The following is a 60,948-nucleotide window of genomic DNA, read 5'->3' as shown; positions in this document are numbered from 1 at the left end:
TTTAAGGCTAGATTTTTCCTGAATTGCTCTATCTTAGAGGCTAAAGACTCAAGCGTTGGGTCTTATGTGTGGAAAAGCATTCTTAGTGCGAGAGATGTGATCCGGAAAGGGATGGTGTGGCGTATTGGAAATGGGGAATCAGTGCGTATAAAAATGGATAAATGGTTGCCTGCACAGTCAAGCAGGTCCGTTGTATCTCTGATCCTTCAGCTGGCACCTGACGCTAAGGTTAGCGAACTCATTGATCATGATAGTGCAGTGTGGAAAGCTAGCTTGGTGCAATAGCTGTTTCTGCCTCATGAAGTCTCTGTTATCATGGGCATTCCACTAAGTGAAAGGCTTCCCCCTGACAAAATCACTTGGGCGCTTACCCCATCTGGTATGTTCACTACCGGTAGCGCATATAAGTTGCTTATTGCTTGTGATTCAGCTTCTAATGCTAGTACCTCAAATCTGGAGTCTCAGAGGAGTTTTTGGAAAAGCATTTGGCAGCTTCGCACTCTAAATAAAATGAAGCATTTCGTTTGGAAAGCTTGTCAAAATGCCTTACCAACTAAGGCGAATCTTCAGCGTCACCGCATTGCCACAACAGCAACCTGTGAAGGCTGCAAAGAACAACCTGAGGACCCTCTTCATGCCCTCTGGCTCTACAAAGAAATTTCATGTGTTTGGAGATCAATGGGTTGGTTTTACCATGATGTTTCACCTCAACCAGAGTCTTTTAGCGACCTTTTCTCCAGATTTTTGGGTTTTCGGGATGACTTTAGAATGGAGATTGTCTCAATCATCGCCTAGCTTCTATGGAATAGATGAAATGCTAGCCATTTTGGGAAGCCTGTTCATCCACTCCACAAGTTATGCAATATAGCAGTCAATACTCTTCAGGAATACCGTACAGCTCAGATGGAGGATAAGGATTCAGCGCCCACAGGTCCAAGTGTTTTACAGCATTGGCGTCCCCCTGATCTTAACAGCTATAAGGTTAATTTTGATGCGGAAATATTCAGGTCATCCAATACAGCTGGCATAGGAGTGATGGCTTGTGACTGTGCTGGGGAAGCAATAGGAGCACTGTCAATGTCCATTCCCCTACCTCAATCTGTAGCAGATGTGGAGGCCCTAACCTGTCACAGAGCTATACGATTCGCAAGTGAAATTGGCTTGACTCGGGTTGTATTTGAATGTGATTCATTGGTGATCATCAATGCACTTACCACTGAATCTGGGGAATTGGCCACCTATGGTGTTGTTCTAGATGACATTCGTGTATTGGTTTTGGGCTTCCAGATGCTAGATTTTCAGCATGTGCCACGCACTTGCAATTCAGTAGCTGATGCGCTAGCTAAGAAAGCGAGCTCAGCTTTAGGTATGCAGGTTTGGTTAGAGGATATTCCCATAGACATTGTCCCACTTGTGTTAAGGGATGTCCATTAATCTGTACTGGGCCTACTGGCTGTTTCTTGAATAAAATTCCTAGGCCTCTAGTCTGGTTTCTCAAAAAGAAGAAAACTTTTTTGGGCAAACTATTTATGGTTAATACAAATTGTCTTACTGTGTGGGTTGAAGTATTGTGGCCTCCAATGAAAAGCCAAGCACTGGAGAATTTTTCAGCAGCCATCAGGATTCATGTTTCACCAAGCAAGCTTTATGTACCAAATGTTGCTCATTTGTTATCAAAAAAAGGCTTTGAAGTATTCAATGATCGATTGAAGTCGGGGTATTTTGAAGTTGGCAAGGCTAATTTTTAGTTTTAGGCTTTTAGCAACAAATCAAATTTGATATATTCTAGTTTGTAGAACAACTTGGATAATTTTTTTGCACTATAAACACTAAAAGTCAAAGCCCTTAAATCATCATATCAAAAAAAAAAAAAAAAAAAAACTTAAATCATTGCAATCAATATGTACTCATGTATGATAGATTTTCCTATTTATGCTTTGTCTTAAAGAAACTAGAAACCAAAGGAATATGCATTCTTTACCTGACTATTAGTTCATAAAGTATTATAAAGAATTGAGTAATTACTTCAAGTTGAACAATTTTGATGTCTTGCATTATATCAAAATTTGATCCAAGAGAAAAGTAGACAAAAGATGAACAGAACTTTATTAAAATATACACTTTGATCACAAGGCCATACCGCCATAATAACAAGATTCTTACTAAAATATAAAGTTTGATTACAAGGCCATAATAACATTATAGTTCCACATTTGATGTATCTCTTGCTTCTTGACTGTGAACTCCAATGGCTCTTAGCTAGATTACTTTGACTTGCCTCACTCTTTGTTATGCAAGTTTTTTTGGTATCAAAGCTCACTCTACAATCCATTGAAGCTTCCAGCTGCCACAAAATCAAATGCCAAGCAACATGAGAGAGATTAGTAGTCTCACATCAGATACAATAATAACAAAACACAAGACTAGACAAGTGCCTTAACCCCAAAACAAAAAGAAACAGGGCACTCTCCTAAGTAGCTACAATAGAAACAAAGCAACGTGGGAAAAATTTGCAGAAAAGCATCTTTTTGGAAAATTAGCAAAAAAGCATGTGAAGGAAACATTTTAGTTAGTTAGACTGTTTAAAAAAAAAAAAAAAAAAGGATCTCAAGTCTCTGAAACTCGAGTTCCAAGATTTTTCACATGGAACTCGAGTTTAAGAAACTCGAGTTCTGTACAAATGGAACTCGAGTTCCACCTTTTTTTCTTTTTGGGTCCATGTTAGACTTCATCTAAAGAGGGAATGGGTTGGAAATCGAGTTTGTTAAACTCGAGTTCCAAAAACAGTCCAACTTACTAAAATGTTTCATCCGCATGCTATGTAGCAAAAATTTTTCTAAAAGACTACTATTTGGCAAATTTTACCCGACAACATGCCCTCCAAGTTATTTATGCAATCTGTATATGATGGAATGCTACAAAGAGAGAAGAATTAAGACAAGTAAATAAAGATAAAGGACAACAACAGTTTTAGAAACCAGGACTATTTTAAAAAATAAAATAAAATTGACAAACAATAAACTTAGAAGTTAGAACACAAGCACAAAATGCATCTCAAGAAATCAATATATAACACACAAAATCAAAATTCAATAATTACCCTACTAAAAAACAACAAAAGAAAAAAAAAAGGGGGGGGGGAGGGTGGGGAATTCCCTCACCTCCCAAAATGTAGTATTGAAACAATACTCCTTTTTTTTTTTTTTTTTTTTTTTTTTGGAAACAAGCTAGATAACCAACAACAAAACAAGAATAGAATAAAGCCAACAACAACCCAAAATTTAGGTCCAACCACTTGATGCGAGACCACCAACAAAGCTGAAGAACTAAAACAAAACTACAACATTAAAAGGAGAACCAAACTAACAAAGCACATGTCAATAACAAATACAAACAACATTCTACGAGAGAGAGCCAGCAAACCAAACATTAAACAACTTCAAAAATGTACTATTTCGTAAATACAAGATGCTTGGACTCATGATTCGGTAAAAGAACTAAAATATTCAAATATATTTGCAGTTCATCAAGCCCAAAAAAAAAAAAAAAGAAGAAATTTTTAGAACAGAAACGAGAAACCAAAGGAAAATAACTAGGCCAAAGAATTAGACTTAGCCATCAAAGTGTCAATACTTAGAAACAAGGTGAAAGATTGGAAATAAATAAATAAATAAACACACAAACTAAATCCCTTAAATTCTTGGGAATGGCGGCTGAGATGAGAAGGAGTGGGTTTATGGCGATTTGCGGCTGAAACTTCAGGCAAGGAGGAGAAGACACCATCTCCACTGAGTATTAAAACAGGTCCCCATGGACAATCCAATAATTTCCCCCATTTTGCTGAACAAAGGTACAATTAATGAATTACTTTCTCTTGCTAATTATCAATATTTATTGGCAATAAGATTTAACTCCCCAGTCCCCATGGACAAATCAAGAGCTCATCATCATCATCAAAAGGAATTTGAACCAAATTTAGACAAATGTTTACCATATATGTGTAGAATCCTCGCCACTTAATTAGCTTGATGGCAACCCCAATAATCAACATACCATTGGCCATTGCCATCCTCTATCAAAAGACTTAGAAAACCATTTGAGTTTCGTAGTCTGATGCTGGGGCGGCCCTAGGCCATGGCCTAAGACCCCCTAACATGGAAAGGCCCCCAAACATGGGGGCAATAATTTTTTTTTTTTTTTCTTCTTAAAGTCTAAAATATTAGAGTTGTACTATAATATTACAAATTTTATTACACAAATCCTATAAATTGACATGTTACCAATCACATGAAATAATTCAATACTCATTTATTCTTTTGTTAAAGTGTCACTTCATTGTTACATCAATTTGTAAACTTTTTGTAATGAAATTTATAGTAAATTTAGCATTTTCTTATATAAAAAAAAAAACAATATGAATTAATAGAAATGCAACCTAATCTCCATTAAATGAATGAAAAATGCTAAAGCTAATACAAATTTTATGACAAAAAACTTACAAACTGATATAACGATAATATGATCAGTATTACTTAAAGAATATTGATAATATTTAGGAAATCAGTAGGCTGAATAGTACAGATTGTAATGATGTTGAGGGCCTGAAAATGAAGAAACGAAAGATCAGAGGAGACCGAGGTTGATAGGTCACAAATCCTCCGATGATAAAGTTAGTCTTTTCTTCCGAAATAGAGAATTCCAAACTTATGGGGATTGTGTTTGGAAAACACTTACCTTTGATTGTCAGAGATTCATGCTTTTATTGGTTCAGGAAACGATTATCCGTTAAATAACTCCCCTACCTTTACGGAGTTTGGAAAGTTTAGAGTACACCTTCATAACTGCCATGGCGGTTATCTTTTATGTTCCTTTGTTCTACAACCGTTGTTGAGCTCGTCCTAAGCAATGATGGACAGAAGGTCATCCCAAAGCGGTAGAATGGACGTGACGAACTCATCCAAAAACCTCTATGGACAAAGGAAGAGTTGCTCGTTTCTTGTCATTCCTTCTTTGGACGACCACTATGGACGAATATGGAGTTGGTTTATTTTTAGACACCATTAGTTGCCCCCTTGTCCATGGGTTGTCTCTAGGATAAGTTTAATGCTGTTCTCATAATATATATTTAATGCCAGCACTAGGCGTGCCATGTGTCACAATCTCATTGGTAAACAGTCGCGTCTAGTTATTTTTTCGAGGAGTATGCCACGTGTCACCTTTTGGTTGGTTGCGTCGTTTCAGATACCTAAGCTTATGGCCTATAAATAGTAGAATTCCTCCAGTACCCTTCACATTTTTGAAATTTCCTTCCTTGAGCTTCCTCTTCTTAGCGCCTTGTATAGAAGTGTCCTCTCATCCTTAGTTTCCTCGTCTAGATTCAGGTACTTTTTAATTCTCGTCCTCAGATTTTAAGTTTTCTTAAAAATGTTTGAGACCGTTCTTTCCTTGTCTAGTAATAGTGTGGAAAAAGCCATAGACGAATATCATGACCTTAGTAGTTTTAGTGGCTCTAGTGATAGTAGTGATAACAATAGTAGTAGTGGAGGAAACACCACGAATGAGTACACGTTCAGTGTTCCTGGGGTTCCTTTAGAGGTTCTCCAGGAAGGACTTAGGATAAGGACTAAGTCCGGATCCTAGGCTAGTATGAGTGCTCCCTCGTCCACAGTTCAAGACGAGGTTGAGGTAGTGTACAGCTGTGCTATAGGAATAGCTTCCAAGACGGATGATAGGAGATTGGATTTACTTAAGAAGTGGTATCAAATCCCAGACGACATTAAACCTAGATTAGCAGTTCGTGGGGAGTGGTGTTGTCAGCCACATTTTGGGATAGGTATTTATGAAGTCTATCTTTTAGGTGGACTTAGGTTACCTTTAAATTTTTTTGCTAGAGAGTTACTTACCAAGTTAGGTTTAGGTGTTTGTCAACTCAATCCCAATGCATGGAGGTTAATCGTCTCTATGCAAGTTTTGTGGAGGGAGGTGTTTGAGGGGAACCGTCCTTTTACCGTGGACAAGTTCCTCTACTGTTATAAGCCTTCTGAAATTAATCAATCCCTTGGCTTCTATTAATTCACAGCTAGAGGGAAGGATTGTAGGTTGATTAAGTCCATAGTTACCTCGCATAGGAACTGGAAGACGGAGTTCTTCTTCGTCTCAGGTTTCTGGGCTGGATGCCCCCTCGAGGTTTTTCAAGACCCATTTCCTCCCTACACAAGAGAGTTAGGGAACCTTTGTCTTGAAGGTATTGTATTTATTCTTGTAGGTAGTTACCTAATAATGTTCATTCTCTTCTCTTTTTTTTATAGTTGCTAGACGACCTCATTTAAGCAGGTTTTACATCGAGCAAATTCAAAAGGCTTGTCTATACACTGACAGGGCTTTTCATTCTTTGATAAGTCTTCAACGTCTTGCCATCTAGGGTTTAGGTCCTAAACCGTCCGCTGAATCCCTTGCACACGAGCTCACTGTCCATAGACGTAAGCTTTCTTGTCGTCCTTCCCTCTCTCTTCTTCCCCTCTCTCTTTTTTTATTTATTTTTATTTTTATTTTAAATCTTTCTTTTCAGGAATAGCTACAATGAAGGAGAACAAAGGCAAAGAAGTTGTGAAAGAGGCAGTTGGGCAGGAGGTACCGTCCTAACCTCATCCAATAGAAGGTGACAAAAGAAAGAGTTTGTCCTTAGGAGTTAATTTGGGGAACCTCCCTAGCAGGCACAGGGAAAAAAAAGCTAAGAATAAGTCGTCTAAGCCTAAGACCGTCCATTCCAGTCCATCTGTCCCAATCCATGAGCCTGAGGACGTTCAGATACTTAATGATCCAGAATTCAAGGATCCTCCTATGCAGGCCCTGTCCACAATCAAGGCGCCTTCCTCGTCTCAGCCTTCCCACCAGGTACCTCAAAATCTTATTGGGAATGAGGATCTAGCTTGGGAAAGGTTTGGGATGGCTGTGACAGATGCGGATGTGACAGCTTGCTACATGTCTTTGAAGGACTTTGAGCATTCTGGCGTTCATGACCTTTTCAAGGTATGCAAGCTTTTTTCTTTTTCCCCTTTTTTTGTCTCGTCTTGTTAGCAAGGTAAACATATTTTTGCTCTAACAAAACTTTGACTCAGTCAATGCCCAAGTTCATCGCCGCGTCCAGGCAAGCAACTGATTTGGACAAGACGAGGGTCTTGCTAGAGAAAAATATCAAGGAGGTGAAAGATGAGAGTAAACGGTGGGCTGAGATAGCTACTAAGGCCAAGGAAGAGGCAAAGGAGCTGCAGAACCAAATTGAAGAGCTGAAGACTGATGTTGTGGAGAAGGACACTCGTCTTGACCACTTGCAGAAGAAGAATGATGAGCTGAGTGCTCTTCTTAAGAAAGCCAAGGAAGACGCAGTTGCGGAGTTGAAGGTATCCAAGCAGTTTACAGACTTACTGGATACCAACTATGTAGCTGGGTTTGAGGACTTCAGGATGGACTCTGTGGAAAACTTCCCTGACATTGACTTTAGTTCTATTAAGCTCAATCTTAGTGGTGCTCCTACAAGCTCCCTTCTCTAGACGAGTTCAGGAGACGTCAATATAGAGGACGACGCTACAACTCAGCCACACCGGAACGACCATAATACTGACGCCCCTCTTACTTGAAGACGAGCTTTTAATATTTTGTTCATCTTTATATTCTTATATGTATTTTTCTTAAGTTTTGTTTGGTCCTTGGTCTTGGGACCTATCACTGTAATTCAAGTACACTAATCTCGTCCATAGTTTTAGGATGAGCCATCAACAATTGTCTTTACTTTTCAAGGGTGTTTGGACGTTGGTTGTCCACCTTTAAACAATTGCTTGACTTTCTTTTCTATTATGGTATGGATGAAAGTTATTTGTGATGTTATCTTGTTTCAAATTTTTACTCGTCCATAGAAGTAATTCCTTCTTAAATAGTATTTGAATTCCACAAGTATAACTCGTCTTGGTGAAATGGTGATTACCAGCATTACTCGTCCTTAAACTTAGCTAGTTTTCACCTTTCATGAAGATAAGACAACTTTGCACTCGTCCATAAATTGGATTGCTTTAGTATGCGTCTTAATCAATAAGTTAAACACTTGCTTATGCATTTTCTCGTCCATGTGTTGGACGTGCATTATACTTTATCCCATTCGTTATATGGACTAACATTCTCTGAACTTGTTGTTTTGCCCAGGGAAGTCAAGGTTTTACTTCGTCCATTACTTGGACGAGCATGCCTTGCTTTGCCCTTAGGAAAGCTTATTGATGTTACATCTCCGCATCCAGAGAATTTTCTCGTCTTGGACTGTTCAGCCATCTTGTGAACTAATTTGTATGAAAATAGCATAGAAACTAAGATTCACACAACATTATGTACATGTCATAAATATTGTTCACAAACGAGGCATATACTTAGAAGCAAATGCCTTCACAGAGAGTTTTATAAGTACAAACATATCCATAACTTTGTTCATAATCACAACACAAATAATAAAGTAGCTGCATTATTAAACATAAGTAGAATATAAGTAGACAAACAAGCTCCAAGCTCGTCCATAGTAACACTCGTCCAGACTAGTGCTTTTATTGATAGTACCTCCTCAGGTGCTTAGCATTCCAAGGATGTTCCAATTTTCTCCCGTCTAAGGCCTCCAAGTAGTAGGATCCTTTCCTTTTATAGTTGATAACTCTGTAAGGTCCTTTCCAATTAGGCCCCAGTTTCCCATGAGTCGGGTTCTTGGTTACCAAAGAAACCTTTTTCAGGACGAAGTCTCCTATGTTGAATCGCCTCGGCTTCACCATCACATCATACCCCTTAGCCATTAGGTTTTTATACCTTGTTGTCCTATGTTCCGCGTCTGCCCTTACCTCTTCTATTAGATCGAGGTTTAAACGGAGTTGCTCATCGTTATCCTTATTCTGATACATCGTCACCCTGTGGTTGGCCATATGCACTTCTGCAGGTATGACCACTTCGCTTCCATATGCCAGCTTGAAAGGAGTTTCCCCCGTAGGGGTTCTCACCGTTGTTCTGTACGCCTATAGAACACCTGGTAATTCATCTAGCCATACTCCCTTTGCCCCCTCAAGCCTAGTCTTGATGATTTTCAACAAGGATCGGTTTGCAACTTCAGCTTGACCGTTTGCTTGGGGATGGGCGGATGACTTTGTGGACAAGTGACCTGGCTCTTGAATGGTTGCCACATGCTCCCTCATGAACCTCCCTCAATACATAGTTGGCCTCTTCCGGAGCTAAACACCTCAGATAAGGTTATGAAAAACCCCTTTTATACAGCGCCTCGTTCATGAGGACGTATTTGGCTAATCTGACTCTAAGCTTCCTGGCCTTGTCTTTTCCTTCTGGAAGCGTTCGGTCTTTCAAGTATGATATTATTGGAGTCATCCAATTTTCCTCTCCCTCTATCTGATGCACCTCTGGAAAGTCTATGCTAGACAGGTATTGAATTTCATCAAACTCGTCCACTACTTCACTTGTTGAGGCTTCTTTTGCTAAAGTATTTGCTTCCATGTTTTCTTCTTTGGGGATCTGAAAGAAATCAACTTCCTTAAACTTCTTTACAAGGCATACCGCCTTATTAAGGTACTTCTTCATTCGTTCTTCTTTGACTTCACATGTCCCATTTACTTGGCCTATGACTAACTGAGAGTCTCCTAAGACGAGTATTGATTTTGCTTCTACAGATCTGGCCAATTCCAACCCTTTAATAAGGGCTTCATACTTAGCTTCATTGTTGGTTGTTTGATACTGCAGACGAACCTTATGCGTCAGTTTATCTCCTTTCGGGGATAATAAAACAACTCCTATTCCTCTTGCATGTTGTGTTGATGATCCATCCACATGGACGATCCATTTCTTTCTATTCTCCACTTCGCTTAAGTCTTCATAACTCGGAGTGAACTCTGCAATGAAATCCGCAAGGGCTTGAACTTTTATTGCATGCCTTGGTTGATATCTGATATCAAATTCACTAAACTCGACAACCCATTGGATCAGTTGTCCTGCAGCTTCTAGCTTGTTCATTGCTTTCTTGAGCGGATGATTGGTCATGACATTGATGAAATGAGCTTGAAAGTAATGCCTTAACTTCCTGGAAGCTATTATCAATGCAAAAGCCAGCTTCTCTATTAGCGGATATCGTCCTTCCGCTCCCCTTAGTGCTCTACTTTTAGTACACAGGCTTTTGCACTCTTCCTTCCTCCCTTATCAATGCTGAACTAACAGCATGCGGAGTAACTGATAAGTACAAATACAACTCCTCTCCCAGCACGGATGGACTTAGTAAAGGAGTCGTAGTGAGGTAGATTTTCAAGTCCTAGAAGGCTTTTTGACACTCTTCTGTCCACTCAAATGCTTTTTTAAGTACCTTAAAAAATGGCAAACATTTATCAGTAGCTTTAGAGACAAACCTGTTGAGGGCAACAACTTGTCCGGTAAGAGACTGGACTTCTTTGACATTCCGTGGAGGTTCCATGTTCAGTATTGCTTGGATCTTGTCTGGATTTGTTTCAATCCCTCTATGTGACACCATGAACCATAGGAATTTCCCAGATGACACTCCGAAAGCACACTAGCTGGGGTTCAACCTCATGTTATACTGCCTGAGTGTGTTAAACGTTTCCTACAAGTCGTCTAGATGCTTTCCCTCGTCCTGACTCTTCACCAGCATGTCATCTACATAGACTTCTACATTTCGCCCAATTTGTGGATGAAACATGTGGTTAACTAACCTCTGATAAGTTGCCCCAACGTTCTTTAAACCGAAGGGCATCACCTTATAATAGAATAAGCCTTGGCTTGTGACAAAGGATGTCTTCTCTTGATCTGCGTCATTCATCCTTATCTGATTGTATCTAGAGAAAGCATCCATAAAGCTAAGCAGCTTGTGTCTCGCAGTGGAATCTACCAACTGGTCAATGCGAGGCAATGGGTATCCTTTGGGCAAGCTTTATTCAAATTGGTAAAGTCTACACACATTCTCCACTTACCATTTGCCTTCTTGACCATTACTACATTGGCCAGCCAGTCTGGATAATAAACTTCTCGAATGAACTTCGTTGCGGTCAACTTTTGCACTTCTTCTTTAATAGCATTGTCTCTCTCAAGAGCAAACACCCCTTTCTTCTGTCGTACTGGCTTAGAGGAAGGATACATATTCAAACGGTGGGTAATGACACCAGGGTCTATACCCGGTATGTCTTTATGACTCAAAGCAAATATATCAATACTTTTCCTCAAGAAACAGATGAGGTCCTTTTTGATCCTCTCTTCTAAATCTGCTCCGACCTTGGTGGAACTTTCATGGTTTTTCTCATCTAAAGAAATATCTTCCAACACTTCAATGGGCTCAGCCATCATTTTCTTTTCTTCAATATTCATCGTTTAAACTTGCTTGTCCATTGCCAATATGGCCAAGTAGCATTCTCTTGCTCCCAGCTGATCTCCCTGAACTTGTCCTACTCCATGCTCCGTTAGAAATTTGACTGACAGATGGTAAGTAGACGTAACTGCTTTCCAACTATTTAAAGTTGGTCTTCCAATTATGGCATTATAGGAGGATGAGCAATCTACCACCAAGAAATTCACGTCCTTGTTTACCTGTTGTGGGTATGCTCCCACCATAACAGGTAGTGTGACAGTGCCAACAGGTAGTGTGACAGTGCCTACAGGTTGCACCTTCATTCCACCGAATCCTACCAAGGGTGAATTTACTGGACGAAGTTGGTCTCGTCCAAGCCTCATCTGCTGAAAGGCAGGGTAATATAAAATATCTACTGAACTTCCGTTGTCCACCAACACCCTTCTAGTTGTATAATCGACAATTAGCAAAGTAATAACAATAGCATCATCATGGGGGTGGTGAACTCTTTCAGCGTCCGTGTCCGTGAATGTGATTGCTTGCTCATTTGTGATCGTCGTCCTTGGAGATCGTCCAGAGAGTTGAACATTCTACACTACTTTCAGATACGTCTTCTTGGACTTGGACGACTAACCGGCTGAGCTTCCTCCTATAATAACTCTAATCTCTCCAAGCGGGGGGCGTGACGTCTCTTCTACCTTCCCTTTCAACTTCTCATCCTTATGCTCTCGTCCAAGGAAATTTCTCAACTTTCCTTATCTTATAAGATTTTCAATCTGCTGTTTTAAATTGTAACATTCGTCCGTGTCGTGCCCATGGTCTCTATGGAAGCGGCAATACTTGTTCCTATTGTACTTATTGGGATCTCTCTTCATTTTCTCTGGCCATTTCAAGGAAGGATCGTCCTTGATTTGCATAAGGACCTGTTCAAGTGGTGTGTTTAGTGGCGTGTATTGTTGACTCCGTGCTGAAGGACCAGCCCTTTTACCATCCCGGTCCTTTTTATCTTTTGTCCATCCCTTTTTTGGTCGAGGGACTTGCTCGGAGTGGTGTGTGGGGTTTGCATCCATTCTTTTAGCTCTCTTCCTCTTCTTGGCTATGATCGCGTCTTTTGCATTCATAAAGTTCTGGGTTGAATGGACGAGTTCAACCATGGATTGGTGCTCCTTTGTATAAAGCTTGTGGATGAATAAATCAAAATTAACCCTATTGTGAAAGGCCGCTAGTAATAACTTATCATCCACCGTCAAGGCTTCCCTGTTGAAACGAGTGATAAAGGACTGCGGGCTTTCATTCTCCCCCTGTTCTATGGTCAATAGGCTGGACGAAGAGCGCTTGTATCTCTGTCCCCCAATGAAGTTATTAACAAACAACTTACTTAACTCTTCGAAAGAACTTACCGAATTTGGGGGTATTTTACTGAACCATACTCGTGCCGGACCTTTGAGGGTGGTAGGGAAGGCTCTACACATAATTTCGTCGGGGACTCCCTGAAGGTGCGTTGTAGTCTTAAAAGTAGCAATGTGATCAAACGGGTCACGCGCTCCATCGTACGAATCCAAAGAAGGCATCTTAAATTTTGGAGGCAAGAGGTGACCATTGATGGAAGCTGTGAAAGGGAAATCTATACGGTGAACTAGATCCTCTACAAGATTCATTCTTCTCATGTTTTCCCTTATCTCGTCCATAACCTTCCTCATCTGGTCAATCTCTCTCTCCAAGTGTGGCATCCTTCTTGATGTGGTGCCCCTTGATTGACTTTCAAGCACATCACTTTTTTCATCTCCCTGGTTTTGGTATTGTTCTTCCCTATATGCTTCATACCGTTGCCTCCTAAGATGAATCTCCCTTGTCAGTTCTTGGTTCTGGCGAGTTAACTCTGCCATAGCAGCTGCCATGGATTGGACATAAACAGAGGATGGTTGCATGGCAGGTGCAGATTGACGATTGCGATGGGGATGGGGATGGCTAGAAGCGTCCCTGCTTTCTTGATGGCCTGGGCTAATAGCCCTCGATCTAGTTCGAACCATTGTAGCCTTCTTGTCTGAGAAAGGAATTGTAAAACTTAATAAAGTCTAACAAATCTCTTTCCCACAGATGACGCCGACTGATAATATTTAAGAAATCCCAGGTTGAATAGCACGGATTGTAATGATGTTAAGGGCCTGAAAAGAAGAAACGAAAGATCAGAGGAGACTGGGGTTGACCGATCACAAATCCTCCGATGATAAAGTTAGTCTTTTCTTCCGAAACAGAGAATTCCAAACTTATGGGGATTGTGTCTAGAAAACACTTACCTTTGATTGTCGGAGATTTGTGCTTTTATAGGTTCAGGAAACTGTTATTCATTGAATAACTTCCCCTACCTTTACGGAGTCCGGAAAGTTTAGAGTACACCTTCATAACTGCTATGGCGGTTATCTTTTATGTTCCTTTGTTCTACAACCGTTGTTGAGCTTGTCCTAAGCAATGATGGACGGAAGGTCGTCCCAAAGCGGTAGAATGGACGTGACTAACTCGTCCAGAGACCTCTATGGACGAAGGACGAGTTGCTTGTTTCCTGTCATTCCTTCTCTGGACGACCACTATGGACGAATATGGAGTTGGTTTATTTTTAGACACCATCAAGTATAATAAATGAATGTTTGAATAACTTTTTTTATTTATTTATTGGTGATATGCTAGTTTGTAAAATCTATATAGTAAATATCATTAGCTCACTTTGGTGTCATATTAATAAGTATGAATTAATAATAGATTTGAAATAAAAAAAAAAACTAAAAATTATTTAAGTGATATTTAGATGTAAAAGATCTCTTTAAAATTTTCGTCTTAGGCCTCAAATTATCTTGGGCCAGCCTTGGGACTCTGATGGCATGCACGATACAAACTCAACTCTCTCCCACAAAACCTACTCAATTGGGGGATTTCTTTTTAAGCATTAATAATGAGAACGGCCTAGCTAGCCCATTAATGGGCTAAATGCTACCATTAAGTTTGAGGGAGTCTGAGGCCGAGCTTCTAATAATCAAACACAAAAATGTCTTTCTTTTCCCTTTGTTCCTCTCTTTTAAATAACTATCGACTATTTTTTTTTAATTATTATTTATCTAAAGGAGGTTTGTATGGGGCTTGCAAGTTTGTGTATAAACTGGTGGTGATGTACCATCCGTGGGGGTAACTTAGTGGTAGGAACACAAAGCTCTTCGTCTTGCTAGTTTGAGGTTGAGAGTTTTGAGTATTCACATGCCCTACTACTGCACGAAGAGTCTCATACCATGTCTAATTCAAGTTTTCAAGTTTAAGTGAGTGAGACAGTGATCGACTATGAGCCAGTGGTGGCTCTAGGAATTTTGTTTAGGAGGGTCATTAAAAAATTTTAATAAAAAAAGAACTTGAATATATCAAGTTATCGACAAAAAAAAAAATTAATACATGAAGTTTTAAGATTTTTTTCTACAAATTTTCAAATTTTGAATTGTTATATGATAATTCATTATGAGTATCTATTACCAATGTGGGTAGCTGTGAACCTATGACTATTTTATTTTGTTAAGTTTATTTAACATTTTTATTTTTATGTAGTTGTTATTATCTATTTGTTATTGTTTTTATAAAAATATTTTAAACTAAATGACTAAACTAAACTCATTAGTTTTGTATTAATTATTGACGCACACAATCGCACTCTTTCATACATAAAATTATACACACTGTGTCTACTTAACCAATCAAATGTTTGGAAAAACACTAAGTTTACAATTTTTTTCTTAAATTTTACTAACTTTATAAAAAAAAAGTTATTATAACATGATAACAATATACACACATATAACAAACCATCTCCATTTCCTAATTATTAAATTATATAAATTTATATTATATTTATATTGTACACACAAACGTCCACATATATTATAATTCACACAAATAGTATTATAACAAAAAGTAATACACAATTAATATTAGACACACTCACATACATAATATAAATTTATAAAAAAAAGTGACATTTACAATTTACAAACACTTACTCTTAGAGTTGAAAGTACTTGTAATAAGATTGTGCAAAATTTAAGTCAAAGTATACAAAAATATTTTTAAAAATAAATTAAAATATTAAACTAATAAAAAAATATTTTATATATATAATTTTTTTTTTTTGTTTTTTTTGAAGTTAGGAGGTTTATTAACCCTAAATATAGAGCAGCGCTGCCCTGCTATGAGCTCCCTTTTTATTTATTTAAAAAAAAAAAAAAAAAAAAAAAAAAAAAAAAAAAAAAAAAAAAAAAAACCTATTTGTAAAAGTTCTAAGCTCAGCTTCAGCTCCTCTCTTACAAAAGGACCCCCACAGGGCCCACAGAGTTCGAAGTGCAAATTAAATAAACACCCATCCCCACAAAGATCACTACTTCCTGTCGCAATAAAGTAGTTGTCCTGACCATTACTGCCCAACCGTTGATTTAGACTGCATCTGTCAAATAGGGAGAGGGCCGGTAGGGAGAGGGCGGGTTAAAACTAAAAAGACCGTGAACACACATTTTTGCCACACATTTTACTTCTAAAGTGAATACCTGTGAACACTTTTTTTTTTTGAGAAACCCCTGTGAACACTTAAAAAGTCCGTGAACACCTGTGAACACAAAATTTTAAAACTAGGTGACAAAATATTTTATTTTTCAAATTATTTAGTAAAATTTCTTTGTTTTAGAACTTGATTTTAACAAATCTGAGTTTTGTATAAAATTTGATATTCTTAAAATCGAATTATAAGTGTATTTTTAAGTAGGATTTGACTTAAAAATTCTAAGTGTATTTTCTATTTAAATTTTCAAAAAAATTTAAGTGGCAAAATATACATAGAACAGAAATATTTTGCTAAATACTTTAAAATATGAGCATTTTCCTACATAGTTTTAAAATAAAGGTATTTACTCATTTTACCCCACATTTTACTATAATTTGCAAGTGATGTAACAAGGGTGACTTGATGCATTTAGGGGTGTAAGACTAAAAATGAACTAACACCTTCTATATATTTGAAAATTACTTTAAAAAAAATTTAATTCTACTTAAATTTTATTATCTTGTTTTAGATGTAAAATTACTAATTAACATGAACCACCTAGATTTTTTTTTTTTTTTTTCAAAAAGTCAATAAACAAAAAAATAAAATAAAATGACAACTTTTCACACCTGTTGATGTGGCAAATTAATAGTGGTAAGTAAAAAAGTTATGTTAGTGTTAGACCTAGATAGAAATTAGTAAAAATTTACCAACTTAATTGTTGTGAAAAATGTTGTGATTTTTTTTTTTTTTGGTATTGCTCTTTTTTTTTTTTTTAAGAAGTGCTAAATTCATAACATTTTTACAACAAATCCTGGATGTTATGTTACTAGTTCTAATTTGAACTTTCCACTGAAATTACTTTTTTAACCACTAATAACAGTCAGTAACAACCTATCACTTAGAATTAATTGTGAAAAATGTTATGAATATAAAATTTTTCTTTTGATAAAAAAATAGAACACACTAATCTGCAACCTGCAAGTTTTCCGAAACCAAACTAAATAGAATTGTAACTTTTCAAAAATGCTTGCTAAAAATCAAAGAAAAAAGGTCCATTTTCCCACATAGTTTGTCGGTCAAACCAACGATTCTCTTCTCAAAGTAATGGAGAGATATTTTTCTAGCTAGACACTTCTATGAATGCAATGAAAGAACCGTCCCTTCCTATTTGTTTGTCTTGTCAAATAGAAAGAAATTTAGACCCCAAAGAGCCTTTCTTTACCACTTTAGGGGTGAGGGTTAAGGCGGGTGCCCAACATAGAAGGAACGAGGGGAAAAATCAACGAGAAATCCATAACAAAAAATTGTGAATAAAAATGTGTGACAAAAATTCTCAACCCAAGATGTTAGAAGGTGCAAAATCAATGGGTGCCGAAGCTACTACAATTGCTTCAGGGGGAGCTGTTGTTGGTATTGGAAACTTGTTCAATTCTTTGATCCATTCTATGGCGCAAAATTCATCATTGGCTAAACAATTATTTGGTTATGCCATTTTGGGCATTGCTCAAACCGAATCTATTGCATCATTTGCCTCAATGATGGTCTTTTTTATTTCATTCGTATTTTGATCGAAGAAAGAAAGTTGAACTTTCATAAAGTAAGCACATCTTTCACATAAGAAAATGAAGGTGGGCTTGGTTACGATCTTGTTTATTTTATTTTTTGGCTAATATTTGAGTTTAATTAATACTATTACAACGAAAGAAATAGCCCTATTAGTTATAATTAGGGTTTCTTTATTTTTTTATTTTTACTTGGGGCCTTAGGCAATTGTCTCTCTTGCTTATACGATAAAGCCGGCTGTGGATGTAAAAGCCGGCTGTGGATGTAATCTAACAAGTTGACAAATATGTACATTATAATAATATAAAGTGTTTGGCAAAGTGTGTGTCGTTCATTGATTAATTGATTCCCTTAATTTTCTTCTTAAAAAAAAAAAAAAAAAAAAAAAAAAAAAAAAAAAAAAACCCAGTTCTGCCATCGATGACAAGCTTGTGAAATAGTGACTTGCCGCCAGAACAAAAGACGCGCTATTGCCTATAGAGAATAGTTGTTTATACTTTGTCGTCGCAACTTGCCTTCAGGCTTGCATGAGTTTGCTGCCGTTTAAAATCACATGCTGTTAGCGTACCGGCATTACTAGTCAACGTCTTTCTGGCTTATGATTATGATAGTTTCCTATAATTTCTTGTGTAGGATATCGATCCAGCAAATGAAGTGAAAACGATGTTAGCAAGTTTTAGCATCACATACACAAAAACTTGTATTGAATTATACAAAATTTGCATGGCCACGACTTTGTTGTGTGCTTTATTAGTTGGTACATGTCACATTTTTCAAATTATAGATCGATGTAGCATTTTGCTTTTATTATGTAGAATTTTTCAAATTATAAGCCAATGTTTACACTATATAGACTTAGTTTGGATAGCATTTTTCGGTCGGCGCTGTACGTTTGCGTTTAATTTTTGTTGGTCCTATGCACTATTTACGGGACCCGTACTTTTTCAGCAAAAACAACTTTAAAACTGAGTTCTAGGTCACTATTCACACATTTAAAAATTGTTTTGTTATAGTATTTTTAATTTTTAATAATAAGCGATATTCAAACAGACCTATAGTTCTCGTAAACGGTTAATAATCCACAACAGCCAAAAATAAGAAAAAGAAGCGTTTGCAGAGTGCTTGAGAATAGAATAGAGAGCCAGTTTCAAAGAAAATGAAACGAGAATGACACAAGTATACTGGTTCAATTCGAGATTTTAGAGAAGGAGCTCCATCTATCATAAACTCTCTTTTATTTGGTTTTCTTACAAGAAAGTAAAGAAAGGAAAACTACAATGAAGCACTACATTTATTCGCACAACAAATTAATATAACAAAACCACAACAAACAATTTCAAACTAGCATGGTACCAAAACTATGAAATTTAATCCATCAAATTAAAGAAAGAACGAAAAAAAAAAAGATTCTAGCTATTCACTACTGCACATTGCTTCCTAATCTCACCGGTTGACCCGGTCTTAACATTGGTACGACCCATTTTCTCCATGGACTTGGCAAATTCATCATAGAAATTTTGAATTGGTCCTTGAAGTAGTTGGGTGACGAAAGTCCTAGTTGTGGGGTTCGAAGCTAAAGCATTATCGGATTCGAACAGACCTCGTCTTTTAAGTAGAAGTGAGTAGTAGCTAAGGTCAAATGTTTTGCGACTTCCAGGGTCCATCTCAACTATTGTGGTATTATCATTAGGATTTGTGCACTTTTTTGCCTTGAGATTGGCAGCATATTCAGGGTCTAGAGCTGGGTCCTGATCACCCACACCAGTGAAATTATACAGGCGGTATGAAAATGATGAACAATGAGACACACCAATGGCGTGAGCACCTGAAAAAAATTGATTAATATGATGTATTAGTATCAATATAGATTAATTTAGTATATGACAGAAACAAGTGCCAGGAAATTACAATGCTTACCTGAGAGCAAGACCAGGTCAATTAAGTTAAGACCCTGGTTGGAAAATAGTGTCTGAAGAGTGGAGAAGTTTCCAGTTGGAGGTGGGAGGTTGCTCAAGGCTTCTGACGTATTAGAGATTGTCCCATCTCTTCGACCAGTTGGGACTCTCCAAAATGGACCTCCCTGTCCAAAACATAACATAGAGACTAGTAAAAATGGTCCATTCCCTTACTCATAAAAAGAAAGATTATGGTTTTATTTTTTTAAAATACCATCATTCTTTATCAAAACGGCACTTTTATTTCTTCGGATTTGTGGAAGAATGGCACTCTCGAGTTTTGTATAAATGCAACAACTAAGTTCATATTCTCTCAAATTTTGATTTTACTAACAATATATTCCATTTTTATGAAAGATTCTTATCCAAATTATGGACGAAATAATTTGTACACAGTAGACATAGCTGAGTTGATCATGGTTGATCAACTCAGAAATTATAAAATTTGTAGCGAAAAAGTTATGTATATATGCAGGATAGAGCTAGAATAAAATTGTTTTGAGTTCTCACTGTGGCTACAATAGAATCTCTTGCAACCAAAGCAATGATATCTGCACAAGAAACTATGCCAGGACATTCAGCTTCAACTAGGCTCTTCACTCTGTCAATGAAGTCAAAACCTCTGACTGAAAGATTTGGAGCAGCAACCTTTTCCGCTTGGTTATTTGAGGTTGAGTTCAGAAGCAAAGATGCATCACACCCCTGAATAAGAGGCAAAAACATGAACTTCTCTGTTAGTAACTACAACCAAAAGAGGCAATATCTTTACATTCATATATAGTAAAACACTCATGAAGAATAAACTAAGAAAAGCAGTGTGGAAAAAAAGTTCATGTGAGAAGATAAAAGAGTTGACACAAACCCTGACAAAGCAGTCATGGAAGTGCATCCTTAAGAGGGCAGCTGCCAATGATGGAGCATTGTGGATGTGCTGGTTAACAAAGTCTTGAATAATCTTCTCAGCTTTTGGGCAGTTCTTAGAGTAAAAACCCAACTGCAGTTGAGCTTGTGTTGAGCCTAGAAATCCTAAAAGAACTAAGATTGCTATCCCAAAACATATTATCCCCCCCATTTTCAAGTCTGAGTTACCATATTTGGAAACGATGTATGTCAAAAGAACTTCTTTAGAGGAGAGGAAGCAAAAATGTGCTTATAATTTGGAAACCATAAGGTGTTAAGGGGGAGATTTATAACCTTTAGCTACAGGGCCTATGGCCCACAGCTATAGATAAGAAGCAAGTTGACCAAAGTAGATTCTCCTAGGTAACCAGAATGGGCTCTAGGCAATACTTTATCATACTTTATATATACAACTAGTATGTAACCCATACTTACACATGAGAATAATAAATTGTAGTGATACTATTGATATTAGTTTAAGTTATTAAATATATACTACATGATTCGACTAAGATATAGAAAATAGTTTTTTCTTACAATTTTCATTTACGCCAAATTTCTCATTACATTGCTATTACATATAATTTTGAAGATCACTATTGGATACTACAAATACAATATTAATTCACAATTATGGTCAGTGAAATTCTACCAAATATAACACAAAATAAAATAATAAATTGGTTAAATAGTATCTCATAAATTGAATTGGAATAAGTGCATGAGGTCATTCATCTTAATTACAGTTTGTTACATTCAATATCTTTTCAAACAAATTATCTTAATAGAAACATTACAAAAAAAATGCTCATTAGTTTACAAAAAAAAAAAACAAAAAAACAAAAAATCTAAACAATTTAATTTATATGGAAAGCTAACAAAAACAAAATCTCATTTTGATTCAAATTTAATTTTCTCTAAACTTTGGTTTTAAAAAGTTAATATATAGATTACATAGTTAGTAATGAACCATACATAATTATGGTATATTACATAAATGACTTATAAACTCAAATTGTTTTTAGTTATTAAAAAAAAAAAATCATAAATATAAAATCATTCAAAAATTATATTTTTTTAATTAATTTATTTATGATTTACTTATATTGGACTCTTCGTTTTTTACATTAAATTAACTCATTTGACGCAAAATTTAAAAAAACTTAGATTAGATGAGATGCATGGTGCAAAATTAAACTTTAATTAAAATCCAATTGTTACAATGAATTAACTCATTTGACACAAATATTTAAAAATTTAAATTAGATGGGACACGTGACGCAAAATTAGACTCTAATTGAATTTCAATTTAAAATCTAATTAGATTTTCTCTTAACTTTACCTTCTTTTTTTTTTTTTTTTGCTGGGTAATTGTTTATTTGGGGGATCGAACCCCCGAGCTAGAGGCTACTTGAAGAACCGGGTACCACTTGGGCAACTAGGCCTGATGGTTCTTAACTTTACCTATTATTATATATATAGATTGGCTATTAAATAATATGATTTGTTAGGGCTGCCCCCTTATACGACAAGAATAGCAAGTTCCTAAGTTAGGGCCTTAAGGCATGTATTGATTGAATATTTTTTTTTCTAAACGGTAACGTGTAAAATTAGAAATCATTGGTTGCTTTAGGTATAGTTTATAACATGATTTGAATGTATATAATAGGGACAATTTTTTAACAATTTTACCGGTGGCTAGCATAAGAACATGGATTTGGTAGATAAAGCAAATTAGCATATGGCTCCAAGGAATAAAATTTATATACACAAAGACAAAAAAGAGAAAAAAAAAAAAAAAAAAAATGTACTCACCCGCTCCTACAACTGATGAGCTGTCTACTTTCCTAATCTATTATATTGGGTACCTTCTGCCACCCATATGGTATGCTGACATAGAATAGACAATTAAGAAATTAAAAAGTGTGACACAACGAATAAGGTGTGTTGATTAAGAATTGCTCTTTGGCACGTTTTTTTTTAAGGGAATGAATTCTTATTACGTGAGCACGCATCTACTATAAAATCAGAAAGAAGAAAGGGATTTTAGAAGGAACCAAGCAATGCTAAAGGGGGTAACAGTTACAATTTCTACAAAATATGTCCTATATAATTTGTTAGGAGCATCGAGGAATATTTCGAGGAATCTAAAATTTAAAGCATTTGGACAGAGAACAATTCAACGTTGAAATAACAAGGGAAGTGTGGGTCTACAGTCCTTTATTCAGAATATATTGAAAAACCAAGGGAAAGTGAGAGGGGGGTCTACAGTCCTTTATTTCTCTGTTTATTCAGAATATATTGAAAACCCAAAGGAAAGTGAGAGGGGGGTCTACAGTCCTTTATTTCTCTGTTTACGTAGCAGAAAAATACTGGTCCGATCCATCTACTGTCCATTTATTCACACAACAAACAATTTCAAACTAGCACGGTACAAAAACCATGAAAGAACAAAAAAAAAAAAAAAGAATTCTAGCTATTCACTACTGCACATTGCTTCCTAATCTCACCGGTAGACCCAGTCTTAACATTGATACGGCCCATTTTCTCCATGGACTTGGCAAATTCATCATAGAAATTTTGAATTGGTCCTTGAAGTAGTTGGGTGACGAAAGCCTTAGTTGTGGGGTTTGTAGTTAAAGCAGAATCGGATTGGAACAGACCTCGTCTTTTAAGTAGATTTGAGTAGTAGCCAAGGTCAAATGTTTTGCGACTTCCAGGGTCCATCTCAACTATTGTGGTATTATCATTAGGATTTGTACACTTTTTTGCCTTGAGATTGGCAGCATATTCAGAGTCTAGAGCTGGGTCCTGATCACCCACACCAGTGAAATTATACAGACGGGCTGAAAATGATGAACAATGAGACACACCAATGGTGTGAGCACCTGAAAAAAATTGATTAATATGATGTATTAGTATCAATATAGATTAATTTAGTATATGACAGAAACAAGTGCCAGGAAATTACAATGCTTAGCTTACCTGAGAGCAAGACCAGGTCAGTTAAGTTAAGACCCACGTTGGAAAATAGTGTCTGGAGAGTGGAGAAGTTTCCAGTTGGAGGTGGGATGTCGCTCAAGGCTTCTGACCTATTAGAGATTGTCCCATCTCTTCGACCAGTTGGGACTCTCCAAAATGGACCTCCCTGTCCAAAACATAACATAGAAACTAGTAAAAATGGTCCATTCCCTTGCTCATAAAAAGAGAGATTATGGTTTTTAAAAAAAAAAAAAAATACCATCAGTCTTTATCAAAACGGCACTTTTATTTCTTCGGATTTGTGGAAGAATGGCACTCTCGAGCTTTGTATAAATGCAACAACTAAGTTCATATCCCCTCAAATTGTAATTTTACTAACAACATATTCCATTTTTATGAAAGATTTTTACCCAAATTATTGATGAAATAACTCTTTATTTTTAATATTTGTGGATGGATGACCGTCCTTCCCTTAAGATAAATACAAATTAAAATTCGTTTAGATACGGTTTATTTTGCTGAAAATTAAAAATTAAAAATATTATAATAAAATAATTTTTAAATATGTAAATAGTGCTGTAAAACTTATTTTTAATAAAAAATTATTGAATAAAAATATTTGTAAGTCCCGTAAATAATATATAAAACCCACTATACAACGTCGTAAATAATATATGAGACCCACCATACAACGTCATTCCAGTGAAAATTTGGATGATTAAAGAGGTGATGGGCTCAGTGAAAATTTGGATTATTAAAGAAGTGATGGGTCCATGCTTGGTGCACGATCCCTCATGTGAAATGCGAACATCAATATAAAAAAAAGAATAGAAAAAAATAGAGGAGAACGCAAATGCAGCACCGTGGATGTCAATCCAAACACATATTTAATATGATTTTTTTTTTTAAATATTTTTTTAATGAAAACTGAAATGTTACCTTTATACAAACCTAAAGAGGAAAATGTATCTCATGAAACATTTAGAGGGTGTTATCTTGTAAAATCTCAATGGTGTAATCACCCTATTAGTTTTTCCAAAGACAATGATTGAGCCATGATTTTAGTTTAAGGAAACCAAAATTGAAACTAAAATTAATTTAAAAAATATTAATCAATATTAATAACAAAATAAATAAAAAATTATATGTTAATGTAATTTTTAGGTTTTTCCATAATTATGATTGATTACAAATATATATTTCATAGTATTAAAAAATAGAAAACAAAAGATTTTTTTTTTTTCACAAGTATATATCTTTTATTTTTTAATTTTTTTTATACAGAAAAGCCCCAAAGGATGTATTATTATTATTCAATCATACGAAGATCATTATTGCAAACACTAAGGATATCAAGTATAAATCTTGTGATTTTTTTTTTTTTTTTTACAAGTATATATCACAATTGACTACAAGTAAATGTTTCAAAAATAATAAATCTAATAGTTTTTTTCACAAATTTTTTTACAATCACTCTAATAGATAAGATAACATTATCTATCTTTGAATTGTGCGGAGAGAGGTAAACAGTTAAAGCAGTGAGAGCGTGTCAAAGCACAAAACTATGAGGTTGAAGTGGGACCCATTAAACTTTAATGGTTGCTCTTTTTTTGCTAATCAACTTTAATGGTTGCTCTGATATAGGGAACATGGTTGCCTGGCATTTTTTTTGGGAAGGTCCCCATCGCCACCCTTTAGATTTTTTATATATGGTTGCGTGACACATATCAAAATTGTTTATTACCCTTTAGATATTGTGTGTGTATCTATATATATTAAAAAAAAAAAAAAAAAAAAAAAAAAAAAGAGTTTTTGGGCTCTCACCACCCTTGGCTCTCCCGTTGGCTAAAGAAACAATTTTTTTTTTTACTATAAATTTTATAATTGTGGAGTTGGTCAACTGTGAGCAGTACACAGTAGACATAGCTGAGTTGATCATGGTTGATCAACTCAGAAATTATAAAATTTGTCGCGGAAAAGTTATGTATATATGCAGGATAGAGATAGAATAAAATTGTTTTGAGTTCTCACCGTGGCCACAATAGAATCCCTTGCAACCAAAGCAATGATATCTGCACAAGAAACTATGCCAGGACATTCAGCTTCAACTAGGCTCTTCACTCTGTCAATGAAGTCAAAACCTCTGACTGTCAGATTTGGAGTAGCAACCTTTTCCGCTTGGTTATTTGAGGTTGAGTTCAGAAGCAAAGATGCATCACACCCCTGAATAAGAGGCAAAAACATGAACTTCTCTGTTAGTAACTACAACCAAAAGAGGCAATATCTTTACATTTATATATAGTAAAACACTCATGAAGAATAAGCTAAGAAAAGCAGTGTGGAAAAAAGTTCATGTGAGAAGATAAAAGAGTTGACACAAACCCTGACAAAGCAGTCATGGAAGTGCATTCTTATGAGGGCAGCTGCCAATGATGGAGCATTGTGGATGTGCTGGTTAACAAAGTCTTGAATAATCTTCTCAGCTTTTGGGCAGTTCTTAGAGTAAAAACCCAACTGCAGTTGAGCTTGTGTTGAGCCTAGAAATCCTATAAGAACTAAGATTGCTATCCCAAAACATCTTATCCCCCCCATTTTCAAGTCTGAGTTACTATATTTGGAAAAGATTTATGTCAAAAGAACTTCTTTAGAGGAGAGGAAGCAAAAATGTACTTATAATTTGGAAATCATAAGGTGTTAAGGGGGAGATTTATAGTAGCTACAGGGCCTGTGGTCCACACCCTAAAGATAAGAAGCATGTTGAACAAAGCCGATTCACATAGCAAACCAACATGTGCTCTGGGTAAAACTTTATAATACTTTATATAAAATTGGCTATTAAATAATATGATTTGTTAGGGCTGCCCCCTTATACGACAAGAATTGTATGTCCCTAAGTTAGGGCCTTAAGGCACGTATTGATTGAATATATTTTTTTCTAAACGGTAACATTTAAAATTAGAATCATTGGTTGCTTTAGGTATAGTTTATAACATGAATTTTAATGTGTATAATAGGGACAGTTTTTTAACAATTTTTACCGTTGGCTAGCATAAGAACATGGATTTGGTAGATAAAGCAAATTAATATATAGCTCTAAGGACTAAAATTTATATACTAATATACACAAAGACAAAAAAGAGAAAAAAAAAAAAATGTACTCACCTGCTCCTACGACTGATGAGCTGGTCTACTTTCCTAACCTATTATTATATTGGGTATCTTCTGCCACCCACATGGTATGCCGACATAAAATAGACAAATAAGAAATTAAAAAGTGTGACACGTTACGAATAAAGTGTGTTAATTAAGAATGGGCTTTTTCCTGACATAATTTATATTTTTTTTTTCAATTTATTTCACTTTTTCAATTTTGTAGGAACTATTTCAGATTTTTTCGGTTTTTTCTGACAAATTTCTTTTGTCTTTTCTGCCCTTGACCAGCACCAAGCAGTGCTGGTTAACATTCTCCATGGTCTTTGGCATGTATTTTTTTTTTCTTTTTAAGGGAATGAATTCTTATTACATGAGCACGCCTCTACTATAAAATCAGAAAGAAGAGAGGGATTTTAGAAGGAACCAAGCAATGCTAAAGGGGGTAAAAGTTACGATTTCTACAAAATATATCCTATAATTTGTTAGGAGCGTCAAGGAATATTTCGAGGAATCCAAAATTTAAAGCGTTTGAACAAGAACAATTCTATGTTGAAATAACAAGGGAAGGGTGGGTCTACGGTCCTTTACTAAAAGAACAATTCTGTGTTGAAAAACCAAGGGAAAGTGAGAGAGCGGGGTTCTACAGTCCTTTATTTCTCTGTTTACGTAACGGAAAAATACTTGTACGATCCATCTACTGTCCATTCGATTTAAAAACAACTTCAATGGATGTGATAAGGTTTGGATTATGAAACTTTTGAATAGTTATTAAAAACTACCCAAAAAAAACACCGGAAGAGTTAACAGCCGCCCGCCTAGGCCCATATACAGTATCTTTCACCAATTAAGGTCTGTTTAGTATGTAAGTTTAAATACATGTTTTCAGTTTTTAAATAATTTTATATGTATTTTTATATACTTTTTCATCCACACGAATTTTAAAAAAAAATTGAAAACTGTTATTTAAACACATGTACCAAACAGACTCTAAAAATTTAAAACACATTCTTTACTTTGTTTCCTACTATATAATGAAATTTAAGACATTAAGCCAAATTCAGCACGAAAAATTGTAAAACTAACTACTACAAAATGCTTAGAAATTAGTAATGGTAATAAATGTGATTAATCTCACTTCTATAATCAATGAATAGCTCTTAGCTCTTAGTATTTCTCTCAAAAAAAAAAAAAAAAAAAAGCCAAGCTCTTAGCGTATTTATTACAAACTAATTTACAATATTTTTATAAATGTTTGATGTGACTAATTCTTACTAGTTCTTATCTGAGTCCACCACTGACATCATTTTTTTCACTTACTAATAACAACTCACTACATTAATAATTTGAAAAATATATTATAAAATAGTTTGTATCTCTAACATTTTCCTTATTGAAAATATAAAAAACTATAATTTTTTTTTTTTGTTTTATAAAACGTTTCTTTAAATAATTCCTAAACCAATACTTTTAAGGCATTTGTTAACATTTTTCTTATTAAATTACCTTTATCTTTATGTGATTGGTGACGCATAAATCACTAAGATTTTAGTATCCGAGCATGACTCATTCAACCTAGGAGTTAAACTGTGAGTTCTAGTTAGCTTATTGATAAAATCTTTGATAATTGAATAAGAAATCTTGAGTTTAATTCCCGTTTACACCAAAAATTGATTAATGTCTTGATTAGGTGATAAATAATTATCATCAAAAGTGGAAACCATAGATTAAAATTATCTCAACCCAAAAAAAAAAAAAAAAAAAACACCTAGGAGCTAAAATTTTACTGTGTACTTACTTTCATTGCAGTCCGGTCAAAACATATCCGATGGTGTGCATGCGGTCAAAATAATTCACTTCTTCATTCCTACCATGTCAAAAAGAAAATTTGATTTGAATTTTGAACATGTTGGGCTCATTTTCAATGTGCATTGCTTACAGCTCTCACTGTTGATTGTCCCTTAGCTGATATAGAATGAAACTTTTTTGCAATGATTTCTTGGAACAACTTTTTAAATTTTGGAAACTACGGATAGGGACGGGGTACCTAACTTGTGGGGGTGTGCTACATTTTAAAGTGTACTACTATTCCTAATTATCAAAAGAAGTTCCTATGGAATTGTTTTTCAATAATGGAGGGTCCAGCATGCAAATTCCTTGAGGAAAGTTTAAAAGAGGTGGTGACAAGAAAGCAAATAGCAGAATCACAAAAGAAAAAGGCATTATATATGCCAGCAATTCAAAGCTTGCTTTTATCATTGTGGGACTGTCATTCTTTAATTTAGAAACCATAAGGGGACCCTGGGAATTGGAAGATTGCCTTTCTTTTTTGGTTCCTCTTTTCTTTTGAAGTCAGAAAATAATCACTTTGCAATCAGATCTGGCCATTGACACTAGTACAAAGGACCATGTTGGATCCTTGGTGATAAAGTAACAAAAATTCCTCTTGCATGTGCATTATTGCCATGCAGTTGTATTTTTTAGGTAGAGATTCACCTATATGTTCCTAATGCGTAATGGCGGCTATGGAGTTTGAAAACCATTTTATATCAACTAAATTAAGGCTGCGTTTGGTTCGTGTAAAAGCATTTTCGGAAAATAGATATTTTTCGGAAATGCTATTTTTCGGAAAAGAAAATATTTTCATGTGTTTGGTTGCATTTTAAAAAAATTTTCGGAAAATATTTTCTGATGTTTGGTTGTGTTCTTGAAAATACCATAGAAAATACATTTTCTACTTGTTGCTCACATTTTCTCACATTTTCTCGATTACCAAACGAATACATTCCTCAAATCACAAACAAAGCCCAGAAAAAATCATCAAATCCGGACAAACGAAGGCGAGGTCGCAATCGGTGAGATCGCAATCTCGATCGACGTGATCTCAATCGGCGAGATCGCGATCTCGATCGGCGCGATCGCGATCGGCGAGATCGCGATCGCAATCGAAGCTTCGCGCGATCACGATCGAAGCTTCGTGCGATAGCGATCGCGATCGACGCTTCGCGCAATCGCGCGATGCGTCGATCGCGATCACGATCGACGCCGATCGACATCGCGCGAAGCGTCGATCGCGATCACGATCGACGCCGATCGACATCGCTCGAAGCGTCGATCGCGATCGACGCCGATCGGCGCGGTGTCTGGATCGGTCTCTCTCTCTCTCTCGCTGCGTTTGGTCGTGTGTTTCAGGTGTTTTGGCTGAGTGTGTTTCTCTCACAGCTACGGAAATCGTTTGAAAGTAAAACAAGTCTGTAAAATGATTTCTGGGTCAACAAGCGTAAATTTTGGTCAAACAGAAATGATTTTCCGAAAAATCTATTTTCCGTAGTTGTCAAACGCGTGAATTTTATGAAAATAATTTCCGAAAATTATTTTCAATCAATTCAAACACAGCCTAAGTTCCTTCTAAAAATATTGCCGCGATAATTGAAGCAAAAGCAAAATGCTAAAATATGTAATTCAACCTATTCAAAAACTCTAAAGCATAAAGGTTAAAAGCAGGTTGGACCATCCAAATTGTATCTGACACTTTCCCCTTCAAATCAGGCTGGAAATTTCACAGGCAACAATTGTTTGCCTAAAAAGAATAAGAATTAAAGTTGCTTTATTGCGGTTATTTAAAGTGACATATGGTGCTAAAAAGGAAACACAAAAATGACAAATCAAAATGGTACTGGATTTAAAAAATTGTCCTGAGTGATCTGACCTTATCTCTGTGGAAACAGTAAAATACTAAAATCTCTAGCGAAGGTAGAATCTCCCTCCAGACTCCAAGTGTTAATAGTTTTCACCAGATGATTTGACTCTTTCTACCTAGGGTCCATCTCAACGTGGTGCTGTACCTAGCTAGTCTTAAAAGCCTTAAATGTCTTCTTCAGCCAATTCATTTGGACTGGATCCAATCCAATGTCAGTGCCACCTTTGCCAGAGAAATTGTGCACAATCAATGTTTGAAGACAAAAGCCGTAAAAGAGTTTCGTCAGCCAATTCATCTGGACTGGATCCAATCCAATGTAGGGTCAGTGCCACCTTTGCCAGAGAAATTGTGCTCAATCAATGTTTGAAGACAAAAGCAGTAAAACTGTAAAAGAGTTTCAAATGGCGTGTGATCCTGATCTTGGCAAAAATAACACAACTTATAGAACTCCATGATAACACTTGGAAAGTTTTTTTATCCAAAAAAAAAAAAAAACACTTGGAAAATTTTAACACAAATACCAAGTTACCTAATAGAATCACAAGGTTTTTTTTATGCTTAAACTGTTTCACTTTAGTAAATTATTACAGTAATTCTCCTAAAAGTTTTAATTCGTTAAAAAATAATCATTTAATTATAATTCTATCTGTACTAAAATTTGCTTTTAATAGTGTTGATAGGTTGGTAGTAAGAGCTGGCATATTTGTTTGGCATCAGTAATTGATACTGTCCCATGTTGTCACTTGTCCGGTGGGAAACCTCCAAACGTGCTCCACTGATCTGAAATAAATTTCTGTTTACGTGATCAACATTCATTTCACAAAATTTTGGGAGAAAGACAAAACCTCTTTAAGGCTTTTCTCTAAAAACATGGAAGTTTAGTATATTACAACCTTTAATCCCCTCGGTTTTTTAGTGTAACACAAACCACCTCTTGTAATGTTGTTTTATGTGAAAATGCAATTCTAAGTTTTTACATAAAACAAAATTACATTGAGTTTTGTCTTACACTGAAGAATCTCGACAGTTTAGTGGGAACCAATCAAATTTTTTATGCATTAAAAAAAAAACATAGGGAAGTTAAGTGTTACAAGCAAAATTTCAATTTGGGGGGGACAGAAGTGTATGTTTTGTGTTTCGTGAATGTTTCGTGTACTTTTCCTCATGTTGGACAATTTGCTACGGCATCACAAACTACCAAAGGTCCAAAGCTAGGTGTTTCCACAAGACAACGTTAGAACATCATCATTCATTCTCAGCTTGATTGCCCTTTTTGTGATTCAATAGAAAAGAACCGTCACATCCCTGCAAACACAAATAGACAGGAACTTCTAAGAAATTTCCCAGTCTTTGATTTATGACAGGTCTCAACCATTATTAAAAGAGAGAGAGAGAGAAGAACGCTAATTTTAATCATAAATGGTCATTATTGACAATATATGGATCGCTTGTTATTTGGTTATCAATGACTACCAATAATGATTTAATGTGTTATTGCATATGGAAGAGAGGAACTTCTTTATGCAGGTTGCTTGAAAGTAATGAAACCATGATGGTCAGTACAGTGGAAAACTGAAACATTGAAATTTTTTAAGTCTCAAAAATTTACATAAGAAAGAAGTGCATTCCTAAACAGAATTCCCTTACAAAGCAATCATAAACTGTAGTCCCAGTAAAGTAGAAGCTAGAGTTGGTTTTCGAGAAATGTACTCTTGTGCTTTTCTTTTTGACAATAGCCTTGTCTTTAGGACATGTAAATGTATTTCCTGTAGAATCTGAGTTCCATTATTGAGGTCTAAGACAACAACAAGAAGGACTTGGAGAAACATTAGTGAAACCAGCTTAGCCGTAGTCTCCCCAGAGTTTTGAAGTGTATCTTCGCAATGAGATGGCGTGTAGGGTCCGTTTGGATACAGCTGAAAATAAAAAACTGAAAACTGAAAACTGAAAAATACTATAGCAAAATAATTTTTAAATGTGTGAATAGTATCATGGGACCCATTTTTAATGAAAGAGTTACTGGAAAGTGAAATTTGTGGGTCCGTGAACAGTACACGATGTGCACTGATTGGCTGAAAAAAGGGAGAAAAGTCAAATTTTGTGGCTACTGTTCATTGAACAGTGCATGAACAGTAGCCGCAAGTCTCACAAACGCGTAAAAAAAAAAAAAAAAAAAAAAAAAAAAAAAAAAAAAAAAACGTAGACGCAAACGTGGGTTTTCAGCCTAATCCAAACATAACCTAAATTGACATTCTTTCACTTTATCATTGTCCTACTGATAAATTAATGTTTGATTTTGGACAATACTAAATATTTTAGCAAATGCTGACATCAAGCTAGGAAAGATAAATAAAAAAAAAGGAAGTAGTAATATTTGTGGCTACATTTTTCAAGCTCCACCAACCATCGCAAGAGATGGTAGAGGTGATGTGCTAAAAATCTGGGCAAAAACATTTGGAAAAGGTTCTCCTATCCTAGCCAAAGCCCACACAATTCTATGGGGGTGTCTAGCTAACTCAAGAGTGTTAGGACATATGTGGAACTTTTGCCGTCGACAGATTCTTGACAGCACCTCGACAGATTTATCTGTCGAGAATTAGTGCTCGAAAAATTCTCAACAGATCTTGATCCATCGAGTTGTGGTTTTCTTTAAATAGCTTCAGCATAAATCAGATGTTATTTCTTTCAAATCTCTCTCAACAGAAAACCTATCCAACTTCTCCCAAACATTTTTCTCTCTCTCCAAACCTCAAACCCTGAAGTTTTTCAGCCTGGATTGATCTTCCTTTCACTGGTATGATCTTGTTTTCTTTCTTGTTTCATGCATTTCATTCATTTAGACTTAGGTTTGGGTTTTTTTGTAAAATTTTTGGGGTTTTTCAAAATTGTTGAGTTATTTGTGAAATTTTTGGTGGGGTTATGTTTAAATGATCCTATATGCTTATGCATTGCATCACATTTGCATTTTCACAATGTTTCATGCATTTTAGATGTGTGCTTTGTATATTGGAACCTTGTGTGCAGGTAGGTTTGGATTGGGTTGAGCCTATGATATTTTTATTGTTTTATGTCACATGTTCATGCATACGTACCATTCTTTTCTTTCCTTTGATATTATTGTTGATTGGTACTTTTTTGGTTCTCTCTCTCTCTCTCTCTCTCTCTCTCTCGGATAGTCTGTGCATGGCACCCAAGCGTAAAGCCACTCCATCCTAGAACCCTCTTTGTTCCGGGGCATCATCCTCTTCTGATCCTACTCCCTCCCATGTCAGGTTTTTGTGATGATAAAGCCCATCAGGACTTTTTGGAGGACTTCTCCAAATGTGGCATTCATTCGGCTATCACGCTATAAAGCCTATCACACCTTCGTTATGGGGTGACCGTCAAAACACCTCATGCTCGGGATTTGCAAAAGGTCCGAGGTTCTTTAACATAGTGGTGGCATTCGTTTTTCATCCTTTGTATCACTATAACTCTATTACCGAGCCTCATGCTCGCTTTTTTACTTTCCCTCCTTGAGGGGCTTACCATTGACTTTTTTTCTCATTTCATACTCTCCCTTATAAATATCTATAGGGATACAGCGACTCATGATAAGCTCATTTTCCCTTCGACTATCACGCTACTCATTCGCCATTCTTCTGTCTCCTATCCAGAGTCTACTTATTTCACCATTATGGGTGTCATCAACGACGTGTCCGTTAGATGGAGCGAGGCCCAGCTTCGACCGAAGCGACCACAGACCGATATGGTGACTCCTCTAGCCTCTTTTGCTCCATCCACCTCCGCTCCTTCTTCTTTCGTGGGTGGTGTGACTCTCGAGGCCATCATGGCACAACTTGAGCTCATGGATGCTCACCTTGACACTCTTAGTGATGAGTTGTGTCAGGTGAACACTTGTATTAGTCGTATCACATGACGACAGGTTGTCCTGGGTGGCTTCATCGCATCTCCATCTCCACAGGCTTTAGAGGATGAGGGCGATGATAGTGGCTCCGGTGATGATGATGAGGATAAGGATGCTAGCTCTTCCAGTGATGAAGAGATGACTGCTTCTCAGTGACTTGCCCTTTATCATTCGTGACAAAAAGGGGGAGTAGTTTTGGGTATGAGAGTAATCACATACTTAGGGGGAGAGTTAGCATATGACATTTTATTCAAGAGGAGTGTTTTTGTTTATGAGGGATGTAGTGAGGACTTTTGTATCTTTTCTTTTCTTTCTACTTTAGATACATTATTCTTGTACATTAGTCTTGTGACCACTTAGTGATAGCAAACTATGTATTCATTATTGATATATATATATTTGATGAGGTTGTTATCACATTTTCACCTATCTCTCCATGTGTTGTTTTTTTTCTTTTTTTATACACATGTTTCTTATTTATGTACACAATCTTTTATTTCTGTTTCACACTAAGATATCTTGATGAGTTTTGTTTAAGGTGTTTCAGAAAGACAGGTTGTCAAAATCTTCCATGCCATGAACTCTCTTCTTGCAAAGTTTTTCAAGAGTTTGTGTTAAGGTAGATTTTATTGTATTTAGCAAGTGAATATGAGTTGAATAATTTATGACTTCTCTCATATTCCATTTGTTTGTTGTGGTTTTGTCAAGGATTGCCAAAGGGGAAGATTGTTAGGACATATGTGGAACATGTTATGAACACATGTCTTTTAGAATTGGCTAATCCTTTGACAAAACACACTTTACTTGTAATTGGGTAGATCTAGAATGTGTTTAATACTTCAAGGAATAAGAGTTCAAGTCCAAGTGTTAAATCCATGCAAATCTGTTCTAGAAACAAGTAAAAAAGTGTTGTATTTTAAAACTCGACAAATAGCTCAACAGATTGTATCTATCGAGGTTTAAAAAGAGATTTTAGCTCGATACTCGACAGTTGTTCGATAGATACCCTATCTATTGAGAATTACAAAATTCAGATTTCCAGATCTATTTTTCACGCATATCCAAGCTATGTGTTTAGGTTTTCTTTTTTCACAATCCTAGACATATATAAGGATTATTTTAAGGGTTGTCTTAGTTGATGAAACTTGATGCAAAGGTTTTATTCATGCATTTTGTGATCGGAGACAATTTGCCCTAGTTCATCTTTCTATTGAAGAAGCTACTGTATTTGTATGCCATAGGGTTTTGTAACCAAGGAGCTTCTTGATCTTCATCATGTGGATGAACTGAAGAACTTTACAGCCAACATCCTTTACAAGTTGGTGTGTTAGTCATATATTGGGATCCGTACATTGATTGGTTAGTCAAGTACTTGGAGCCGTGCATTGAAAGAAGAGATTGTCACTACATTACAAGTTCAATTGTGTATTGGGGTAAGGGTTCAATTGTAGGTTGGTATAAAGTACTGAGATTCCTTTACTTGTAATCACTTGTTTTGATAATGGTGGATTCTCGGAAATGGTGACCTTAAATTCACCTGGTGGGGTTTTGCCTCGGTGGTTTTCCCAATTCGTAAACAAATCACCCGTATCAAATTTATTTTTCATTGCATTTAGTTTTATTGATGATTTGTTTGTGCTACCACGCTTATTGTATGTAATTGAATCTAATTAATTAACTTGACTAATTAATTGATTAATTTACCAAATGGGTCAATACATTCTTGGCCTATCAAAGAGGAAGGTTGGAACCGTATTATCCTTGAGGGAGCTGCCAACAGCTGTTTTGATCCGCTAACTTCTGAAAACATCTCCCCAGCATGGACCATTAGCAATGTTATCAATAATGTGTTATGTCTTAAGCATTTATTTTCAGTTTGTCACTTTTGTTGGGTCAAAAGGGATTGCAATGCTACTGAACATGAAGCTGCAAAGCTTTCCCTTAGTTCTCTTGAGTCTTTCTATTTCAATAAGGACAATTTGCCTAGAGCTTTAGCCTCTATCTGTAAGGCAGAGTGCCCATCCTTTTCTGTTTTTGAATGAAATTGCAGCTTATCCAAAAAAAAAAAAATGACGTTTCTCTTTAAATTCCCTTTTCTATTTTTGTCTTATCTCATAAACCCTCTTTGAGTGATATTTTGACGGGTTACATGCATCACTGTATTTTAACTGAAAGGAAAAATGAAATTGTTTTCCTAAAAAATAAGAACAAGAAATAGGAAGGTCAATGAACATCTGTGATCATGATGATCAGCATTAGGAGGGCCATCCTAAAGCTGGAAAATATCTATCAGTTAGCTATCACATGGAATGACGCTAGGGAGAGTAGTCTGACCTTGCCTGGATTACAAAGTCATACCTAACTACAGATTTTTTTTGGTTGGCAGTGAATGAAAGGTCCTCAAGGGGGAATAGCCAAGTCAAATAAGGATATGTTAGTGACTTTATATGCACATGCTGCAGTGCAGCTACAGAAAGAAATTATCTTGATGGCAGCTTCTCAAGAAGAATCTGGTTGAGAATTTGAGACGTGTAACATTGTTAGATCCGTAGCAATTTTCAAATGTATTAGCTGGGCCAACAAAGCTTGAGGAGAAAAACCTTTTTCTTCCATACTCGACAGTTACATATTTTAGTGTTGTTAGATCATTCAATCCAACTTAATTCTAAGCATAGGATTCTGGTGTGAAATCAGAAATGTTTGTGATGCTGCAATAGGCTTCGTAGATAAGATAAAATCGGAAATACCCTTCATCTCATACTATTCTTTCCCACAATTCAATTAGATGCAAAGTCTAGAAAGCCCCTTTTCATGGATGTATAAAAGGTTTTTTTTAATCCAATCCAACACTGCATGTGAAACATGGCAGCAATGTTAAGCATAAAAAGGTCGTACCCAGTGTACAAAACTCTCACTTTTGTAGAGTCTGAGATAGGTTATGGTAATCAGCTTTACTCCTTATTGTAGGCCATGAAATTGCTTGGAGCTGACATCAATTCATCAAATGTGATATGCTTTTTAAAAATTAAATAAAAAAACATATTCTCATAAACAGCTCTAAATTTTTCTTCAAAGATTAATTTAGAGACGCATGGTAGTTTTAAACAAATTTCCCCCACTTGGCTTTGGCTCAAGTGTAATCGGTGGTTGGGACAAAAATATGCATTCAGGTTTTGCGAAAATTGTGCTACCAGTGGTAGCACAATTTTTGTTTGTGATGGCTACCACATGTATGTATGTGGTAGCCTACCACATACATGCATGCAGCAGCATGCTTGCTCTTGCTTGTGTGTGTGAGAGAGAGAGAGAGAATCTTGCTGAAAACAGTAATGCTATCAGAATGAAGCTAACATACAAATACTTCACTCATTCTCCTTACATGACTTTAAAACTTAAATCCCTTCTTATGGAAAGCAAATAAATGATTTTGTGGTTATATAATTATTAATAGCCATTGAAGGAACCTTAAAAGTTCTATAGAACTAACTCTTAAGACCTTGATTTTTTTTTCTCTGTTAGGAGCTCCATTTCAGTGACACAATGAGGGTAGTCGTTGTTACAAGGACACTCGAATTTGTAATGGAAGTGGGTCTCCAAGAACCTGTTCTTGAAATTAAAATGAAGATAGAACAATTTTTAGGTGTCCCTGTGGCTTCACAAACTCTCTCAGTATCTGGATGGGAGTTGATGGATGGACTTGACATGGAAGACTATCCAATTGTCACTGAAGGTACAAAAATTGACCTCACCTTCAAATCCATGATTATATTACCTCCGTTAAACCATTGTAGTAAAATCCAAATTTTAGTGAAATTCTCATCTAGGCAGTTTAACATAGAGGTAGACACAACAGAAACTGTGCGTAGTCTAAAAGAGAAAATTCACATCATTGATGGCACACCCATCAAAAGAATGTCACTTTTCTATTGTGGGATAGAATTACAAGAAGACTATCGCAATCTTACTGAGTATGGCATACACGAATTCTCAGAAATAATTGTGTTCGTCAAGGCCATAAATCGTCTAAGGGATGAACCTCCATCGAAAAGACTAAGTTTAGTGGTGCAAACTTCTTCTAGTTTGCTTAATGCAGCCAGCATTCCTGTGGAATTGAAGGATTCATGCACTGTAAATGACTTGAGGCAATTATTATTGAGCAAAAAAATTCTTCCCATTGATGATTATTTGTTTATACACAAGCAGAGGATTATGCGTGACAATTGCAGCCTCCGGTGGCATGGTGTTGAAAATGGGGACCCTCTCTATGTGTTCAAAGGAACTATCAGTAGAAATGGATATTGAGATGCTACAAGTTTCTATGCCCTAGCGTGGTTGGAATTTAAATTTAAACCAGAATAAATGTTTTTTTATTTTTTATTTTTTATAAATAATTTTAAACCAGAAGTCCAGAATAAATGTTATGTAGAATCTATTTAGGAATCCATGAAGGCTATATGCTTAAACACCAAAGAGTATTTGCTTTATCATCATCAAAAAACTTTGGAAACTATTAATGTGGAAAATAATGATACTTCCTAATTAATATGGTCTGGTCTCAGTTCTTTTTTCTTCCATGTATATTGAATTGCTTGATTCTCTTGGGATAGCTCTACCTTTCGTGCCAAACAAATGGAAGAAGGAAATGAACATATCTATATGACTATATGCATTCACTGTGTGTGCACGCTTGTGCGAATGGCTTGGAGTATCGATGATAAAAATGGAAGCAAGTCTTGGATTCAATCCTTACCATCAACCAACAACAAGGATAAGCATCATTTGTTAAAACTTATAGTTATGCTAAAACCAACAATTTACTAAGTTACAGTTAAGTAGGAAGAGAGTTTAAAAAATAAAAATAAAAATAAAAGAAAAGTGAACACAAAGCCAATCCTAGCATTATATGTTAGGAAAAATAGAAGAAACTTGATGGTTGCTACTAGTATTGTCAGTTTACACATCCTTGTAGCTAATGGTTCTGTTGCACCGCACCCCCTTCGTACAAACATGTAATCCTCATCTATATAATTAACAAGATACAACTAGCTTTTAAAATTGAAACACTTAAAACTAGGCAATTCTCAATTCCTGGGTCCACCCCAACAGACAATCAGGCCAACTGAACACAAAATGTTGATTGGACCCATCATCAAGAGGATTGAAAAAGAGGTAAATATGAGAGCCATCTTGGACCCCACAATCAACGAGTGAAATCCCATCTCCATAGACGTTCATCGGACGGCCGCAATTGTTGTCGAGAATGAGGATCAGACGGTCACAAGGGAGCTTCTGCTGAGCCTCAATTTCCCTCTTCAGATCAGCAAGTGTGGCATCGTTACCCACTTGTATATAGAAGAGAGTTCCTGTCAAGTTCTCCACTACCACCCTCATTTCCAAAGGCAGTGAAAGGCTTTGTCTTTTTTATCAGTCTCATCCATTATCCATAACATAAGAGAAAGAGACAACCTTACTCTAAGGCCAACACAACACGTAGAACTTGAAAGGTGTTCACGCATGCAGCATTCTCGCTAGTTAGTTTGTAAGCATGCATAAGAGATGGGAGTAGTTGATGGTGTAAAGGCTTAAGCAAAGTGAAATTAGAGCCTGACTCGGCTAAAATTATAACATTAAAAAATTTCGGATCCTATGTATTAATTTTCTCTCCGTTGCTTGTATTTCTTACTCTAAAGTCTAAACTTTGCAACGCCTGCGCTAAGAAAAAGGATCTGGACCCGCACTTGATGGTCGTTAAAGCTATGAAAAGTTATTAGTCACGAGGAGTTTAAAGTTAAACCATTTAATTAGATGAGGGTTATAGTTATAAACAAATTAGTGCATTGAATTTGGTTGTCCATGGAAAGGTTATAGTTATACTAATTTGTACTTCTTATGTGTGTGTTTGGATTGAAATGAAAAATTAAAATTATTTCACTATTAAACTTATTTTTGCTACTATTTATGAGCCACACTGCACTTTTTGACATTATTCATGGGTCCCATTGTACTATTTTAACCAACTTTTACTTTTATCTACAGTATTTTTAGCAATAATTTTTCAGTTTCAACATAATAAGGGGTATTCAAACACACCCTATATATTTAGATATAATTAAGAACCTAAAAGTAATCGTTGACTAATTTTGTCCACATTTAAATTAACAAGAAATCAAGGGTAGTGAAACTGCCAACTCATTCATGACGTAACTGAATTTTAAGAGAGGAATTTATAGAACAATACCTAAGTACTGTACTTTTGTCCGGTATATTTTTGACTAAAAGAGAGAGGACAGAAGATTCAAACTAATGACTTCTACTTTTTGGGAAACATAGCTCTCAAGTCTCAATTTTATTTTTAAATTTTTTTTTTTTTCTATAGTAGAATAGTACAGAAGCACTCTCCTTTGTTTTGTGTAAAACTCTGGGCAACAAATTCCTACGCCAAATTTACCAAGGCAGATTAGTGAGTAGACTGAAGATACTTGACCAGAAAAGTTGTAGATAAAAAAGTAAGCACGTAGATTTTGTGAACGATCAACAACCTGCACTTAAAGAACCTATTTATTTGAATGAAGTGTTCTTTCCATGTTGCAGTTTCAAATATGTTAATTAGCTCCCATTTACCGGTCATGTTGATGTTGGAGTCTCTAGGTTTACAACCACCATTTTTTTTTTTTTTTTTGGTGATAATTCAATAGTTGGGAGAGTGGGGATTTGAACTTGGACATCTCAATTGAAAACATCATGATATCATGAAATACAACTTAAGTTGCAGAGCTCCTGGCTAGTTACATCCACCAATGTAGAAACCGATTTCATTTGAGAATTTAAATTGAAAATTTTGGAGGGAAAATAAACACAAAACCCCTCACAACTTCCCCTTAGCACACAAAACTACTTAAAGAGTTAAAGTTTTGACTGTACACTTAACCCGTTTTGAGTCCAACACTAAACCCCACATCTTTTATGTGAAATTGCAACTCTAAAGATGAAGTATCATCACATGAACAACTCATTTTTTATTTAATAGATGTTTAACAGTTTACAAATAAAGCAATACCACTCTTCTGCTTCTTTTTTTTATTGGGGGAGATGGCAATTTTTCCCCGCCCCGCTTAACCCACCCCTCCCCGCATCGCCCCATGCGGGTAGCAAGATTTTAGTCCCACATCACGGGGCGGGGCGATGATGGGTTTAAACTTTTTAGACTCACCCTACCCCGCCCCTCCCCGTCCCCACCCCACACCGCATTACTAAAGGTTATATTTGTATATTTTTCATACCTTAAAACCCTACTATTTAAACAAACATATCAATATTAGCTTATTTTATTCTACTCGATGTGGTTCTCTGCCTTTATTTTATTATGTGTACTATGAGATTTTTTATTTTTATGATTATCTTGTTAGACACTTAGATATATTATTCAATTTTTTCTAAAAATTGATTTGATTTGATGGAATAAATTTAGTTGTAATTTCAAGTATATTTTTATTAATGAAATAGATTTCATTCAAAAAACTGTACTAGTTGTAGGACAAATTAACAAAAAATAGATTTTTACAAGATGGGGGATGGGGGAGGGGTTTTGCGGGGCCTCAATGGATAGAGATGGGGTGAGAAAGTTTTCCCCGTCATGTGGGGGTAAGGCAGAGATAGGATAAGACAAAACTATGCGGGACGGGGACGAAGACCCCATCCTTCAACCCTGTCCCGCCCCGCCCCATTGTCATCCCTTGGGGGGGGGGGGTTGTGGTGGTGGTTTACACTAGGTCAACTCCCCTCCCGTTTAGAATCCTTATGTTTTCTCTTGTTTTTGTCTAGATGAGTAACACTTGACAAATGACACATTCAAAGGTTAAAAAAATAGTTAAAAAAATAATAATAATAACCAACGTCAACTATGGATTTTCTCTCAATTTTTGGGTCTTTCTTTCTGTCTCTCTGCCTCTTTCTATCTATCTCTCCAACATTATCATCACCACTTGAACATTAGAGGCATCAAGATCAGAAGTTGGGTAAAAGTGAATTTTGAATGCTAAGAGAAAACCCAAGTTTGCTTTCTTTTCAAATCACAATATATAACTGAAATTGAGAAAAGAAAAGAATGGAGGGATAAAGATCAACTGAAGTTTTTGACATTGAATAGATTTGGCCATTCGGTGATAACATGTTAGGTCTTCAACAAGCCCAAATCAAGAAGAAATATACAGTAAATTATGTGGCCAAACAACTGCTCAAAACAATAGAAAAAAAAAAATTTAAAATTAAGAATGGAGATAGAACAGATAATGGTTTTACAAGAAAAATGAAAATGGTTTTACAAACAGAGGACAATAACTTGAACAACCACCTTGCACAATAGAGCGTCCTTGACTTTTGGCAGAAAGATTTTATTCTTCTTTGATTTCCTAATCTATTGTCCCGCTTTTACCCCTTTTTGCCAGAAAGTTACGATCTTGGCGCCTTTGATTCTTAGGCGGCTGAGACAATGTTGGAGAGAGACTGGAAGAAAGAAAGAAAGAAAAACCCAAAAATTGAGAGAAAACCCACAGTTGACATGGGTGTTTTTTAACCTTTGGATGTGTCATTTGTCACGTGTCACTCATCTAGAGAAAAAACATGAGGATTCTAAATGGGAGGGGAGCCGGACCATTTACACTCAAAACTTCATGGATTTTATGTTTTACAGAGAAACTACATGGGGGGGCTTTGTATACCTTTCCCATTTTGGAATCAAATAACTACCAGATAAGCTAAGAGCACAAGATTCCCAGCTTGGATCCTATGGGGACAAGCATTTCCCTAGAAGAAAGAGTAGTAAAATTTTATTATTTTATACAAGGGAAAAAAATATTATCAATTATGATGTACAAACTTAATCATTAAACCTATGACTAGATGTAAAAATATGATTATACCTTTCATTAAGATACTGGGTATGCTAACAAAATTTTCTGCTGGTACCAAAAATGACAAAACCATGTGTGAGACATACCAGAAACTCCTTAGGGCAAGTGAATCAGACTCTGGCCTGAGCTCTGCACCCTGAACTGTACTAGACCAAGTTCCTTGAAGCCAAACCCACAGAATTCAATTCACAGCCAGCTTCAAACTTTGAGTTGAGCAGGTCCTGACAAACCTTGCACTTTCATCATACAATGATACTTTGTTGGTGCAACAATGCCAGCCTGTGTGCACAAATCCACAACTGCTGGTGCATGTCCATAAAAATCCCTATGTGCATCCACAAGCACAAGAGGATCCTGAGGCCGCCGCTTCCATACAAGCTTAGGAGGCACCAAATCATCTACTTCTGCCTTTTCCCAGAAGTGGGCTCCTCGCCAACTCTCATACTTAAATACTCCACAGAGCCTAGCCTTGTGTCCAGATGGCCCAACGTGAACTTCTGAACAGTATTTACAGACTTTTGCCGAATAAACCAACAACAATTTCTGTACACCAGTTCTGAGGATCTCCCATGCTCTCAGAGTTCTATTGGCAATTAACTTCAGTTCATGAGGCGACAAAGACTCAGCTCCTTCAATAGCAGTGGAAACATTTTCCAAGTTCCAATTGCTGGAGCACATATCTTCGTCATATGGATTGGCTCCTGCCTGCCAGCACAGTTCGACAACTGCAGGAACACGGTCAAAATCAAACCTTTGTTGGTGCTTAATAACATCTTGGAACATGTTCTGCAGATGAAAAGTTTCTACTGGAACAAGTATATCATTCAAACCACCACTAATCCATTCATGAACTCGATTCTTAGCACGGCGCTTGTAACCACAGCAAGTCTGAATTAAATGACCTTTCTCACCAATATACACTTCTTGACAAAACCTGCAATGGTACTTTATGCATGAAGTTAGGATGAACGTTCTCTTTGAAGAAATAGAGCATGTACTAAAGTGAAGTTAAGGGTATCACAGCCAAGTTAGATCAATTATTGTAGAATAAAAATAGAGCCCATTTGTTTAGGCGTTTACATTGCACAGAACGGCAGTTTTGCGAATCGCGATTCCGGGATTGTGTTTGGCTAGGCAATATCTGCGGGATTGCATTTTTAATTCCGCAGATTTTCGCAATTTCGAAAATGAAGTTTTCTACTGCTTTTTCAGCATCGCGCGGTTTGGACAATTGGGTTGCCGCTAATTGTTTCGGCTGAAAACCCAAATTAGCCTCAACTTCAGGAAATTATTTACCGAAATCCCACCCTATCCCTTCTCCATATATACGTATCTCATCAGTCTTGGTTCTCTCCTCATCAATTTCACGGTATTCACTTCTTTCTTCTCTGTTATTGCTCAATTGCTCTCTCCGATTATCGTCGTCGTTCTGCATCACGATTTTCAGGTAAACATTCTCCATTACCCATCTCTGAAATAATTATATTGATTTGGGCTTTTGCATGTTAGTTTAAATGACTGAGGGATTTGTTGTTGCTGCTGTTTCTTTACTAGTTGTGAAGTTTTTAAAACAATTTCAGACAGATGAGGTTCATCAAAACCATTTGGACAGATGAGGTTCATCAAAACCATTTGGATTGGATGGGATTAGTTTTTTCTTGTTGAATAGTATATGGGTTTGAAGAATATTTCAGGTTGTTGTTGTTGCTGCTGTTTCTTTACTGGTTGTGAAGTTTAAAAAAAAAAATTCAGATATATGGGGTTGATGGAAAATTTCAGGTTGTTATTCTGACCTGCTTTTGCTGGTTAAGAGTGTCTTGAATTTCTACTGCTTTTGCAGTTATGAGTGTATTTTATATATACATAGAGAAGCATATCTGAAAGAAATGTGTATTTTAATTGATTGTTGTTGGATTGAAAAACTGAATGAGTTGAACCCAAGCTTAGTGCTCTATGAAATCCTTCAACTAATTAGGCTTTGTTGTATTCCTTAGACTTTAGCCTCTATAACAACAGTTTTTGTAGCTTTAGAAGTGTACCAAGTTCTTTTCCACGAATTAATGCAACTCTTTGAAAGTGGAGATTAAGAGTAAATATGTAGAAGATAGTGAGGATCAAGCCATAATACAGTCAATGTTCTAAGCATCAGTTATGATTTTGGGGAGATTAACTGGTTTTCAATTCCCAATTTCATCTGTTTTCTGTTTGGAATTAATTAGATAATGAAGGGATTGAACTTGAGTAATTGCTAGTTTTCAAGGAACTTAAGCTCTAGATTTTAACTACATATGATTTGATCAAGACATAGGTTGTTAGCTGATGCTGTTAAAGGGGAGTTGGTTACTCATATACTTTTTCAGTTTTTGGCAGCTTAGAATTATAGTCTATTGTGGCTTTGGTGTTTGCTCTCATTGGTTTAATTGCAGACTGCAAAGATCTATAAATAACAGTATTGGTTGCTGGAAAGGGTCAGGGGGAAGGTTGCTCTCATTGGTTTAACTGCAGACTGCAGGAGCTGCCATTTAGGCTAGAGCTCATGGCCCTCTTTGTCTAATTTATGATATCTCTAAATTGTTGGACATGGTTGCTGTAGCTGGTTAGTAGCTCACATATAGAACTTATGGTGTTTGTTTTGTATTGAGTTTCTTGATATTCAGACTTTGGTTTTACGTTTTCCAAAATTTCTATGGTAAAGTGACAGATGATTTCTTGACTAGAGTGTGCCAGCAAGACATGATTTAATAACTAGATAGGTGACTTCCTTGGTTATTAGAGTTGACCACGGTTTAGATTCCAAATGCTTATTTTATTCTATTGACTGTGAATGCACAATTTAAGTTAGTTTTATTATTCTACTTAACCTTTACTCTTAATGAATTTTCTGAAAAAATTCATGTTTTCCCTTTAAACTCGTGGCAAATTGCTCACTGCCCCTGAATGTTAAAGAACTGTCTATCCCTGGAGAGTTTAACTATCAAAACAAGTTAAGGCTCTTAGCTAGATGCCATTCTGGATGCCTTTATGAAGTTTCTACTACTTTTGTAGGTGGGACTTTTTTATTAATGTAATTGTTAAGCTTAATTACATATTTTCAATAATAAAAAACACTGATCACAGGAAAAATGACAATATAACCTTCAAAAAATAGTTAAGTCCTTTTTTGGAATTTACACTCAAAACAGCTATTTTTAAAACAGCTTATCCAAACGCTTAATATGGCTTTAAAAATAGAAAATGCATATTTTCACATTTTTACCAAACACTTATCCATGGTTTTTAAAATGGAGTTTTCAAAACGCACGTTTTAAAAACGCTAGTTTTTAAAACGCACATTTTGAAACAGCTTATCCAAACAGGCCCATAGTCTTCAAGAGTTTAAGAGAACATATGGCAAAGACCTTTGGGCTAGATGTCACCTCCACCCCTCATAAGAGTGAGTTAGTGGCTGAGGTCAAGGGTTCATGTCCCATGGGGTGCAGATATTATGTAACAATTAAAAAGAAAGTTAGTCTTCAAGTGAAAATTAGAGACAGCTTGTTTACCAATGCTTCCCTAAAATCTGTTGGGTAATGTCCGCTAATTTATAGTTACAGCCTGACAGGCATAAAAATTTCATAATAAAGATGCACATAGTAATCAACTATATTCATAATAATTATCAATGACCATTGCTGCATAGGATGCATTTTGATAAGTGATATGTCTGCACATAGTTTTGTTATTTCAGGTTCTGCAGATGGTTCTGATTATTGTTCTTAATATTTTCAGCACCTGAGATAGGCTGGCAACATAATTATAAATTATGGTTCAGCACACATTTTATAGTTACAATGGGAGAGGGAGAATTTTTAACCTGGACATCCCCATTGGAAACACCAGGAGGTGCTAGTTGAGCTACAAGGCTCTTAGCAGCACATTTGAATCAACATCAAATCAGACCAACTTACATTGCCAGCACTAATTAACTACATGTCTAAATCTTTATATAAAAAATTGTTAAAAACATGCAATACAGAGCGGCAAAATCGTTCATATACACAGTTCATAGATATCAACAAAATCATATAAATGAACCACGATTACATTTTAAGCAAAATGAACAAAATCATACACATCAATGACTCCATTTTTGACAAGATAGCAAGAAGCAATATTTAGGTTGCTTCCATGTTAAAATGTTGAAGCACAAACAATACAATTCAAATTATGTTCAAAACATATATATAAAAAATGAACACTCAAGCTGGACTTACTTGCAGGTCATAACAGGAAAGACATTGAGGAGAGTAGAGACGCCTTGGTAGAGGGCTGCTCGGGCCCTAAGTACCTCCTGAGCCACGGGAACCATGCCGCGAACCGGGTAGTCCTTGGCTCGGCTTTCGATTCTTTTCAGAATCATTGGCCTCAGCTTGTTAAAGTCCACCTTAGAGCTGTAAAACCTTGCGTGCATAACGCATCCAATCAAGTCCCCCGTAACATTCTGCCATGGTCTCTTCCTTAAAGCCATATCAACAACCCCAAACCTCAAAAATCAATAGAAGAAGTATATTTCGTAACAAGTTGTTAAAGAAGCATTTAATCGAACAAGTTGTGGGCGATGAGGTCGGTGATGAGTTTCTTATATCATTACGGATTTACCGAGTGAAAAGTGAAGATGGGTTTTGTTATTTGAGTTTGGAAATGGTCCGGATCTGAAAGGAGAGCGGAAAAGGTATCGTTCGCCGGTTCTTCAAGAAAGCTCAAGTCTTCATCTTCGACGGCTTTAGAGAGGGTTAGAAAGAGTGAAAGGAGGAGAACAGTGCATCTTTGTGCGTGAATTTTAGTCCGTAGAGAGTGAAATTCAGTGTGAGTGAGAGAGAGAGAGAGAGAGAGAGAGAGAGAGCGAGGAACGAAAGGCCGATACTCTAAGCAAGGATAGACCAATTAATATTTTTTTAATTAAATATAAATTTTGATAAATCACTCTTAGATTATATTATTTTTGTATATTTTTCGTGTTTGTAAAATTTTGAGGTGGTCAAAGATCAATAATAATGTCATCTATCAATTATATAAATTCAAGTTTTTTTTTGTAATTTAAAAGAATGCATAAAAGATGAATTTATAAATCGAATGGTAAATAATATCTGATTGGTATGAACCATGTCAAGAGGCGAATGGCTAGACCTAACTACAGTCTTATCTTCCTTAACAAAATTTGATTTTTTTTACCATATTCAAACTTTTTTATGAAATAATTTTCGAAATATAATGGTTTTTAACAAAATTGAAAAACAAAATATGTTTTTGCAACTCATGCATTTTATGTTTCCACTTTCAATTAACATGATCTTTTTCTCTTTGATCAAAAGTAGCATGATAAGATTTTCTCTTATCTTTGTTCTTTGCAAATTTAAATTCATCAAATAAAGTAATCATATCAATTTCAAAAGATGAAAATAGGAAAGCTTAAAATAATAACAATAGGTATTTTAATAAGATTTTAATAACAGATTTAAACACTTACAAGAGATAATAATAGATACAAAGCATTGAACTAGAATGGAAAAATGTTACAAGCTTAGGAAGCAGTCTGGAAACTATATGGAATTTGAAACTAGGAAAATTGAGTGATGCCTTCATCTGAAAGGGACACCCCCCTTTATAGGCAAAATAAAAAATATATAAATATATATTTTTAATTTTGAGTAAATTAAAATTTGTTTTATTAATTTTTTCAAAGTAAATAAAGTTATTAGTTAATCAAAGTTATGATTTTGTGGCTTTTTATTCGTTTAGATCGGTCATCTGTTCAAGCCTTCAAGGTTGTTTTATTTTAATTTTTTGGATAATTTATTTTATTATATAATTGATATTAAATAATGAAAGGGAAATCATACTTTACTACCATAAACTATACTTCATGTTAAGCTTTGCATCCTAAATTTTTCGAATGCAAACTAGGGCCGTCCACGGGTCGGTCTGGGTTGGGTTTATGCCCAACCCGAAACCGACCTGATGGAATCGGGTTTTGGAAAAACTCACCCGCCGCCAACTACCAAAGTAAACGGGGCAGGCAGATCAGACTTCAACGAGTGACGAACGGGTCGGTTGGCATCAAAGATCTGAGAAAATGGTGAGGAAACTGCTAGAAAAGGTGAGAAAAACCTAGATTCGGCGAAAATCTCATCGGAATCTATGAGATTTCGCCAAATTTGGCGATAATCTCACTGGATTCGATGAGATTTCGCTAGATTCAGTCAAAATCTTGTCGGCTATGAGAAATAGCGCTTGAATCCAGGTTTTTTTTGCCAAGATCTGGGTTTTTTATCGCCGAAATCTGGGTTTTTATTCCGGAATCTGGGTTTCTCGCAGGATTATGGGTTTTTCGCCTGTAGGTTTGGGTTTTTCGGGTTTTTGGGGGAGAGAAACCGAAACTGACCCGCCGGAGTTGGTTTCTAGTGGAGAAAATCCGCCGCCGATCGCCGAAGTAGGTCGGGTCAGCCGGTTTCAGATCGGTTCTGGTTGGATCTCCAGGTGGGTCGGGTCACCAGATATGTTTGGACAGCCTTACTCTAAACTATGACCATTGTTACACTTTGCACCCCGATGTTAAGTTTGTCATTAACTTGGATGGAAAAATATGACACTACGTGAAAAGACCTAATTGTCCCCCTTCTCAATGCTTTAAAAATAAAAGATAAATAACATTTTATCACCCTAAGCTATACTCCTTATTACACTTTGCATCTTAAACTTTGAATTTTTGTTTAAGTTAATAGCAAACTTAACGGCAGGGTACAAAGTGTAACATGAGTCATAATTTATGGTGCAAAACATGCATTCAAAAAGTGTAGGGTGCAAAGTGTAACATGAGGTATAGTTTAGGGTGGTAAAGTGTAATTTCCCCAATAATGAAAATGAAGTGGGCACAATTCATTAAACTAACTAAGTGCATGGTTAGCTCATTGTTATTATTATTTTCTAAAAGTGTATTAATATATATTTATGCTTTAAAAAAGTTTGAAAAATTGAGGTTTTAAAAAGTTGTATATAAAAACTAAAAACTTGTCAAATAAGGTGAAGGAAAACGACCACTAAATACATGTGATAGTCATGTAAGTCAAAGTTTTTGTTGAAATAAATTGTTAAACCAACATGTAGAAACCCAAATCTATAGGAAAGATTCAAGGAAAAGAATGAAGAATAATTTACTTGAGGTTTGGAGGTAAACCCAACAATAAAGAACGACAAAAATTGAAGCAGAAGAGCAAAGGACCAGAGTTAGAGGTGATACGTGGGAAATTGGGGAAGAAGGATTGTTGAGAGAGAACATATTACCATAATATATACTAGTATTTGGGGCGGAGGGAGGGGGGGGGCGGGGGGGAATGAAAAAAAGTGCAGTCAATAATCGCTATTTTGGTGATTGAATCGCGCGAATTGAAAAAGCTCTAAAAATCTTTTTTTATTTATTTTTTTTATCTGCAAATATGGTGTGATTTGTAAACGCAATTCGGCTAAAATCGCGCTACCAAACGATTTCTTGTTTTGCGTTTAGCTCATTATATACAATGAAAAACTTTCAAATTTTTACCTTCTTTTAATGTTGTAATATGTATATTTTTAGAAACTTTAATGTTGTAATATTAATGTAAATGCTATGTCAACATCATTTTCACATCAATTTATAGGTGATTAGTTATTATTAGTTATAATTTGAACTTATCACTAAAATTACTTTTTTACCCCACTAATAACAACCCGTAACAACCTGCCGTTTAGGATTTGTTATGAAAAATGTTGTGGACATAGAATTTCTTTATCGGAAAAGGCGAATGGGTGATTTTAGTTCTTCTAGTATAAAATATTATCTCTTATATGTTTATAGAGAGTGCAACCTTTTACCACTTTTGCATTGTAATGCTTTTTTATATAAGGAATAGTTGAAAACAAAATATATGATAGAGTATTATGGCCATTATCTCTTATATGTTTATAGAGAGTGCAACCTTTTACCACTTTTGCATTGTAATGCTTTTTTATATAAGGAATAGTTGAAAACAAAATATATGATAGAGTATTATGGGTTTCGTTTCTCAAAAAAAAAAAAAAAAGAGAGAGAGAGTAATATGGGTTTTAATATTAGAATTTAAATGCAATTAAAGGGACTTTTCATTTTATTAAGGTAGTGAATTTAGTGATTCTAAAAATGAAATATAATGATTTTGATGGGTCTTGAAATTTCCAAATATTTGGAAAAGTTTAATAGTTTTTTTATAATTAAGTATTTCGATAGAGATTTTATTAGTTATTACTACAATTAAGGTACTTTTAGCTTTTACATTTACATTAGATACACAAAATATTTGACAACATTTTTTTACACTAGTTGAGATGATAAGCTTGTACTGATTCTCATTTGGGTCCACCACTAATATCATTCTCAACAACTAACTGTGTGTTAGTACTCATTATATCCCATTTCCATCCAAAACAATCGACCTAACTTAATTGACAAGGAGTATGGGGTCCTGCTCGGGAGTGATTAGGGTGCTACTATGATTACGTCTAGGTAAAGAAGTCACACTGGTTGCCCCCCTAACCATTTTTGATATACCAAAAAAAAAAAATCAAAAACCTCTACAGGTGTCAAATTTTTGTATCTTTAGGCTTTCTCATAGAATGTTTGTTGTAAATCTCAATCACGATTTAAAAAAAAAAAAAAATAATTTTGGGGATTTGGACAATTAGTCTAAATTTTATCCCTTGTAAGTCTATAAAAGCAAAAGAATAATAATTACATTATTATGGAGACAAGTTACCTTATAAGTTGTGAAGGCTGTGGTTTTTTTTTTTTTTTTAATTATTATTTTTTTTAATATTATTATTTTACTTGGAGTACTAAAAAATGTTTACATGGAGAAATAATTAGGAAAATGCTAAAGATATTACAAGTTTTACTACATAAATAGTAAAACTTATAAACTGATGTGACAATGAATATGATTAATATGTTTTAATCATCTTATAAATGAATATTTAAATTGTCTCTTTGTGATTGATGACAACTTTGACATATCAATTTGTAAGCTCAATTAGTAAAATTTGTAGTATTTTCAGCACTACTCAATTAATTAATATCTTGTTGCGAAGTGAAAACACTATGAGGTGGCACTTGTATTACAAGACTCTTAAGTTTTAATTATCAAAACCACCGCACACTCTTGATGCGATGGTTGGTGTGATGGTTATTCCACAAGTATAAGTGTTTGTAGGGTGTGAGGGGTAAGGGTCGGGGTTTAAGTTTTCAAGAGTGAGTTTCACATACATATACACTTAGATTAAACTAAAGTAAAATTTCTATCTTGTATAAAAAATAAAATAAAAAAAACTATCAATTTTTTTTTTCTTTGGACTATGTTTATAGAAATTTTGACATAAAAAAATAATTTCTAGACAATAATTGCCTAGTTAGTATTTCTTTTATAAAAAATGCTCGTGTCATCACTGTATGGGAAAATTTAACATAATATCATTTTTTTTCTTATTTTATTATTTTGAAATTTCATATTTTATTATTATTATTATTATTTTTCTCTCTTTGCGTGTGTTTGTTAAAAAAAAAAAAAAAAAAAAAAAAAAAAAAAACCTTAGAAGGAAAAAGTAATAATAATAAAGGGAAAAGATTTATTGACAAAGGTCTTGGGTTAACAAGACTTTGGTCATGGGTTCAAGTTCCCCTAACGGGCCTGGTCACCGTACGTTGACGATTGCTTTGGTGTCCGTTTAGTTTTGTTTTTTTTTTTTTTTTTTTTTTTTTTTTTTTTTTTAATATATATATATATATTTTTTTTTTTTTTTTTTTTTTTTTTTTTTTTTTTAATATATATATATATATACACACACGGTTCAGTGCGGCATAGAAGCTGTGGAGTGTGGTGCGTGGGATTGCATAACATAACTTGCTGTGTATTGTTCTGGATTGCCAATCATAATGATGAAGCAGTACCGTAACAAGTCATGCAAAACAAATTCTATGGAGGTATTCTTTGGGATTCCGGAATTCTTATTCTTTTGGGTTTTAATTTTCGTATATTCCTTATTAGTGGGATTGCATGAAATTTATTTCATTAGAGAAGATACCAATATGGTTTTGTTTAACTTCTTTTTGGCGATGAATGAATAGTGCAAATTTTCATCTAAAGATATCAGTACAGCCCAAATAACAACTTATATATTTCTTTTTAGGTAGTTAAGTAGTTTCAACTAGTTTTCTCAAAAAAAAAAAAAAAAAGTAGTTTCAACTAGGAACCACATGGATCAATCTCGTAGCGAAGGGTTTTATCAGTAGAATGATATATTTCGGTATTGGTCAATACCAGGTTTACCGCTATTTTATATATATATATATATTATAATAAATATAAAAGTTTATCATAAAATATTACCTCAATTTAAAACAAATTATTTATGGTTTTAGATTTTATACTTTAGCATACTAAGAAAACAAATAATATTAATAAGTTAATGCAAATAAATTACCATTCTACCTTTACAAAAATTCAAAAATTACAAAACTAAAAAAAAAAAAAAAAAAAAAAAAAAAAAAAAAAAGAAGCTTATTTCTGTATTGGCCGATATGTTTGGTACGGACTGAAACACCCAAAATTGGCCGGTATTAAAACCGGTGCGAAATATTTACGTTCCGGTACCGATGCATGTACTAGTACGGTACGGTATCGACCACCTTGGTTTCAACATAAAACACCAAAATTGTAGGCAGGGATTAAACATCTTATCTCTCATTCAATGATAAGAAACATTACTACTTGAGCTAAGTGAACCCACAAGAACAACTTGTATTATATCACATATTAACTTCTTGACCCAAACTCTAAAAAAAATAAATAAATGAAAAACTAAAAAACCTTCAAACATCTTCCCAAAATTAAGCAAGTTTTCAAACAACTAAGTTCAGATTTTTTTCTCTTTAAATAAGCAAGTTTGCAAACAACTGACTTCAGATTTTTTCTCTTTAATTAAATTTGGGATGTTTGACAAGGCACCAGAGCATACGATTCTACCACATTCTCTTGGAGAAAGAGCATTGATCGAAAGAAAAGATGATCCCTACTCTCTAATATGTTTTTGCATAAGACACAAGTTGCATCTCCTTTAAGGCCCCAATGCAGCATTCTATCTTTTGTAGTGAGTCTGTTTTAACTTGTCAACCAGCCAAGGACAATGCATGTTTAGGAATAGTACTTGGAAACCAAATCCCATGTTCTTGCACAAGTATACCTAGCTACCTGATTTGGAAGGAACCCAATTAAGCCTGTCTTCCAACTCTAACTTCACCAGCCCATATGATCTAGTCTGGTTTCAAAACCAATTTCCTTCCACTAATACACTTGAAACCTTAGCATTGAGATTGCTAGCTGCATCACAAATAGCCCTGTGTCCATATCTGTGATATAAGATTCTATTTGGATGTCACTAGTCATGCCACAAAAAAATCTTATTACCAGTCCCCACAAATAAATCTCACCAAATTTCTTGTATGCTCCTAAGCTATAGAATCTTCCTCCAACTCTAAGTGCTGCTTTGAGGAGTTTTAACTGCCCAAAAGCTTTTTCCTTTTAGAAGTTTAATCTGAACCCATGCTACCCAAACAGATCTGCTTGAGCAAATACATTCCAAATAAAAGCCATAATAGCAATTATATTCCATTCCTCTAGCCTCCTAACACCCAGACCTCTTCTTTTTTTGGCTTGCAAACCACAATTTAGGCTACCTTTGCTCCTTATGAAGCAGTTCCAGTACCTTTCATTAGAAAATTGCTGAGTTCCTGCTCTATTTCCTTTACTGCCTTTTTAGGTAAAATGAAGATCTTGGACCATTAGATTTGAAGGCTAAACAACAATGAGAGGTGTTTGGTAGCCTGCTAGTGAATTCGTTCTTTTATCTTGTCCACCAAAGGCTAACGATCTTTTTCAGTTAGCCTTTTAGAGATCAAGGGTACCCCAAGATACCTCGCTGGAAGCTTGTTCTCCTTAAAATTTAGAATATCCAGAATTTGTTTCTTCAGTTAGGGACTACAGCCATAAAAGCCTCACTTTTGGTTGGATTTTCTTTGAATCCTGGTAACTTCTTGAAGTATTCAAGGACTTCTTGTATTATGCTAACTGATTTAACATCAACACTTGAAAATATAATGAATTCCTCTATAAAGCAAAGATGTGATAGCTTAATTCAGCACAGTTGGAATGAAACTTGAACAAACTGGAAGCACTAATCAATTTCCTTGAAAACCCTCTATTGCTAGCACAAATAGGTATGGTGATAATGGATTAGCTTGCCTAAGTCCTCTTCCCCCTTTAATATAGCCCACCTAACTCCAAATGAAAGCTATTGAAAATTTAGGAGTTGTTATACACTCTTTGATGACCCAAGCAACAACTCTTTTTTGATAAGTAAGGAATACTTCATTGAATAAAAAGAAAATAACACAAAAAAACCAAAGCACACGGGTAGCGTGCTAAGGACAACAATGAAAAACTAAAGTGTATGAAAATTACAACAATCAAGCAAATCAACAAGAGAATCAAAAGTAAAAACAACTGAAGCATTCGTCCACTCGTAAAGAGTCTAGAGAAAGAGCCGCTTTAAGTCATGAATTGATCTCTCATCTCCTTCAAAAGTATGAGCATTCCTTTTTCTCCAAATACCCCACACAAGACAATGATGGATCATGGCCCAAATTGGCGCATACCTATGCTTGTTGAATTTGTGTGACTAGCTAGCGAGAAGATCCACAACCTCACTCGGCATCACCCATTGCACCCAAATAATGAAAACACCTAGTTCCACAACTCTCTAGCTATAGGGCAGTACATAAGTAAAAGATCAATAGTCTCCTCATCTTTCTTACACATACAACACCTGTCAAACACAACTCAACGCCTCCTCTAGTTATCAGTAGTTAAGACCTGTCCCAAAGCCACAGTCCAAAGGAAGAAACTAACCCTTGTTGGTACTTTTGGCTTCCATATGATTTTCCAAGGAAAAAATATTTGGGCAATAGAAAGTAAAGCCCTATAATAGGAGCTGACATCAAAAGTCTGCTTTGAAGAAGGATTCCAACAAAGCTGATCCATTTCATTACGTTTCACCATACCGGAATAGATTAGATCTAAGATCCAAGAAAGATGCAACTGATTCCAACTCCCAATCTTGCGCTAGTTGAACAAAGTTGACATTCCAATGATAACTATTCCTTGAAAGAGAACAAATCTGCCACTGAAGCATCCTTATTGGTAGCAATGCTGTAAAGTTTTGAGAAGTTCTCCTTTAAAGAAAGTCCCCCACACCACAAGTCATGCCAAAATTTAATAGAAGAGCCACTCCACTGAATCATTTGCCTTCATAATGTCCATTTTCAAAGCAAACGTAGCATGACCCTTCTCCTTGTGATAATTCTCGACAATTTCTTGTGCTAAAAGCACATTTTCAGCAATGCTTTCCCTGGGAAAATGCTGCTTGAAATTGGTCAATTAGTGTATTCAGACTTGGAACCTTTTGGCTTGGATCTTGGTTATACACTTACAGATGATGTTGCAACATGATATAAAACCACACACACACGAGTATTTTTGTTATGTGGGACTAGTTTGATCATTACAAAACACTCACCTATTTTCATAATAAAATTTTAATATATGATGAATGGCCCTTGGCATCAATTATAATAAATTGCTTGAATGGAACTCAAACAATTGCGTAAAAGTTTGATGTTTGATAGAATAGAATTAAAGAAGAAGAACATCAATTAAAAAAGACAGACATAGAAGCTCCTGCTCCAAGTTTATTGTTAAATATTAGCAACGCGATGTGTTATACCATGTTGTGTATGCTAGAGTAGATGCGGAAGGGGAAGCATAGCAGAGGAATATTTAGAACACGAGGGTTACGTGGTTCAGCCTTGACGGCCTACATCCACGGAGAAATCCCTTAAGGGCTACATCTTTATTGTATGAGAGCCAAACTCCGTTCTTGGCATCAAACAAACATCTCTAGCAAACAAAGAAGATTCTCACGTGCACACCGCCAACATAAGTCACACATGCTTGTTTGCTGGATCTAGACTCCACAGCATCTTGCAGCCGCCATGGCTCCCTGCTGTGTCCAAATCCTCAAGCCCAAGCAATCCGTGCCTCTCCCTATCAGATCTGCGCAAACCCAAGCCTCGCCTGACGAAGCCAACACCGCAGACGTGCTCCACGGCATATCGCGACCAAAACCCAGGAACCCGACCTCCAACGGCAGCCGCACGCGCCACCACGCGCGGACAATGGCTCCTGGAACTCTCACAAGCGCCGTCGCAGTTTCTCGACTCCCAGGCTAGATCTCAGTCACACGCGCCGCCAAGATGGCCTTCTCGTCCACCGATCTACTTGGCCTGAGAATCTGGTGGCCATACGACGCTGCACGCGCCACCACGCGCTAGCGCAGTTTCTAGCGACTTCTCCACGTGTCGCCGATTTCACAGGGTCAGTTTCTCCTATGGTTACACGCGCTGCCATGACGGCCTCGCAGCTCGTCGATCTGCCAAACCACCGAAGTCCGAGCATCAATCTCCCTTGCACGCGCCCCCACGCGCCTTCGGAAGTTCCAGACACGCGCCGGAGGAATAGAACACGCGCCGAAGAGCTGCTGCTAATGACGTGTGACGTCATCAGATGACGTCACCTATCCACGTCAGCATGCCACACACGTCCTAGTCCACGTCATCATAGACACGTCATCAACCACGTCAGCAGAGTCGTCTCGTCAGCACCACGTCGTTGACCCGGACCGCCCGGATCTGACCCGTGAGCACTTTGACTGTTGACTTTGACTCTAGACCAGTTGACTTTGACTTTTTGCGTTGACCTTTGACCAAAAGTCAAAATTTCCAAAAGGGCCTATCTTGCTCAGTTTTTCGCGTAGATTCCGATTTTAGCCTCCGTTTCTTCATTTGAAGCTTCGAAATTGGACAATTAGCACATTCTTCATTGTGGTTTCTTCAAAGGCATTCTTCAAGGCATCTCCAAGTGATCTTCTCATGCTTATCCAACCTCAAGCCTTCATCGAGTTTTCGCCTTGAGTTTGAGGGAGGGTGTTAGAGATATATATTAGACATATTAGCCCAATGTAATAGGCCCAAGCCCATTCCTGCTTGTATTAGTAGTTTAGGGTTTAGTCGTCTATATATACTCATGTTAGGGTTCATTGTAACATAGGAAGTTATTGTACTACACTCTCATACAATAAAGATGTAGCCCTTAAGGGATTCCTCCGTGGATGTAGGCCGTCAAGGCTGAACCACGTAACCCTCGTGTTCTCAATGTTCCTCTGCTATGCTTCCCCTTCCGCATCTACTCTAGTATACACAACATGGTATAACACATCGCGTTGCTAATATTTAACATTTATATTAAAATGGCTTTATCGGGTTTTGTGACATTATACTAGGGCAAGCTCTAATTAATACCTGAAATTTGTTTGATTGTTATTGTGTAGGGTTTCAGTAGTACTGGTAGGGATCGCATCAGTGACCTGCCTGATGATATTCTTTCTTACATTCTCTCACATTTGACACTGAGGGATGCTGTCAAAAGACTCAAAACAAGCATATTATCACATAGATGGGGAAGAGTCAGTGCATCCAGATCTAAACTCCACTTTAATTGGTAAAACATGTCCCTCTACAATGAAAATGATATATCATTTGATGAAAATGGTTAATTTTACGGATTTAAGAAAGACCCCTCCAGAGAAGAAAAGGATAAATTTGTAAAAGCTGTAAATCAGTTCCTGAAGTTCCATGCGGGTACAACGATAGTCTCGTTTGTGGTCTCTTTCCGTCTTGGGAATGACTACAAAAACGACGTTGATGAATGGATCAGATCTGCCATTGGAATGGGTGCAGAACGACTTTACTCTTTGCTTATCTGTTCAGGATGGAGAACAAATTGATAAGTATGTGTTTTGTTGTGAGCTTCTTTCTCAAGGTACAGAGTGCAAGTTAAAGACTCTAAGCTTGGTAGGATGTCTGTTGGCACCAAATTCTGTCAGCCAATTCAGCTGCTTAAAAACTCTCATTACATAATACATTAATACATCCTTACACCTACATGAGTTGCAGAGCATTTTTCATGGTTGTTTGAACCTTAATATTTTGCAAATCATTGATTGTGGCCTTCCTCTTAAATTAAGCATTCTTGCTTCATTACGTTATTTGAGGTTGTTACATATTTCCTTCTTGTTCTGGGGTGGAGGAACTTGAGCTGTCTGCTATGAATCTCCAATATTTTATATATAAGGGTCCTTTTATTAAATTTTCTTTCATTGGAGTTCCCAAGCTACGAACAGTAAATTTCACAGTAAACCAGAAAAGAGACATGCTATATATCTTCAGTCAGCTTGCAAAGGATATTCCCAATTTGAGGACAGTAACTGTTAACTCCACAATTGATTTGGTACATGAATAATAAATGAAAGGAGAAAAAAATAAATAAATAAAGAACTTTAACATTGTTTTACTTTTTTATGTGAAAGTTAGCTAGCTTGTTGGTAATTTTAGCACTGACAGCGTATTTCTGTGCGTTGATACAGTGCATACCGAAGAGCATGACAGATATAACCCTCTTCAGGAAGGTTAAAATATGCCATCTATTAATCTATGGAGATATGGAATTTCACCTCCTGACGATGACATTTCTTCTGAAAGCCTTTCCTGATATGCAGGAATTTTATTTAAAGGTGAGTGATGTAGAGACTCAAGTTCTTTTCTGGTTACTACTACCATGTTTCTTTACATTTCATTTTTATTTTACTTTATATATATATATATATATATATATATATTGTTAATTTTTCTGTTTATATGTTTCTTTTGAAAAAAAACCTGTTCTTTCTTGGGTGATGAAAGTTTATTTTATATTATATAAATAAAATAGTTTAATGACTACATTTTTTTACATTAATTGCAAAGACTTCTTAAAGCTTATGAAAAGTTTTTTTTTTTTTTTAAATCCTGTTTATAACCAGTAATTGTTGAATGCTAGCTACATGTACGGAAAAACATAATGTGGAATGCAATAACCTACACATATTGTTTCAATTAACTTGTTAATTCTCGTTTGTGGAATCAAATATCTTGCCACATGCATTAAATTAACATGGTGCATCAATTGCCACATAACTTGACTTATTTTTATTTTGCACTACTTCATGTTCCAATTAGCTTTTGATTTGAATTAGTGTACACTAATTGTTATAACAAATGAATGGTTCAGTTGACTTTAAACATAGAGGAAACTCTGTGCCTATGCCTGTGCTTGTGCCTAAGACATATGTCAATAAACATTTGAATGAAGTCGAAATTGCTGGGTTTCGAGGAACATCAAACCAGATAGATTTTGTTATTTTTTTACTGAAACATGTAGCATTGAGCATGGACTTGGCCCCCCCGACCCAAAAGGTCTTGGGCGGGTCTGATGGATGATCGGGTTAGGCTTGGGCTAAAGACTCGGATTTATTTTGGGTCTCAGGCCGGGTTCGGATCAACCCGACCCAACCGATTAATATAATTAAAAAAAAATTGGTTGAATTCATCTTGGGATTTTCAACTTATGAATATAAAGCTCATAAAATTCTTACATGAACAATTAAAAAGAGAACAATTTACTATTTTCGTTTTGCTATCATGCTTACCTCAGTTACTTGTGCTGGCTTTTTTAAGCTTTCTATTTCATTAATGTTGTATTTCTATGGGTTTTACTCAATAATAATATTCTATCTTTTCTCTCAAAAAAAAAAAAAAAAGAGAGAGAACAATTTAAAATAGAAATAAGTGAAATTTAAAAAGCTATTAATTAATTTATAGTAAAAATTAGAAACCAAAGCC

The 60,948-nt window shown here is 35.8% G+C and overlaps 6 protein-coding genes across 8 annotated transcripts; 2 read left to right on the top strand and 4 right to left on the bottom strand.

Annotated features, from left to right (window-relative positions):
* Nucleotides 1-903: 903 nt before the first annotated feature.
* LOC115956767 lies at nucleotides 904-1,434 on the top strand. The gene has a single exon (XM_031075065.1). It carries the CDS (start codon nucleotides 904-906, stop codon nucleotides 1,432-1,434), a length of 531 nt encoding a protein of 176 aa, XP_030930925.1.
* Nucleotides 1,435-12,135: 10,701 nt separating this feature from the next.
* LOC115956766 lies at nucleotides 12,136-13,410 on the bottom strand. The gene has a single exon (XM_031075063.1). The coding sequence runs from the start codon at nucleotides 13,408-13,410 to the stop codon at nucleotides 12,136-12,138; it is 1,275 nt and encodes a 424-aa protein (XP_030930923.1).
* Nucleotides 13,411-18,773: 5,363 nt separating this feature from the next.
* Nucleotides 18,774-20,650, bottom strand: LOC115955829 (peroxidase 3-like). The gene is made up of 4 exons (XM_031074190.1): nucleotides 20,331-20,650; nucleotides 19,979-20,170; nucleotides 19,431-19,593; nucleotides 18,774-19,338 (listed from the first exon to the last, which is right to left on the bottom strand). The coding sequence occupies exons 1-4, from the start codon at nucleotides 20,538-20,540 to the stop codon at nucleotides 18,923-18,925; spliced, it is 981 nt and encodes a 326-aa protein (XP_030930050.1). The 5' UTR covers nucleotides 20,541-20,650; the 3' UTR covers nucleotides 18,774-18,922.
* Nucleotides 20,651-22,553: 1,903 nt separating this feature from the next.
* Nucleotides 22,554-26,109, bottom strand: LOC115955828 (peroxidase 3-like). The gene is made up of 4 exons (XM_031074189.1): nucleotides 25,733-26,109; nucleotides 25,382-25,573; nucleotides 23,354-23,516; nucleotides 22,554-23,256 (listed from the first exon to the last, which is right to left on the bottom strand). Exons 1-4 carry the CDS (start codon nucleotides 25,940-25,942, stop codon nucleotides 22,841-22,843), a joined length of 981 nt encoding a protein of 326 aa, XP_030930049.1. The 5' UTR covers nucleotides 25,943-26,109; the 3' UTR covers nucleotides 22,554-22,840.
* An 11,444-nt stretch (nucleotides 26,110-37,553) lies between these two features.
* On the top strand, nucleotides 37,554-38,657 carry LOC115955961. Its single transcript, XM_031074385.1, has one exon. The coding sequence runs from the start codon at nucleotides 37,648-37,650 to the stop codon at nucleotides 38,407-38,409; it is 762 nt and encodes a 253-aa protein (XP_030930245.1). The 5' UTR covers nucleotides 37,554-37,647; the 3' UTR covers nucleotides 38,410-38,657.
* Nucleotides 38,658-41,858: 3,201 nt separating this feature from the next.
* LOC115955960 (APO protein 4, mitochondrial) lies at nucleotides 41,859-47,911 on the bottom strand. 3 transcript variants are annotated; one of them, XR_004084234.1, is made up of 3 exons: nucleotides 47,270-47,911; nucleotides 43,026-43,950; nucleotides 41,859-42,909 (listed from the first exon to the last, which is right to left on the bottom strand). XR_004084234.1 is itself a non-coding variant. In XM_031074384.1 (2 exons), exons 1-2 carry the CDS (start codon nucleotides 47,521-47,523, stop codon nucleotides 43,215-43,217), a joined length of 990 nt encoding a protein of 329 aa, XP_030930244.1. In that variant the 5' UTR covers nucleotides 47,524-47,911; the 3' UTR covers nucleotides 43,006-43,214. The 3 variants fall into 3 exon arrangements, 1 of the variants encoding a protein (XP_030930244.1); XR_004084235.1 differs by having other exon boundaries at nucleotides 43,103-43,950; XM_031074384.1 differs by lacking the exon at nucleotides 41,859-42,909 and having other exon boundaries at nucleotides 43,006-43,950.
* Nucleotides 47,912-60,948: the final 13,037 nt, after the last annotated feature.

Source organism: Quercus lobata, chromosome 8 (genome assembly GCF_001633185.2).
Source record: "Quercus lobata isolate SW786 chromosome 8, ValleyOak3.0 Primary Assembly, whole genome shotgun sequence".
NCBI lineage: Eukaryota > Viridiplantae > Streptophyta > Magnoliopsida > Fagales > Fagaceae > Quercus > Quercus lobata.
The sequence above is the reverse complement of the archived record's forward strand: the minus strand, read 5'-3'. Positions and strand labels throughout refer to the sequence as shown.

Bases quoted from the DNA above. Each gene is read 5' to 3' on its own strand.
- LOC115956767 (XM_031075065.1), top strand. From the start codon at position 904: ATGGAGGATAAGGATTCAGCGCCCACAGGTCCAAGTGTTTTACAGCAT.
- LOC115956766 (XM_031075063.1), bottom strand. From the start codon at position 13,410: ATGGTTCGAACTAGATCGAGGGCTATTAGCCCAGGCCATCAAGAAAGC.
- LOC115955829 (XM_031074190.1), bottom strand. From the start codon at position 20,540: ATGGGGGGGATAATATGTTTTGGGATAGCAATCTTAGTTCTTTTAGGA. The intron at 19,594-19,978 runs GTGAGAACTCAA...TGTTTTGGACAG, and splicing joins GAGATTCTATTGTAGCCACA to GGAGGTCCATTTTGGAGAGT. The intron at 19,339-19,430 runs GTAAGCATTGTA...AATTTTTTTCAG, and splicing joins TGACCTGGTCTTGCTCTCAG to GTGCTCACGCCATTGGTGTG.
- LOC115955828 (XM_031074189.1), bottom strand. From the start codon at position 25,942: ATGGGGGGGATAAGATGTTTTGGGATAGCAATCTTAGTTCTTATAGGA. The intron at 25,574-25,732 runs GTTTGTGTCAAC...CCTCTTATTCAG, and splicing joins TCCATGACTGCTTTGTCAGG to GGGTGTGATGCATCTTTGCT. The intron at 23,257-23,353 runs GTAAGCTAAGCA...AATTTTTTTCAG, and splicing joins TGACCTGGTCTTGCTCTCAG to GTGCTCACACCATTGGTGTG.
- LOC115955961 (XM_031074385.1), top strand. From the start codon at position 37,648: ATGAGGGTAGTCGTTGTTACAAGGACACTCGAATTTGTAATGGAAGTG.
- LOC115955960 (XM_031074384.1), bottom strand. From the start codon at position 47,523: ATGGCTTTAAGGAAGAGACCATGGCAGAATGTTACGGGGGACTTGATT. The intron at 43,951-47,269 runs GTAAGTCCAGCT...GTACCATTGCAG, and splicing joins TTTCCTGTTATGACCTGCAA to GTTTTGTCAAGAAGTGTATA.